The sequence below is a fragment of the Phalacrocorax carbo genome, chromosome 3 (genome assembly GCF_963921805.1).
Source record: "Phalacrocorax carbo chromosome 3, bPhaCar2.1, whole genome shotgun sequence".
Lineage (NCBI taxonomy): Eukaryota > Metazoa > Chordata > Aves > Suliformes > Phalacrocoracidae > Phalacrocorax > Phalacrocorax carbo.
In genome coordinates this window covers 24,643,200-24,713,956 of record NC_087515.1, presented here as the reverse complement: position 1 = coordinate 24,713,956, position 70,757 = coordinate 24,643,200, and the positions used below count along the sequence as shown (strand labels likewise).

Here is a 70,757-nt window from a genome sequence, read left to right as displayed (position 1 = left end):
TCCCTGCCAAAAGGCAGTTGGAAAGGAAAGAGGGTATTTTCATCCTGCTTGCATCTGCCAAGCACTACATCTTTGCTATAATTTGGGCTAAGGACAAAGGGCCCCTGATTCACCTGGGAGATTCCCGCTCCCAGTGTAAATCACAGCACAAGAGATACACAGCTGGTTATTAACCTTACGCCCTTCCCCCAGCCTAATTTGGGCATAACCCCTACTAGCCATTTTGTTTGTGCATTTAATTGCAAGTTTGTTTACTGCTGGGGACTAACGCTGGCACCTGAGCCTTCTGAGTGTGATTCCAAAGCAAGTGGGAGCACACCTCTGTCCCTGAAGCTGGAGCCCACTGTAGTTGAAATGTAGTAGCTCAGCTACCCTCTGTGGAGAGGATGGCCTTGGGATGGGGAAAGGACCCACACTCTTGCACTCATCCTGGCTGAAGAACACTGTCCATAGCCCCTCGCCAGGGCAGCTTGCCTGATTTGGGAACCCATCCTCAGGCTCTTTCCTTGGGTCCGTCTGGCCTGGGAGAGCTGCTCTCTCCCTGGCTTGGTTTTTCAACATTTTTGGACATCCCAAAGGACTGCGCACCATTGTGTTCAGCCAGTCTGAGGGTGACTGAAATTGCACAGGGTTTAAAAGTAAGATTATTTGTTATTGCACAAACCTAACTAAATGCACATTTATTGTGCTATGTATTGTTTTTAAGCAAAGCTATTCTTGCAATCACATTCATCGAGAATTAAAAGTTTATATATGGAAATCTAGCTAAAGATATGAATGTTGCTTCTTGAATATAATGACAAATTGCAAAAAGAAAAAAAATAATAGTTCTCTTTGTTCTGCCTTTCTTACCTGAAGTAAGAACCTGGTTAAATCAGTTAACTATTATCCTACACTTCAGAATGATGCTGCTAAAAATGAAACATAAAATTAGCCTGTCATTTTTCTGTAGCTCGCTTGAGATTTGAGCTGTCCTTCTGCAAAGCTTTTAATTTCCATTAAAATACCTCGTGGCAAGCATGTGGAATTTCAGCAGGAGCAGCGATTGACCCCAAACTAGTCCAAGCCTCACCTCCTTCAGGCACACCCTGCCTGGCCAGGGCTGTCCTGCTTACTCAGAGGGAAATTCTGCTTCTCCTCCCCACAAAGACCCTTTTGTAGCAAATATGGCCAGAAGTGCAGCCCGCTCTCCTGCCTCCATGCCCCAACTGTGCTACATGGGATGTCCAGCCCTTCCCTGCTGTGCCAGGGAGGTTCACAGTTACTCCGTGACTGTGGCACGGACAAGTGGGGCCGGCGTCTGCCTCAGCACAGCCCCCCTGCACCACGCAGAGAGCTGAGGTGGCTGTGTGGCTGCACTGCTCTGTGCTGGTGTTGGAAAACGGGGGGCGGCAGCTAGGAGGGTTTTGCTGGGAGCTTTGTGAGGTCAGTGGGAACCTGCTGTGATCCTCAGGAGCGAGCCAGGGGAGGAGTCTAGATGTGACAAAAAGCAATTTCCTCTCCTTCATGGCAAGTCTCCAGTGCTGGGATGAAGCTGGCCTTGGCTCTGGCACAAAGACCAGCCCTGGCGAGAGCCCAAGCATCTGCACGAGAGGCTCAGAATGAGAAAGGCAAGTGGGCTGATGGTCTTGGCATGTAACATAAGGAACCATTTTACCCTAGCGAAAGTGAGAGGTGCAGGTCAGGTCTAAGGCAGCATCACCCTGCTAATGCCAGTGAGAGTCCCTCCAGAGACACAGGGCTGGGATTTCTGCCACAGGCAGAGTGTTCTGTCAGTTTTTGCAGCACGTCATAGGTTATGAGTGTGCCTTATCTAATAGATGGGAGGCAGTGCTATTCAGGTAGTTATACACATTCTCGTTTGGTTTGGCTATTTTGGTGCTGGAAGAAATTTTTTCTCTACTGGATCATGAAGAGGCCCACACTGCTTCCATCTGTTCAAATAGTGAGAGTCTTTGATCAATCAGCCAGGCAAACAGACTAAACTCTCTCTGAAATTCTGCTCCTTTGGTGGTTTGCTTGTCCTGAGATTCTCAGTTTTATCTTTGAGCCATGAGGATCAAATGTGTGATTTGGATTATTCTGGAACAGAGAATTTTTAAAAGCCTGAGAAGAGTCTAGAAGTGAATTTGTTTCTAGTTTTAGCTGGATGATTCTGTGTGTGTGTTGGCTGGTGCACAGCCGATGCACAGGCCCTGCCCAAAGCCAGCCGAAGCACTTTGCCTGATACAAATTCTCAGCTTAGTTTTATTTCTTCCATCTACAGGCCACCATTCTGATTTTTCAGACAGTCCCTCTGCTTAATACTAATTTTAGGATTTCACCAGTAGTATCTACACCTAGCTTGGCCTTACTTTTCCTCCACAGATCGAAATGTCTATACATCACATCACTAGAGCCAAAAAATATGTGTCAGCTGAAATCAGTTCTAGCCATGTCTCCAAGCAGTCCTTGTGTGCATATTTTCATGCCAGGTCAAAGCAGGCATCATCCATAGTTGTGACTGTTCGAAGGACCGACCTAAGGCAAAGCCAATCAGGATTTGCCATCACATCAACTCCTTCCAGAGCAGTGCTCAAGCACATGACATCAGTAGCCTGGTACAGATGTGTTTAGACACAGGTGGTGCCTGGTGATGAAATCTGAGCTAAGTTGTTTCTAGCAGTTCAAGTTAAATAGGTGGTTACAGGCTTGAAGTTAACTATGAACCAGGGTTTTTACTGGTGGGGGAAGCAGGCTGTGGGAAGAAGGGATGTCTTGGTGCTTACGTTTGCCACATTCAGAATGAGCAGTAGAAATTTTAAAATAGCTAATAGCCTGCCTGTGGTGCAGGGGGTGCATGATCTTGCAGTAAAACTGCCCTGCTTCTAGTAATGCAGTCTCTATTCCTGTTCATTTAAAAGCTGTTGTGTGCCTTTGGCACTGCTGACAGGGAATGCTGGCCAGGGCCAAATCCTTCCTCCAGCTCTATGCAGTGTCTCACTTTTGACCTGTAATATTTGGTGGGTATTTTTGTAGCAGAAACTGTCAATCATGTTAAGCAATGTGGAGGAGATATGCTATGGATAGTCAGAGATCATCAAGACTTAGCACTGATTTGCTTATTGTCACCTCTAACCTGAGTTACATCAGGAAAGGTTGCTCACTCCTGGGCCCTGCCTGGTTCCTACCCAGGAAGAGATGTCAGTGCTCCTGGCAGCTCACCTCTGCTTGCAGAGATCAGTTCATGCTGGATCGCAGACTCCCTTGCAGTTTGTCTTTGGTTTGATAGCTGTTTTCCTTTCAAAGGCAGCGGTGACTGCAGTTGAAAGGCATTGGTTTCTAAAATAATGCCCCTCCTTGAAAATATAGTTTTTAAGTTTCTCGGAGAGCCCTGCAACTTCAGCTAGAGTCACAGTAAGCAGAAGCAGCTATGTTAGGAATGAATGAATGAAACGTGCCTCACCCACTGCTGAAGTTTTTCTGTGCTCAGAGCTGTCATGCATGCCTGGGACTCCCCAGCCAGCCCATTGCAACCCTTTGGGGTGAGCAGTGACTCATCCCCCTCGATCTTCTTTTCACACCTCCACACATCTGCCTATGTTTTTAAAGTTGTGCTCCAGTAAGAATAACAGTTTGTTTACTCAATGATGGCAACATTACTGGTGCCTCAAAAAGCCCTGGATGGTCCTGCTGTCGGTGAATGGCATCAGCATTTTCCTAAATTATATAAAACTGTATTGACATGCTGTCAGAAATATTATAAATAAATAAATGGAGGGGTTTTTTTTTCAGTAATTGTGCTTTGACATAGGATGAGCTGAAATTTGCCCCCCTGTGTCTTGCAGGTTGCTGAGCCCCTCTTCAACCAGCTTGTACTGCATCCTGTTACTCTGCAGCAGCGGGACCTGGGGTAGTATGTGACCACCTTCCCCAGAAAAACATTTGGAAGGAGGGGCTTTGTGTTTGCAGAACCCAAAGACACTGAGATGCTGGAGGAAGAAGGACATTTCCTTTGCATTTCCCTGGGACCGTGAGAGTGACTTCCAGGTGACAGCTCCCTCCCAAAGGCCAGGGACATACAAGACAGCTTTGCATTAACTCATATGCTGGAGAGACTGAGGCTCACCTGCCAGCTTGGTCCAAGGGGGATCATTGCAGAAGGGATTCAGGTAACTCCCGGTGTGTCAGCAGTCCCCTCACAGACCCTGGTGAGTTGCTGCTGGACTGCCATGTCCTCCAGGCAGCAGATGCAGCTGTGCACAGGAGCTGCTTTCCACACAGGCAGTTTCATTAGACCAAGCCAGGCTCTAAATATGAAACAGGGCAGTGGTGCTGGCTCCGGTGGAGTTTCAGCTGTCTGTAGCAGAGACGAGGTCTCCTCTCATGACCAGCACCTGGTGTAACTTCCTTAGAGCCAGCATGCAGATTAAAAGGAGGGCTTGGCTTTCCGCAACCATTTTTTTGAAGTGATCCACACACTCACTTGGGGCAATGCCTGAGTAGATGCCTAATCTGAAACCTAGTAAAACAGTAGGAGCTAGTCAAACAACAGAGGCACTGGGTTTTTTAACTTTAAAGATATTGGACCATCTTATATTCGAACATCTTTTACTTCAGAGTCAGTAGCTTCCTCTTTTCCAGTTTCCTGATTGCACACTTATTAAAACCAGACTTCTGTGACCCTTATATTTTGTCACCGTTACGATGGCTGCTAAATAGGTGTTTAACAGCCCCAGGTGTGTGTCTGCAGGTTTCTGCATGGCAGGGCAAGTGGGAGTGAGAGCTGGTAATAGAGGACAGCAGGAGTTTTTGATTTCCTGCTCTTTCTAGTGCTTTCAGATGCCTCTAAAACAAGGTGCTCCACAGCCATGCAGTGCAATCTGCAGCAATGAGATTGCACTCCATCATTGTCATTTTGATTAATTTCTTTTTTTTCTGACCTGAAAGACTAATCCTTGCCTCTGTGCCTTGCTGTCATTTGATTCCTGCAGCACAACTCCTGACTCCTGTAGTGCCCACAGTACAATTTAACCAGTGACAGGAGGTCTTATTCCTCAGCCCAAAGCCTAACCAAGAAGACAGCTTAATGTACATAATCAGCTCCCAAAATTGTGCATGGAATGTTTATGCATTTCCCCCCTTTCCTAGACATGTCCATCATTAAAGCATCCCCAAACATGCTAAGAGGGTGCACACACATGTTCACCCTGTTACAGAAGGATCGCTCATTACAGATTCCAGGACTTCACGTTTCTCAGGCATGAGGTAAGCAACGTGCCAGGTGCCAGCTGTGCACAGACCGTCATCCCTCACATCGCATATCGCTTGCTATGCACCGGTTGACCTCTGCCAAAACATTATCCCAGCAGTCACGCGACATTTGGCTGTGTAAGGGGTGCCAACACCCTCAGCCAAGCATTGCATCTGTTAAGTGCAAGCTCAGAGAAGTGGCCAGGCCCTTGGCTGCCATAAGCTGTTAGGGTTGTGCTAACCTCAGAGGAGCTACCTGCATTTGCAGTGCATAATCACCGTTTAGGAATCTGGGCCATTAACAAGACAGATGGTCTTAATCCTCTTCTTATTGGATAGTTGTGCACATCACAAGTAAGACTTATTGGACTGTTATGGGCAATCAGCAGAGACCTCAAGGACTAAGCACCAGTGGAAACTGAATGATTGCTGCCTCTGCAGCTGGTCCCTCCCAGCCAGGTTGGAGCAGATGGCAGGCGAGAAGCTCTCCGTATGGTACCTGTTCAGTCACTGAAAAGAAGACTGGTTCTCAGGACAGTTACAGCTTCCATAAAGAATAAATAAACCACCCACTGAGCCGAATAGTAGCTCCAATAGCCAAGAAACACCTTAAAGAATAGATGTGCAGGTAAATCCTGTCACAGAGGCATATGAATCAGGATGCTGAAACCCCTATGAGAGTTGACTGATGTATTTCTGCTAAAAACAGCATTCCTTGCTGGTGTTATGATTTCATTACAGTTGGTATCATAACTCAAAATCACATTTATCTGTCTTCATCAAGCACTAGTATGGCATGATAGGGGGAAAAAAAGAAGATCAGTTGTACAAGCTCAGTGAACGCTTCAGCATACCGCAACTGAAACTTTCCTCTTTCCTTTGTGCTACTGCCTCAGCCATTTCTGAGTGCTGGCCCTGCTACTTCATAGGTGCATAGTGCCCATGGGTGCCCACCTCCACCTTCCAGCTTTCTCTTGCTGGCATACAATGAACATCAGTTCAACGCCAAGGATCAGGCCCCATGAGTCAGTGTGATTTTTTGGCCACTCTCTCTGGCCCTTTTCAAATCAGTAGCAAAGGCTTTCAGTAGAGTTAATTAATTATTCTGCAGAGGCCAGGCAGTTTCTGGAACGCTGGCCTCAGACATCACAGAACTAATAGAACTAATCCTCCTGTAGACCCATCACTGAAGACACATCTGTGTGTCTCCCCTCCAACTTCCTTGCATTTCAGCTACCAGTACAGGGCTGGATTCGTTCTGGCTGAGCTGTGTTTCGTGAATCATGGGAAGCCACTCCTTGCAGAGATGATAATCGTTCTAATCTTCTATCATTATCTCCCAAAGCCTTGGGAATGTGCTGGATAAATATTTGCAGCAAAAAGAGACCTCAACTCCCTGTGACTAGTTGGGTTAAAATCTGACCTTCTGCTTTGAGCTCATCTCTAGTCTAAAGCTTGAGTGAATGACAGACACAGCTGATTTGCTCTGAGCAGGGCTGAAATGAGATGAAAGAGAGGGCAAAGACATCCCAAACCAGATACTGCTCTGATGTATGCATGGGTTAGATCCCATGCTGGTGTGAACAGAGCGAAGTCAACACAACTGTGGTGGTACACCTTTAGCCGAATATCAAGTCCTTCAGGGAAAAAGTTACTGAACTATAGCCATCAGAAATGTACCTCATTGAACAGAAAAAAAATCTGAGATATTCATTCACCAGGTCTGCTGTTTGACCTTCTAGAGCGGGACTCAGTCTCTCATGCACACACACTGTCTTTCACAATAGAGTACTAACTACTGCTGCGCTGTTTATTTTAGCCTATCTGCTCCTCCACAGTCACTAGATCAGCAACAAGATGCCGAGACCATTTCTCCAGCTGCCCTAGCCTTTTGTGAAATTGAGTGGCTTCACAGCTGTGCAGGATGGTCAGCGTGGGCACCAGGGTCTGGCCCCAGAGCCTCTCCACACCACTTTTCATATGAGGATGTAGGGCTGAGCTTTGAGGAGGAACCAGACCCACCCATATCGTAACTCAGCACAGATGCCAAGGTTGCTGTGGTCTGCCTCCAGGTTACTGGGAGACCTTTAGTGAGTCTTAGGTTGTGAAAGACCAGGATGGAGGAACTGAGGGGCAGTATCACCATATAGGTGTTGAAGAGGTTGGAGCTGGTATTTTGATATATCAAGACTATTACTCTGATGGCAATATATTCATAACCACATCAGAAAACCAAAGCAAGGTAGGCAGTGCCAAGACTAGTTTCTCTGGCTAAGCCATCCTGATAGATGCAAGGACCGGCTGGGAGTCTGGACAGGGAGATGTGCTCATGCCCCTGGGCAGCGGAGGGAGGCCAGTGCCACAGGCTGTATGGTGTGCACAATCAGGGGCAGTGAGGAAGACATAGCGCCACTTTGCAAGGAGGCAGGCTGCCAGCTGCTGGGCACCATAAGACAGCATTGAATATTATGGAATATATTATTTGGGAGAATTGGGAAAACACAGTCTTACAGCAGAATAAGAGTGTACTTGCAGTAGCTGCTCCCAAATGAGACAGTCTCTTCCTCCTGGTAGACAAGCTCTGAGCAGGCTGCCATTTCACAGTAATATCTGTACTCAGGAAAGAAAGGGGGCTTTCATTTTTAGACCATTCCTTTCCAGGTCAGCCATGAATTGAGAAAGTAACTGGTGTGAATTTAGCATCAGCACCACTTGCAGACTGTCTGCTTACCAAGGGGTAAGCACAACTGCCGCATCGACCTCCAAATAGGCAGAGCCGTGGGAGAAGCTGTGCAGGTTTGTATGCCCACTGGCACGAAGAACCTCCAACCCCTCTGAGGTGCAGGGCCCCAGCCCAGGAGCATGGCTTGGTCTCAGTGCCCAGCTCTCCAGGCCTTTCTCTCCAGACCACAAGCACTGGAAATGGGGAATGCAGAGAGCGACCCTCTCAGAGACTGGACCAGGAACCGTACCCACTGCAGCACTTCAAACCTCTTCTCTAAGTCCATGGAGATGCCAAGTGAGTACAGTGGCACAGAGACTGTCTTTTTACACAGAATTAATTGAATGCAATGTTAAATGGAGGTGTTCAGTGTGTTTTTGTAACTTCCACAAGGGAATGGCTTGTCTTTTCTTGATATAAGGGGGTGGACAGCTTTTGCATATGAAAAGAACTTCTTGCTTCTACATTTTCTCTCCAGACTGCCTCTGCTTTTGCTCGCAAAGCTGACTGATCACCCAGTCCTCAGCTTTTCAGCAGCTCTAGTCCCTTTATTTCAACGAATTATGCCACCTACTAGACTGGTGTTCTCCACATTGGGCATAAGGAATGAAAATCCCTCACTTTCTGGGATTTCCTGGTAGGTAAGAGACACAGGGAGCTCAGTACCTCATAAAATCAGAGCCTGCATGTTCTGAATTTTCTTCCTGAGACACTAATCATAGAAAAGAAACAAAACACTCTGGTACAGGAAGTGTTCAGTGGAGTCCATATTGGTTCCCATTTGTCCCTTCAAGTTCATGCAGATAATCCAGGATCAAATCTTCCTCTGAATTTGCAAATAAGTTACAGCTTCAGCCTGGGAGGATGTTTGTCATGTACTTTGGAGGCATTGTGTATATATTTCTAAATGGGTGGCCTGGGAGTTACAGTTGGCCATGACTGCTTTTGTCTCCCAGAAAGGCAGTGCTTTGGGGGACATACTTCTCTGCTTTTCTTGCAGCACTGTGCATTATACCATTCTTCAAGCTAAGAATAGTCTTCATCCTGATGGCTGTTGCAACAGCATGGACGAGAACAGCAAATCTTAGTAATATGCAGGCCAAATCCTGTGTTCAGCTGCACAGACTTCTGTGCAACAATTTAAAAGTTAGTCATGCGCTAGGGACACTGGTGTAGATGAAGTACCATAACAAGGAAGTGCTCCTTGAAAAACCACTCTCAGAGCTCTCTCTGGTTCCTTTTTTCAGTGTAGGAGGTAATTTCAAATAAGGTCTCACAGGGATGTGCTGTGAGCCTGGATCTACTGGATATTTTTATTAGTGTCCAGTGGGACTGACTGGAGAATATATTTATATCATTTTGCAATGACCTTCTTGCCAGAAAGGACTGAAAGCACCTGGAGTGAGGGCCTGAGTTAAAAATGATCTGGACTAACAGGGGAAATGGCCCAGAATGAAATTCAGTAATGACAAAGGTGAAATGATATATTTAGGAATGTACAACTATACAAGTGGCAGAAGTACTGCAAAATAAGACCCAGGGTTCACAGCAGGTCATGAGATAAATACAAGTCACTGGTATGCTACTGTGGCAGTTGTTCTCCTCATCTACTTGGTATAAGATGAGGACAAATCAGGTTTAATTTAATTATGCTAGGTAGGAAGAAAAATGTTGTTACTGCGAAACTTATGAAGCACAGCTAGGCAAGAGAGGCCACAGGATCCCTGCCATTGTGGTTTTAAGAACAGATTAGATGAAGACCTGTCAGGGATGGCTGCGATGTGCTTCATACAGGCCCAGAGCCGGCGGTGGGGGAGGTGACCTCCCTGACCCATGCAGCTCTGTGCTTTCTCGAGCCTGTGCAACATCAGCCATATCTGCCTCTCAGCTTCTCCAGCAAAGTCCTTCCCCATGCTCGGGCCAGTCAATGATTCAGAGCTGCAAAGAGGGCATGCTGGGGAGGTGACACTGCTCACGCTGCTCCTCTGGGGCCCATGAAGGCCGCTGACACCAGCCACTGCTGCTGGGAGGAGGCTTTGCTACCTTCAACACCTGGGCTTCCACGGCACAGGGATGGGCGAGTCAGCGCTGTTTATCTGGTCCCTCCTCACTGTTTCACTGCTAGGCTTGGAGCTGCTTGTGCCATCATTTGGCAGCAAAGCAGACCTTATCCTTAAATCCTTATTTGAGGGAATAAACTTTCACCACAGAAACTGTCCCTGAATGTCAGTGGGCAGCAAGAATAAGGCCTGGAAGGATAGGATTTTTATTCTGTGCAAATTGTGGGACAATTGTGCAAACTTGCTGAATTTCTCCATGTGGAAGAAGAGGTCATAAGAGGGCATTTCAGCAACCATATGCCTGTAAGGTCCTACACGGACTTTACAAAAAGAAAAGGGAAAGTGACAGTCTTGTTGCCATATATTAAGAGGCAAAAGAGCACTGACCAGGCTTTGAGAAAATAATTTAAGAGGATTGGATTTTGAAGCACTCATGTACACTTTGAACAGCTCCCTCTCTGCTAAAACCCAAGATTATTTCAGAAAGTTGCCAAGCAACGCAGAGGCCATATATTGTAAAGTCTATATAATCCAGACACTTGCTTCTTAAAGAATGAAAACAGGACCTGAAGGACAGTTCAGGAAAATTTTGCTTTTCTGAGGTTCTGTTGGGTTTCATGTCCCTCTGCTCCTTCCACACACAGGACCCCCTCCCCTGTCTCCCATATTCCTTCCTCACTTCATTTTCTGTATTGGGAAGAAGGAAAAAATCAATGTGGTCAAGGAGACAGCAAAAAACTATAAGAAGAGGCAAAACTAAGTGTGACAGCATTGCAGTCAATAAGGAAACACCAGTTAAGTTAGACATTAGCCATGCAGTTTGTATTTGAGCATTTCCAAATAGATCTTGATAAATGCAGGCCAGCTCTGCACCATTTACTTTTCCCCCCTTTGCCAAAAGGAGCAAAGGTAGTTGCTGTAATGCTCACAGGAGAGGAAAAGAGGGAAAAAGAGATGGATTTAATGGAACACTTTTTGTCATTTTGTACTATTTTTGTTCCACTCTCTGAGGGAGATGGTGAACGAAAGGCTTTAAAGTAGCTGCCTGGCACTACTATCTAAATGCTGGGAAATTGCATACCTTATATGTGCAGGAGGGTGTCAGGGACCTGTGCATAGTGCCCACTGTGCTGGTCCTTCATTTCATCTCTGCAGACTAAGCCCTAGGAGCCCCTTCCTCTGCATTCTGCACCACTATCACTGCTTCCTTGTGCCACTGTGAATGCCAAGTAGTGATAGGGATACTCTCTTCCCTTTTGAAAATCTGAATGTTTTAAACTTTGTTTTTCATAAACAGGTTGTTGGAAAAGTTGTTAGCCTCTGAAATGCAGTTAATCTTTGGACAAATACACTTTAAATGGTGCGCTGTTGTCTAGCAACTATACTATAAACAGGCCTCCATTTGTCTCCTGTGGGTAATCACTGATTTCTCGGGGATTAAAGCTTAAGTAACACTCCAATCTACGTACGTGCATCAGACCATGGCGTATTACAGCAGATTACTCCTCCTAGTATACAGCTTGCTTAACCATTTAGAATCACAACAGAAAACTGATGGCTACAATGATAAGAAAATAACGACTAGCTTGTCAAATAATTAATATTTTGAGTTCTGATGTAGAACATTTTACTGGTAGGCTCAGAAGGATTTCTGTCATAGAGAAGGGTGGGGTGGCAGATAAGCATCAAATTAGAAGATCTCATCTAGGCTGAGCCTGAGTTATTTCAAACGTGTCTTGATAGCTGCTGCCTAACAGCCTCTGCATGTTCTCTTGCATTTGCTGCCTCATGCCGCAGGTATGGAGTTTTACCTTGCAGTGGTGTGCAGGACCATACCTCAGTGAGATACTACAACTCACTCATGGGCACAGAGGCTCAGGACTGATTGAACTGACTCTCTATGTGTTGTGAATACAATTTACTAGATGCATCTGCTTCCATAGATCACTGTCTGCTTGAGACTGAAAACACGTGCTATTGCCAAATCACTGCATTTAGCACCTTCCCCAGTGAAGCTCCCCTGCGGCATGTACTGTCTTTGGTTGCTGATAGTCTCAGCATAATGCTGGGTAATGGATGAATGGGGTGGCCTGGGGCTGGTCGTAAGGAAAGAGCAGTTGCTAGGTTGAATTTAAATGAAATTTAAAAAAAATATTTTTTTTTAAATCACAGGCTCTGGATTTAGAATAAATCTCAGCATTTGTGGGATTAGAGTTTCAAATGTTGACCTCCCACGCTGAAAGAAATACAGGGCTGTGGGTGGGTAATGCTACATATCTTATGGAAAACGGGTATTTAACTGAAGGAGTTATACTCAAGACATTTATCTTCAGATTTACCTTAAGAATTCACATTTTAAAGAGAACAAGTTTGATATGATCTGAAAAACCAAACTCACACTGGGGCTCCCCAGTCCCCCACCCTCCTCTGCGATCCTACTTTAATGGCTTGTTCATGACCCACAAGCAGCAACCAAAACCTGTCCTCACCCCTACAAGACTTGGGCTCTCCAGGCTTTAAATACGAAGCCAGAAGGCAGCAGAGGCAACACTTAGCCTGTCCAAAACCTGGTGTGCAGGAATGGGTAAATTGTTGTGACTGCCCCCCACTTTTCCCAGCCCAGCTGAGCTGGAGCAGCTCTTTCAGCTTCTGCAGCAGCAGAACCCTCCATCTGCAGGCTCAAGTGGAGAAAGTATGGGGAAAGTGGGGAGCAGCCTCCCTGAAAGGAAAGACCTCCCTAGGGCCAAGCTGGTGCGAAGGTTGCAGTATGCCAGCCCTTGTTTCCAGCTGTGCCAAAGGCATTTGATGCTTATGCCCAGTGTTGGAGTGCTCGGCAAGTTGGTGGAGCAGTGCAAGAGGCTCCCCAAAAGCTGGGTTGAAACCTACTTAGATACCGGTGCTTTCCACACACTGTGTGGGTGACCCAGGAAAGAATCTGTGGATATAAGTGATATCCCAGGGAATGTGGGCTTAATTCAAATACCCACAGGGTGCTCCCCTCTGAAACACCACCATTTCAGAAACCTTTATTCGTAAGTGGTTGTTGGCAATGGGAAAGGGGTGATCCTACTTCCTTAGCTGTGGGATGTAGGCTTTAAGGTCTTAGGATCTAGTGACAGGGAGATTTTGTATCCTGCATCTTTTCTTAAGTGTGTAAGAGAAACATCTATTAGACCCACTGAGGATACAGGCATCCTCCAGAGCTCCGTCTGCCTTGGAGTGGGAAGAGTTGGCACAACTTTCTTTGGGAGGCACTACACAAACAGTGTGATCTCACTGGGACTTGTTTGAATTTTCAGTTCTTGCCTCCAGAGGATCTTCCCGCTGTTGTGTCCTCCAGTCTCAAATCCCCAAAGCAGTTTCATAGGTATCCTTGTCTTCCTTCTTCCTATTGATCTCTCCTGAACAAGATGTATCTTATAAAGTTAGTATTGCTTCCACAATACATCCTGTAAAGTTTCATAGATATAATTAGGTTATATGCTGTAGAGAGCAACAATTAGATTCCCTATATGCTCCGTATTTCTATTAAAAGAAACTATAGCATTATCATCTTCCCTTCTCCCCCCCCTTCTTTTTCCCCCTGAATTCCCTTCCAGATCAGCTAAAATCCCTTCACTGATTTCAGCAGAGTCTGGAACAAAGGCAAACAGACTATGGACAAAGTCTTAGTCCTGTCAAATTTAATGGCAAAATTCCTGTTGTACCAAATGGATCCAAAAAGAACACACAATTCAAAGCTTACTGGGACTAATGAAAATCTGTCAACTGCTGTCAGTTAGATCCACATCAAACAGTGTAAGATAAAATAATGCGTATTTGGGTAAGACAGAGGAAAAAACCCTGTGAATATGGTGTGAAAGCAGTGATGTCTCTTGCACTAGAAGAATTTTCATCACATAATGAAAATCAATGCTTAAAAATTTATTACCCTATAAAGGTGACATTATGGACTGTGTCAACTTTTGAGATGTGGTCATTTTAAAAGCCAACAACCTTGATAATGTCCTTTGGAGATTATTGTTTGTTAATAGTGTACATTAGGAATCAAGCAATCAAAGAGAGTGCAATTAAGTGCATAATCACAGGTATTTTTGACATCTGTCGACTTTTAGGCTCCATGGCATTTTTTTGCATCTCCCTCCCCCCACAGCCTAGTGTCTTCAGTTAATTTATCATGACCATCTGTGTTGTAATTTTTGCTGCACAGCTTGCCTTTGTACATCTGTTTTTTGGCTGAGTATTTCACGACACTTCATCATTTTCACTCATAGCACTAAAAATACGAAACTAATATTTGCTCAGTTAAGTTGCTCAGTTAAGATAATGAGCAATTAAACAGACCACTACACTTCTGTTAAATAACTGTATAACAGCAAACAGAAAGGCAAGAAGGGAGCAACAACGTTTTAAAAACTGCGTATCAGATTTTCTGGTGCTGTTTACCTCTAACGCACAGAGGTAAAACCATCAGTGGTTCTGCCAGCTATTACGGTGCATGATCTGAATCCCCAGCTTACAGGATGTTTCAGAGAGAAGGGGATATGTCATGGCTGGAAGGTCACTTGGTTATTGTGCTCTGGGCAGTCTCCAAGACTATAAGTGTTTTTGAGGGTCATAGCTAACTACACTCACTGCATGAGGGTTAAGGATGCTCTGGAGTACGCAAGGATCTGTGTTCATCCAGCCTCTCTTCGCTGATTACAGTATACCAGAAGGAGTGGGCAATGCATGCAGCAAAGAAGAAACATTTGTAGGTTTTTACTTCCTAGCACCATCAAGGTTAGAGGTATAGTTCTCCTAGTAGGTAACTCATTACACCTCCCTACAGTGAAGCAAACATTTTCTATTGCTTTCCTAGAGTCCTTTGAAATGTTTAGCTTGGGAGCTCATCCACAATAAATATTTCATCATGATACAAATATTTTATCTGAAGTCACTGCTTCTGCCTAATTTTCTTTCCTTGAATTCCTTCCTTTACTCCAGTTAATACTAATTTTAAGCAATCTTTTTTCCAGTCCTGGCATTGTAGCACCCTATGATTCTGTTTTTTATGGCTTTAGGATCTCTAGGTTTTAGTAAACCATAGCAACTGTCATCTTCTCCTAAAAGAGGGAAGGAGAGCAAAAATCCAACATCAGAGCCTACGCAGATACAGTAACAGGCCTGTCACTTGGGAGCTTGTGTAAGGTGGCAGGAGAAAGGCTGTTCACTTTAGCAAGAGCTATCCTTACAATAACATTATGGTATGTTTATCCCAGGCAAAAGTCCCTGATGAAGTACAACCCTCTCTGCAGTAGTCCTATCTAACAAGTTTTCCTGACAAAGACCTGTATACCATATTCTTTATAGAGCTGCACCCTGGAACACAATATCCAAGTATCTACCTCTTTGGCTGACCCAGGATACTATTTTCTGAGTTGATTTTTTTAACCTTTTGGATTGGTGGTCCCTGATGGCATACCTCTTGGGTGAAGACATACCCCGCAGCAGCAGCTGAGCTATCAAATGCATGTAGAGGGGGAAAGGTGCTGCCCCACAGTGAGGGGGGAGAGAAAGATATTTGCTAGAAAAGACATGGTAACATTGCCAGTTTTTCTCAAATGAGCTTCAGCTATGAAAAGGCTGGGGACTGCTGCTAAAGACTGAATGAACTTTCCCATTTTGCTCATAGTGCACTTTGTGGGTGGACTGACTGGATTTGAAGTAAACAGCAGGAAGAAGATCTTCCCAGTGAATGAGAAAACTGCTTTGCTGAGGGAAAGCAAGCACTACAAAAACATGACAAATAGCTCTGAAAGTGGCACTTTTCTAAGCAAGGTTTTAAGCCTATGAAAAAGGCAATGTTCCCTCTGTGAGGCCCATTATATTCATTGACACACTTCACCAACTTAGCCAAAAAAAGAGCAGGCCCGCTATAAACCTATCACATTATGTTTGATTTTTGTCAGCGATTAAGTGAGATTATTTGCTTGTGGTTGGGCCCATGCAGAAGAGAGCGGCAGCGTGATTGCTACTGATTGAAGAAGTCTATCTTTAGTACCAGTGTCAGAGGTCCATGACTTTGACACTGAAATATGAAAGCTCTGCAGCTAACAATCACAGGGGCTGCAGCTGCGATGTTAGTAGCGTGCTCAGGTGAATCATGAAAAATAGCAGTCCCGAATGGACAGCGCTACAAATTACAATATGGTAAAACTTGATTGTCATGTCATGTCCTGGAAAACATACCACTGAATAAAGCTATACTCCATCTATGTGACCAGAGTGCTGCTACTAAGCAGGTGATGATTTGACTGCTGACTGATCAGATAAGTCATATCAGTACAACAGTATAAGAATTCTTGGTTTCAACTGCTAAATAAGGTATAGGAGAGAGGAATTATTTTTCTGTTGTGAGGCTTATATACCTGCAAAGAAATGCTCCTGAAGATATCCTCCAGTCATCAGTGTCTCTGATTCATGGCAGGAATTTCCCAGGAAGTCACTGCATTGAAAATATAACAACTCGTTTACCTGGTAGCTAAGTATTTTCAAGATGGTGTTTGTTCTGCAGTAGTCAGAATTGATGACTTCTGAAATAACTTTAATGGATGAAAACATAAAGGTCTTTAGCCATGTAAGATGACTTTTAATTAAAACTCAGCAATCCCATGTTGAGCAGAGCATACCATGATGTTATAAACCTCTGCAAACTGGGTAGTGTGCTGGGCTGGAGCTGAAGATCAGGACAGGCACATAATCCTCCACAAATAATTAGAGCAGAAAATGCTTCTAATCTCTTTGTTAGTCTGGCTGTGTTATTTGATCTAATAATAAAATAGACCTTGAAAAAAAACCTTCTCATACATTTAAATTTAGACTGCAATGGGCATCTTTTAATCTGTAATTGTTTAGTTGGTCTGTTTTGAAATTTAGGTTCCTCCTTCCCTCTGTTTTGACTTATGCATGTACTGTATAGACGTACACGGCCTGAAATGCCACTGTCCTCTGGCTGTGTAAGTACAGCATAAATACCAAGGTGTCAGAATCTGGGCCCTAATTTATGAAAGCTTTCCAGTAGGGACTTTATTGTCTTTCCACACACACTTAGGTTTCACATGTCCTTGAGTGGTGTCACCAGTCTGTGTGCTTTCCTTAACCAAGGCTGTAGCCCTGTGAGCCTCTGATGCAGCTTGACCTCCCTTGAATTCAGTGGGGGTTTGGTCAATGCCACTGGGGATGTCTCTGCGCGTGTTTGCACTGTGGGAAGAGGCAGGGTGAGGAGCCGTGGGCTTGCAGAAGTCTCTCCTGCCGTGTGGGGCTGGGACCACAAGCGTGGCACCGTCCCCCAACATGAGGTGCTCCACGAAGTGCGGGGCCCTGGTCCCTCGCCGCCCATGGGCCTGTGTAATTCCCCGGCTCTCGGGTGGTCTCCAGGCCAGTTTCCACTCCTTTGTCATCTCAGTGACCCTGTACTGCATACAACTCTCCTCACTGACCTCTTACAAAATACAGTCACTTCTCAGGATTTCCAAAATTCACACATCCCTCACAGCTCCCGGTGCCCGGACCCCTGCTTGTAACATGCTTATTTCCCAGATGAAGTGCTACCCTCCGACACCGCCTGTCCTTTGCCTTCCCAACAGCGCAGCACCTTTTTGCCTCCCGTATGCCCTCCCAGCTCCCATGCCGACTCCTCATCCTCCACCGTCCTTCCAAATCCAGTGAAACCAGCATGACTTCTGTGAGCGAAGACCCTTGGACAGGTGTAGCTATTACAGAAGGCCCTGGTGATAAATAAATGAAATAGGTCCATTTACTGTTTGTTTTGTATCAGTGCAAATTTAATCTATAGGGGCAACTCCCTGCGGGGGGTCGAGGCCGTCCCGGGCCCCGGGCCCCGGGGCACAGGGCCTCCGGGCCAAATCGGTTTAGCGTAGTCGCTATGGCAACAGCGGCTGCCGGCGGGGGAGCGGCAGGAGCGCCTCCGCCCGCCTGAAGCCGGCGGCAGCGGGCGGCCGGCGGCGGCTCCGCTCAACTTCGGCGAAGGGGCGGTGTGGAGGCGGCGCTGCCCTGGGGCCCCGTGCGGCCGCTTCGCTTCAGCCTTGGCGGCGGGACGGGAGCGGGTGGCCGCGGTAAGGAGGGGACGCTGGCGGCGGCGGCGGGCGGGGTGCTGCGGCCCCTGGGGCGCCCGGCGGGACGGGGGTGGTGCCAAGCGGAGGGGACGGCTGTGTTTTCCCGCTCCTTCCCGCGAAGAGCGCTGGGTTGGGGTTTCCCAGTTTGTGCCTTTGCCGCGGGTGCTGTTGCCGCCGCCCGGCTCCGGAGGCTCCCGTGAGGGAGCGGCGGCCGCCGGCTGCCCGCCCGCCGCCGGGGCAGCGCCCTTGGAGCCGGCGGCCACCCGCGGCCCCCGGCCCTGAGGCACCGCGCCGGGGAGGGCGGCGGCAGCGAAGCGATGCCCTTGCTGTAGCCGCTTCACAAAGTCCGAATTCTGTGAATTACTCTCGTTTCTTCAAAGTGAAATCTCCTTTCAGCTGCAGATTAGAAACCGCCACAAATTTATCGGGTTTTGGAGGGATTTTTAAACGGGTACCAAAGTCTGCCTAAGTTGAGAGGTGTCAGCTTCTTGATGGGTAGCTGTATCTTGTAGAGGTACTGGACCCAGCCCTAGCAGCTCAAAAGCACTGCTGTAAGCCCAGCTAGGGCTCCCTCGTCACCAGGGCTAATCCATTCCCCACGTGGGTTTAAGCTTGCTACGCCAGTTTAGAGGGCTTGACTTCAAGCCGCGTCCTCTCTCTGGTACCGTCTTCGCTCACTCTGGGTCCATCTGTCCGCAGAAGCAGCAGGAGCACGCTGCTGCCAAAGGTGAGCCGGGACGGGTGGGCAGGGTTGGGGGCCGGGGTGCTCTGACAGCTATCCCAGGCTGGGCTCGGACATGGCACCGTGGGGCTGCCTGTGTGGATTAGCACTGGGTAACTGGTTACATAAAGAATAGGCAACCGAGGAGGAAAGCATGGTTTATTCTGCTTTATGCTTATGCCACTCTTGCTTAGGGTCTCTCAGATTAGACGCCTGCCCGACTAAGTGTCTTCCCGGTGGAAGTCCAATGTGTAGTAACCCCAGCGTGGTACCACTAAGGTCAGTCAGGCGGCTTTGGAGTTACTGCAGCGTAACAGGATAGGCTACACTGCGCATCTCTTAACGCTAACACGTTCACTAAAATCTGTCTCAAGACCACAGTCTTTGCAGTTTCTATGGCTGCTCTCTGTGGATGGGCCGTAGGTGGGTCATACGGCTGTTGCAGGAAGAAAACCAAGAGCTTTCCTGGAGCTTTGCTGGTTGCTCCCTATGCTGCACATGAACCCTACAAAGAGAGGCTTAAGTTTTCAAGCTGTGAACTTCTTTTGGGTGCTAATTTTAAAACAATGTGTATTTTTAAGTAACTCCTGTCACAAGGACCAAACTCTAACACTGGTCCCTGTATTCTCCAGTATAGGGAAAATACACATAGGTTAACAGCTCTGCAGTGAACTGAGTCAGAGTGAGACTTTGGGGATCTCCAGGAAATATTCTTTCTTATAGATACCGTAACCAAGGTTCAGTACTGAATAGAATTGTACTGGCATCTGTTAAAATGCATTGTCACCTTATGATGCAATGAGTTACTCCTGTTTTTGCAGCAGGATCAGTCCTCAGCCTGGATGGAGAACGCACATCTTGCCCACCCGTTTTCACAGCATTTAGTCTGGTCTATGCCACAATATATAAATTAAAAAAACAAACTTCAGTGGACCTGACAACAGGTGAAATGTGCTTTTGGGTCTGAGTTTCAAGCTCTTACTTTATATAATTCTGTAGATACAACTGTCTGCTGTGAATGACAGTATTAGAAACTCCAGTTTGTGACATTACTGCCCCTTTAAAAATGTCATGTAGTTACAATGACAGTAGAATAGAGAAAGATGAGCTGGGGATCTTGCCGAGTTTTAATTTTGAAGGCCTTTTGTGTTGGAGCCTTCCATCAGACACTATTGCTGGTGTATTGCAGTGATACTTTTTTTTGTGGTTTGAGTAGTTTTAATAACATGAAAGCTATGTGTCTGTATTACTTTCTGAACTCTCATTTACATGGCTGAATGAATGGTGAAGAATACTTTAGGTCCCTCTGTCCTGACTGGAAACCTGACTTTGCAGTCTGCAGAGATCAAAGTAAGATACAGAACTGAAGGTGTATTTGATCCACCACAGCAAAATAGCCGTATCTGAGCAAAATACAGGAGTTTTAGTAACAAGTTAGGCAAACAGAGCAAATCACTTTTTTAACTTCCTGGCTTCAGTAGGTTTAGGTAACAGTCCAGTGTAAGTTGTATACGATAGAGTGTTTTTATGGGCACTGTTAGAAAATATTGTTTAAAGCATGAATGGGAATTTGGCATTAAAATAGTCCTGTTTCTCAGCAGATGGAACTCATTTGCTCTGATAAGTAGACAAACTGTAAAATGCTACTCTGCCTCATAAGCAGATTTGAGTAAAGCCCACCCTTTTGCTTCTGCAGATAACACAAAGATTATCTTCTGTAGAGAGTCCCAGCCATTAGTACAGCTCTAGGCTATTGGGCCCTTTCTTCACTTTCTCTTTAAGATCCATAGACTGGATTTCCATCTGGAGTTAATCAACACAGCTCTTTTATTTATTTCAATCAGGCAAATCTGTTTTATATTAGTGCAGCTCTACTGAAGATCATGAAGCTGTATCAGTTAGATCAGCTACCTTTTCTCCTCATGTTTTGACTAGTGACTGAAACATACCTTTCTCATGCGAGCTTGAGCTTGGGGCCAAGTTCATGCTGAATTCTTATTTCTTTATCCTTCTTGCAGTCAAAGTGCAGATGTAAAACACACCAGATATAGACTTGTTTTCTAAAAGATCGAAGCTCTGAGAATGTATTAAAAAATACACAAATGCTGGGGAGGTGAGAGCAGTATTTTTTGTGTGTTCTCCATTTGAGAGTTTCATTACAAAAAATCTTTGGAGGGCTTCTCACTGTATAAAATGTGACATACCTATGTATACCATAACCGTTGTGGTATCTTCAGAAGGCCAGTCATGCTTTTCTTTGGAAGAAATGGTACCACTTTTCTCTCTTTTGTCTTGCAGCACCTTGTGATATGCTCTGACTGGCCTTCTGTTATGCTACCTAGCGGTGATTTTCAGACTCATGCACGTTCACAGATGGCTTAAGCGACTTTTAACTTTGTGGCAATTATGCCAGACAAAGAACCAGCCCATTTCTATATGCTGAGAATGCAACGTCTGATGGAGAAAACCTACGCTGAATGGCAGCATGGTTCTTACGCCTTTTTGAGAGCGCGTGAAATTGAGAAGCAGCAGCAGCAGGAGCTGTCAGCCTGCAGCCAGCTGGCTGCACTGTGAGCACTGCCCTGCTAGGGGCAGACAGGCATCACGTAGCATGCAGGGGCCTGCTGGGTACCACAGTGCCCTGCCACCTCTTAGACACCGCTGTGAGGTTCTTTTTGCTGTCCTTAAACACCTACAGCCATGAAGATTTGACAATAAATGTTTCGTTTAAAATGTTGGCTTGATCCCCTATACTTCCATTATTCAAAACTCCTTGCTACTTGTAACAGGGTCATGTCCCTGGATATATTTTAACCACTGTGTTGCGGTTTTTTTTTTGTCCAGAAATAGCTTGTGACCATCACAACAAGAAAATCAGTATGCTCATGAAATGAAACACAGGTTCTCTGCTGTGTTCTATAAGCAGACCACTGAGTGTCCCCAGGAGTCCTCCCTCTTTATTCTGCAGGTCAGAATGAGGAATGCTGCTGTATTAATATAATGATATTTGCATTGCTTTTAAGTTTCTTGATTGAAAAGCTCTCCCTACTGCTTTTTCAGCATTAATTGCCTCGTAGCAACTTTGGGAGATAAATGTCTGAGGTTATAATAGTTTCCATGGCAAACAGCTGTAGTAAACACCATAGACTTCCATGTCACTAAACAAGAAGGGCGATTCCAGACAGATAGGAAGTAGGGTTCTTTGGGCCCTGGTAAGGTAAAAGTCTCTGTGTGGAAAGGATAATGGTAAGTAACTCTGCAGAAAAGCAGTGGAGAACAGGGATTCTTTTACAAAGCTATGGTGGACTATATAAATAAAATTGAGAATGTGTTGGCAGCAGTTTCTTAATTAGAACTTGCTAAGATTCTTTGTTTGGAACAAAATTAAAATATCTTTATCATAGGAGAAATAGAATTTGAGGTTCATCTATGATGCTGTCACTACTTATGCTACTTCATGCAGGTATAGACAGCAGCATAGCCATGACCACAAATTCTGCCTGAGAAGCTCGTTAAATGTTGCATCATTTAGCACATGATGCTAATCATGTCTAATTGTAACCATTAATTAATTAAAAATTTTAAAAGTTAATGCTAATCTTATCAGAAGCACAGACCTCAGAGATGGGTGTAGCCAAACCAGCTTTCATCTACCTATGACTCGTAGCCCAGAGAGATACTTAGATGCCCTTTGCTATCTGAAGGACACTGGACTTTTCTGGATAATGTAATCCAAACTTTACTAATGAAGCAAATAACTAATAAAAAAACCCCCAAACCTTAATATTCTCCACAATTTCACATCTTGTTTTCCCCATGACTGCATGTCTTTAAAATAAGTACAATTATGAGCACAGTTTGAGGATGGAGCTTATCCCACTTCTTTTAGAAATAATTTTCCCTGTTTGTTACCCTCTGATCTGGCATGTGTGGAAAAAGGCTGAGCAGGTATCTTGCATGAACAAATTCTGTCTCTCTGCCCTCTGACTGTAGTAGTAAGAAACTACCACCCACAAGAAGGAATGGAAGGCATTTCCCAGCTCCTCAGCCCAGTTTGTCGGTATGCTTTGCCTGGATGACAGTGGATTTCCTGGAACTCTATCTATAGCCAGCTGAGTGACATTTCCATTGACATCACTGGACTTTGGATTAGGCTCCTGCTCATCCAGCCGCTTAAGGCTTTTCTCCTTCTGCTCTGACACAACTACAATACCCCTAGGACTAGTGAGAGTCACTAAGGATTGTCAGTACTACTCCTGGACTGACAGACTGTGAAGGCAAACAAACCAGAGAAGTCTTTGTCAAACTGAGAACATGAGGACATACTGTTATAGAGTCCAGCTGTAGTCTCTTTCCCCTCCCTACCGCCCCCCATATGCACATTTCCTACCATCTGCCTACTCCTTTTCTGCCCTGGAGAGCATTGGAAGCTGGGAACCAGGAAAAGGATCAGTGGAAAGGTAATTTTTTTTATTCTCGGAAGTTCATTTTCTACAAGGCAAACAGGTCCTGCTGATTGACTCATGGTTTACCAGAAAGCAGCCCTGCTGTAACAAGCCTTAGCAAGTGGTGATCTAGCCTGAAGGAGACTGATGTCTGTTGAGTTACATGTATAGCCTCCAGTTGACCAAAGAACAGCCAGAGAGCAAACTACAGAAACATATTCCCTTTGTTACTAGAAGAGCTAGGAAAGGCTGAAATCCTGTTTTAGGAAGGTGAAAAAAACAAATAAGGCGTGTGGACTTTGATATTTCTGATGATTTTTTGGTGCATTCTCTGGAGCAAAAAGAGGAAATCACATGGGGAAATATGGGAGAAGGTAAAAAAAGTGGAAGATGAGGTGAAATTGTACAGAACATGCCGTGAGAAAAGAATGGAGAAAGCTGGAAAGTACATGAGGGGAAAAATGCAGGAACTGCTGACAATGTGGGGAACAAAAATGAGATTTGGAGAGAGGCAAAAACCTTTAGAACTAAAGCTAACGGGAAACTTGTACGTTAAAAAGTCTCAGAAGGACTTACTAACAATCACTAAAAATTGAATAAACCCCTCAGAGGCTCTGTGAATGAGAGAAGGTGAGGTATTCCAGACTTTGACATAGCTAAGGTAAATGTATGCTTAAAACTCTGAGGTGGTTGGTCAGACTTGCAGTCAACACTGTGAGGGGAATGTTTGTCTTCTAGACAAAGGCCTAGGGTCAATGAGGCAAAAGTTTTGAAACCCAGGCCTGTTTCTAGAGTGGAACTTACATAAACCACTCTGAAATTTTGCTTGAATAACACCTGAGAAGTTCATCAACTGGATTATGTCAGCTCCCAGGATGGCCGCTAACAAGGAATCAGAAAATGGACTAATTGTCCAACATAAAGTACTCAGTTGGGGCAGCGTCTCTTTCTTTTAATAATTTTAATGTGACTGCTTGCAAAGTGTAAATTTGTCCTTTTCCCCAATAAGAAGGTCAGGCTGAAACTTTCGCCTTCTGTTAGTTGCCCACATCCTGCCAACAGTCCTTTCAGTCTTTCCGAATAGGAAAGCCATTTTGAGTCATTTAATAATTAGCCTGCATGTGAACTTTAAATTAGAAACAGCAGCTACAATTAATGGAGCCCGCAGTATCTTCTGCAGGCTGCAAAGACCAGTAGTGGGAATAGCGGTGGCTTGTCAAGCCTTCTAAATAGAGATGGCCAGTTTCCAGGTCTCAAAAGGAGATGATGGATGAGAGATGGGGAAGGAAACAATCTCATACAAACAAGAATCCCTCAGGAATAGCCAGCACAAGCTGCCAGTGTGCATGAAATACTTGGATAGGATTTTCCTTCGTTTGAGAACAGGCCATTTAAACTGCAGATGAGGTGCTTTCCTTACTTTATACTCCACTCATGTGGAAGCAGATTTTTCACATATGGGAGACAAGTGGAAGCCCCATTCAGAATTGGTGGTATCCATGTTCCCATATCAAAAGCAAATCCGCCTGTTATGAAATATCTGGGACAGGGCAAAGCTCAGGTTCAGCAGGCCTTGCTCAGACAAGGCATCCAAAATATTTTTCTAACTGATTGTCCTCTGCAATACTATTGCTAGGTAAATAAAATGGCTCTCCTCATGCAGAACTACTTGCTTTGAGGGAAACCTGCGAGATAAAAACATAAAGGCAGTAAGGACAGCCCAGGATCAAGTGAAATCCAGGGCAGGTCAAATGAGAATCCAGGTCTCCTTGCTGTCTTTCCCAGTTTTGACCACTAAATTCCCCACTTGCTCCTCTTCTAAGGAAGCAGCTGGCGAGCTAGGAAGAGCTGGAAGGACATGCCTCAGCTTCACACTTATAGTGCTTTATACTGATTTACCCTTAACGCCACAGAAGTCAGCGGAGTTAAACCAAAATGAAACCAGGTCATAGCTGGAATAAAAGCAAAGTAAGCTAACCCTTTGCTGATAAAATACAGAAGGGCATGCTCACCTTTATTAGCTGAAGGTGAAAATGGAAATAATGATACCTTAATTGGTCAGATGCCTCTAAAAGTTTATGAAAAATTGGTATTGTCACATAAACTGAAAAGAAACAGGAGACACTTTTAAATCTTTTACTCCAGCCTGTGGTCTGTTCTGCTACTCACTTTTGCTAGCACCTATGTGATACATAAGGGGTGATAAGACCAAGGAACAGGTCTTAAGTTTTAAGGATCTTAATCCTTAATAATGTGTAATGGTGACTGGAGGCCACCATGTAGCAAGATCCAGGTACATGTTAGGATGGTGGGATTATGGAGTTGAAGCTGTCAGCACATCAAATCCAGCCTGAGTTCATTCAAGCGTCTTGGGCAAGTAAGTCAGCGGCAGGCGGCAGCCAGAGTTCTGTGTGGTGATTAGCGAGCTGTTAGCTGGAGTCATCCTGGTGATGAAAGCAAATGAAAGGACCTGCTGCTCTTCCTCCTACAGAACACAAAAATGAGATAGGAGCAGGATTACTTCCACCAGCTGCTAACTATGGCTATCGTAAGGGTAATCACAGCTGATACTCCAGGGTGAAAACAGTCACTAGAGCGATCCTTCATGTATAAGCATTGTAAACTAGCAGAGGTGTTACTGTTTATACAGTCTCAGAAGAGGACCTGCAGCCTTACGCACCTAGGTAGCTAGATATGTGTCCTGTGGAAGTTTTCATCCCTTTTATGTCTTCCTTCTGAATAAACTGGTATTGCTTGCTGGGAGAGGTAGGATATATGAGTTGAGAAACTAGTCCTTTGATGCAGTGTGGCAAACTTCCTGATTCTAGAAAAGTCTAAGCATTAGATGCTGAAATTGTTTCAAACCTGGGACACTGTACAGACTATCCAGGTTTTTGGAGCGTCTTCCTTTAATGGTGTGACATATTTACATTATATGAGTATTTTTGAAAGTGAACAAGGCTACATTACAGCAAGTGATAAAGGCATGAAAGCAACTCTCCTGGTGCAGATGGTGACAGTTTTCCAGGCACTGAAGGCAGAACATTATTGACAATTGTTCTTCTAGGGGGTCTGGGTGCTTGTGACTCTCAGGTCTAGTGGCAGTATTGAGTAGTTAGGAGCTTCTGGTGATTTGCATTGTCACTAAAAGCTCTAGTCCCCAGTATGGCAGCTTAAATCAAAAGCATATTTTTCTCCCTCTTTTGTCTGTTTTCATGTCTGTGTCTCAGTAGTGAGGATTTACTCAGGCCCTGCAGAATCAGGTTCTTTAATCCACTGTCCTCATGTTAAATTTTGACACCATGTCCTGACTGGGCTGCTGCCAGGAGTAGCCTTTTGGTAATCCCAGCTGCAGCCAGTATTTGTGCCACCCCTTCTCCCTGGGGGATAATGGAGGGGAGCAACAAGGCACGTAACTGTGCTGTGTGAAGAAACAGATGCTGTTTTGCTACTGTTCAGGTCCCTAGTGCCTGCTTTGGACTCCATTGTGTTTAAATACAAATACAATAGTTAATAACTTTGTTCCATGCATTGTCATCTTGAAGCGACTACATGAAGGGATTGGCTGGGTGGGGAGTTAATTCCATCCTTTGCTGACCTGATTGGTGCAGTTTGTTCTGCCTTTGAAGAGCTGGGTAACTCCCCAGCAGCAACCTCTCACTTAGAAGTAATAACAGTTTAAACCTTGGTATGCTGTCACTTCCCTCAGCCCAGCCTCAGTTCCCTTGGCGCTGGCAGTAGCAACAAGGGTGTGCTCTTCCACCATAGCTGGTAGTTGGACTTCGGCTTGTAGAAGGTGGTGTAGCCTCTGCTACACGCATGAACATCTTTGCTAAATAATGGTTAAAGCTTTGCCTGGGCTTCTAGTTAATGCAACTGTTGCTCCTGCCAGTACTAGCTAAGTACAGATGAGCTCTACCACTTAAGTTACAGCAGCAGCAAACCTACTCAGGTCACCTATCCTGCACTCCCCCCTGAGGATCTCCTGCTCACTAGAATGTGGCTCTAGGAATGGTTTGACCCCATGCATTGAGTTTTTGCATGTAGGGTGCTGCAAGGTCATGCCCTCCCATGAGGGCTCAGACAGGCAAGCCCTAGCTCCAGCTCTTCCATGTGGGCAGGAGAATGCTTCCCCAGCCTAACCCAGAGGGAGCAAGGTATCCTTATAACTTGACTTCAGACTGTGAAGAACTGTGACTGTCATTTTAATTACGTGTTGACTGGAAGCCCAAGGGAAATGGTGCCTCTTCACACTTTGTCTCACCCTCTGCACAAGTTGGCTGCTATGGGTGAGATTTCTCAAGGTGCTCAGCACCGGTTAGTTCTAAGTGGCTAATCCAGTAGTACTTTCAAGTCAGCAACAGACTCGAGGGGTGTGTGGGGGAAAATGTTCTCAGCTGAGGTGTGTTGATGATGACACTGTTGTTGTTCTCTCCCTCCCTCCGTTCAACCCACTCCCAATGAAGACACACAGAGCACTATGTCACTGGCATCCTGGTTCAGATGGAATGAGCCCCCAAACCGTATTTCTCAGAGGAACCCCACAGAAATGGTGATTGAGACGCTGATGATGGAGCTGAACTGGCAGATCAAGCAGGCAGAGAAGCAGCAGCGAGAGCGGGAGAATGAGTATCGCAAGATCAAGACTGGGGTGGACTACGGCTGGCTGGTCAGCTATCCAAAGCAGAGCTATGATATCAGCCCAGGAGAACGGCTCCAGCTGGAGGATATGTGTACCAAAATACATCCTTCCTACTGTGGGCCTGTCATACTCAGGTACAGTAAAATCTGATAGTACAAACCTTTCCTTTCCCCCTCTCTGTGATATGGGAGGAAGGAATGAGAGTTGTTAGGACCAACAGAACAAAAACTTGGCATCCTGTATCATAAGTCATGTTGGGACAGTGTCTTTGTAGGAGAAATCTAATGTCTTAAGTAAGTTTAACATGGTATCACTTCCTCTAAGAAGTTACTAAATGCCATTTCCATCTGAGATTGGCTTGAGTGCTTTATGCTCCTGAGCAGCCAGAGAAGCTTTCTTGCCTGATGAACAGTTACCGTTTCAGTATTGTGATGGCTTTTGCTTCAGTCTTCAGAATCTTAGAATAATTGAGGTTCGAAGGGATCTCTGGAGGCATGTGCTTCAACCTCCTACTCCTACTCCTACTGAGTAAGGCCAACTTCCAAGTTAGATCAGGTTGCTCAGGGCCTTGTCCTGTCCATTGTTGAGTATCTCTGAGGGTGGAGATTGCACAGCCTCTGAATAACCTGCTTTGGTGTTTATCCACTCTCATTGGAGCCTTCCTTCCTTGAATTAAGCTGTCCAGCAGGTCTGTTGAGGCACTTGTCCCCAGTATCCAGGCTAGCCAAAAGGTGCTATTGTGTTTTCCAACCTATGAGCCATGTATTCCCTGAGAAAGGAGGGATTGCATGCTTCTCCCTCCCATGCCCTCCCTCCACACACTTGACATGAAGCAGGATGCAGGTGGGGCCTGCAGTTGGCTTGAACAGCTAGGTGGTGCTTCTGCCTTCTGCAGCATAGATGTAGACAGAGCCACTTGGACTTGCTGTTGACCCTTTCAAGTGCTAGGCATAGGAATGCCTTCAGAAATAGATCTATCCCTGCCGTAGCATCCAAACTCAAAGGGAGTGAGGTGACTTTTCCTTTGGGGGGGGTTCTTCTAAGTTAAACCCTCTCACTCAGCACAGTGCAAGTGAGTAGTGACTCTGAAGTCCACCTTGGGCAAAGCAAAGTTGTGAGATGGGCCTTTATAATCCAATTCCCCTTTTCCAACATGTTATTCAGTTGCGATTAGAAGGAAGACAGTCCTGGCAGGCCATACGCAATGGGGTACTCGGCACCCTGCAGTCCCTCATATGCTGGTATCTGTTTTCCCTTGAACAAATGAATCTACAGCTCTTCAACTACAACCATAAGAGGACTGCAAATAGCTGGTCCTCTGTCTTACAGTGGGGGCGCCCAGGAAAGAATGCCAAAGCTACCTCTCTAGCTCCTGTCTTGCCTGAGGCTGAACCTGGGAAGCAAGCTTTGGCTTTTGCAAAGGTTGGCATGGTGGCAGAATCAGAGATTTGGGATCGTTCAGTGGCTGAGTTCTCTCCAGTGAAAGTTTGCTGGGAACAGCACCTGCCTTGCATTTGTGTAACTCCAAGCTATGCTGTAAACAAGCTACTACAAACCCCTTGGGGTTCAGAGTTATTTTTACCATCCCCAGGGCCAGAGCAAGGCCTGTCTGGCAAACAGATTATTTCCATAAGAGCAGGCTTCAGTCACTGGAGTTGGGAGGCCCCAGGGTTCATCTCCTTCAGACAAAAGCATTAAGCTGAGCCATATGCAACTTGCTGCTGCTCTGCCTTTTTTTCTTTTCCTTTTATTTTTTTTTTAAACCGAGATCATGCAAGATGTATGATTTCAGTGCAGCCGATTGTTCTTCATTGTTCAGGATTCAGCATACTGTTGACAGCAGATAAACATACTCAGCAACACTGGTGGCCTCTACGTGAGCATAACTGAAAAGGATAAAACCATCCTCTTAAAAATCCTCTTACAAATTGCTATTATGGGCTATCATAAATTGTATTACAGTATGAGTCAAGAAGTGGCATGTTCTTGTTTGTTCCATACTATGCAGTTTGCATGGTTAGCAGAGCTGCACTGAAACAATGAGGCTTGCGTAACCTTTGTCGGTTCAATTCCGTGACTGAGAACAGAATGTCATAGCCACAAAAATAGCAGAACTGGATTGGGTCAAAGGTCTGTTTGATCTGGTATGCAATCTGTATGTGAGATAGTGGCCAGAAGCATCAGTGTAAGGAAAAGAAAAAAAGAACAAGGCAAGCAAATACAACAGTACAGACAATTACAGTATCTTGTACATAGCCTCCAACTTACTCTGCCTTGTAACATGGAGACTCTTGGAGCCAGAAGTGGGCCTTCCATCCATAATTGGCTTTTCTTTCAGTAGTTTATTTCAGCTGTGGGGTTTTGCTTTTCTTTTTTGAACTCATATAAACTTTCAGTATTTGTGGCACCCCATCTCAGAGTTCTACATCTGAACTACAACTCTGCTGTGGAAAACTGTATTTTGCTTGTTGCAAACTAACGTGTACTAGTTTTATTCGAAAATCCCTTCTTCTTCTGCTGGAAATGTGAAGAGTTGACCCCTCTTCTTTTCTGCCTTCTAACTGAGAGCCCTGTGGTTCAGAAATCTTCATTGCTGACATGGAAACAATGAAAAAAGAATGGGGCTTGCTATGCTAGGAGCTGAAAATGTACAGGAGAAATAAGGAGCATGCAATCTAAAAGACAGCCAAAATTGGATAAATACTCTTCTCAGAAAGTGAGATAACGTTGAAACTTCCCCAGAATTGCACAAGATGAGTATAATAGGAATTCAAATGAAATCTTCGCATTTCCAGTTAAGTACCTTAATCACAAGATCATTGCACTGCTGCTGATGCCTCCTCTCGAATATCCTGTGGCTTTCTAATACGTAGTAACTTTTAGAAAAAATTTCCACACAAAAAAAAAAATCTACGAGCTTGCATTTGGAAATTCAAATGCAGAGCATGTGCTGTACTGAAGCCCTTGGTTCTGTCTGAAATATTAAGCTTGATCCTTCCCCTTCCATCTTAGACATCTGAAGAGCTGAAGTCCTTTTTGATGTACTCGACAAGCATGTAATACAAGTAGCTTGCAAGACTGCAGAGCTTGTTTGGTTTGTCATGCAAGGCATCCGTCTTTTGTGAGATTCTAAACTCAAAGTCAGAACAAAACATTTTTGTATGAGTTGTCAAAGATGTCACTTTATTCTCCAAAGGACTAAATATCCAAATTTTCCTTTTCTGTGGCTACAGTCACATCTACTGAGAGGCAGAGTTTCTATAAATTTGTTTCTTTAGATGTGGAGGAGGCTGGAAAGGAGCACTTCTTAAATGGGAGGGTTTTTTTTTAGATCCAGTTTGCCTGTTTTGTATTTTGGGTCAATAGGAACTTTTCTCTGAGTCTCTTGAAATTCTGGAAGGAGTCAAGTACACTGCAAATAACATCAGGTATCTGGAGACTCTGATTCACCCCCAAACAAAGCTATTGCATTCAGGTGTAACTTAGCTTTAGGTTACTGGGTTGGAGATAACTTACTATGTTTAAAATTAAATCCTGGAGCCATTTGAAGGAAGTGACAGTGATTTTGGTGAGGCCCTGAGTACCTAACTGCCTTGGTTAAACTGAATTACTAGACTAGTAGCTTTCTAATACAGAATGCTAGATTTTTCCCATCTTTACTCAGAGCTTTACCGCTAATCAGAGCTAGTCATGGTCTGTTTAATTTCTTTCAGTTTCAGCAAAAACGAAACAGTGGGTTTCTGTCCTTCTCTGCCCAGAGAGAAACAAACAAAAAACCCTAACATGGAAATGTAAACCTGCATTTTGGTGATCTGTTATTAATACCACAGGCTAAGGACTGTAATTTTCTAAGGATTGTGTATAGCTGAAGTGGACTTCCTAGTGTGCTTGAACGTAAGACAAATGACTTGTAAATAAATGTATTTCTGATTTTAATTTTGAGCTTAAGGTTGAGGTGATGTGACACGAATGTTGCAGTTAGTGTGAATGCCATAGTCCTTTGGAGTCAAATAGCCTTCTCTAGCAAAGCTGTTCATAGCTTTACAGTGTAACCAGAATTCCTGCTCAAAATATAGATTCAGGAATCAGCAGCTAATTATTAGCACCAAGCACCCCACGTTTTTGTCCAGTGACTAAATCTACTCAGCGCTTCCAGTTCAGACAGGCAGTCAGGAATACACTAAATTATATGCATATTGTTTAAGTCCATGGACTTCCATTGGATTTAACAGGTCTTTAAAGTTCTGGCTGTGCTTAGGAAACCTACTGAACTGGGGACCTACAGAATAACATAGGCAGGTGACAGCGCTTTAAAAAAAGCAGTGCCAGTATGAGCCAAGTGTAGTCAGATTCTTAAAATTAATGGCCGTATGAGGAAACAGAAGGGTCACAATTTAAAGAACATATTTGCTTGAACTGTGATTAAAACACAGCCTGGACTGGGGAATGCTCATCTGTATGCCTGCATATAGGTGCTCCCCAGGCTTCTATGCTGGCTCAAGGTGAGTTTTGTTGACAGTCACGTCCAAGACTGCATGACTTGCACAATATATTACAGGCTAGCCACCAGAAGTATCATAACTTGTTTTGCAAATATGATAGATATACTTTTCTGATGAGTAAGGAAACCCTGTTGAGGGATTTCTAGATACGGATGTGCAGGTGCCTAGTTTGAAACTCTTCCATGCAAAAGTGTAAGGGCATTAACCTGTGCTAGAAGATAGGTGAGCCTTGTGCAATTTTGTGTGCTTAATTCTACTGAGCAGCTTTGTGTGGAATTTGTTCCACAGGATATGAGCCCATATTCCTTGATTCCAGTGGTTTTACTGTTTTTGTATGTATGTTGTGTGTTTTGTGCAGAGAGCAGACTGCTGGATCATCCAGCACATCAACTGGCTTTCACTGATAACTGGGGAAGATGGCTTCAATTATGCTTGGGTGGCTGCACCAAACATCATCTGTTTTCTGACACACACACTGGTTTAGCTAGACCTCAGTCCCTGCCATCCTGCCATCCTTTCTGCTGAGAAATATTTGTGACACGCACACCTTTTGGACTTCGTTCATGGGCTGCCCCTTACACAAATGTGCTGGTACTGAAGTTACATGGGCATTAATAGAGGGGCAAAGTTAGTTCATCCTATTGGGGGAGAGGAAAGGAGGCTCCCCCCTTTCCCTTTTCCATCTGAATAAGAGTCACTTTCCTCTGGGTGACTGGCAGGTAGTCTGTTGGATTGCTTTCTCGTTGTTTCTTAGACCTGCTCAAACCCATATGAAGTAGTTTTTGTGTTGGTCCTGAAAAGTCAGAGGTAAATCTTAACAGCAAAAGCAGAGTTCACAGTACAATTCTTGCTGACATAGCTAAGGAGAGTGTGAACAGGCAGATAGCTATAAAGGTGGAAAGTTACACTGATTTCAGAAAACTATTTCGGCTAGATTGGTTGGGAGTGCTATTAGCAACACAGGGCATTAGCATTAGAGCTCTGTGCTCAGCCGGTAAATTTGATGTCGTACCACCTATTTTCCCTCTTGTTCCCAGAGCCAGTCACTGGTCCAGTAGTAGCTTGACACATGCTATACCCACTCTGGAGCCACAACCCAGCAGTATGACACAGCCTCTAAAACTGGAGGCAGTGATGAAGCCTTTTGGGTGCACAATGCCGATACAAAAGAGGAGGATGTACTGATAGATATATAATATCCAGCATCTCTCTTTAATATATATACGTAGATAAAATAACAGAATGACTCATTCAGTTCACCTCTGCAATAAAAGTCCTTTGAAGTGCTTTCCCTGGTATAGTAATAACAATGTCATATAGACTTGGGTTTTGATGGACTCATCTGTCTATGCTTCTGACTAGGATAAAGGGAGAAGCTTATTTATTGTGAAAACTGTATTTTTGGCTCTTTGATAATGCAACTGAAGTGCCTCCTCAGAAGGCAGAAAGGATGTTTGCAATGTACAGCAAACTGTTACCGCTGTTATATGCTAAACCTTAGCAAGACCTAGTCTCTTGCTCTTACAGGCTCTGCACAATGCAGCTTAGCATCACTGTGTAAGTACTTATGTACCAGTGTGAACTGCAGTGCCTCGGAGTTTTTTTTTTGTGGGGGAGGGGTGGAAGAAGGCAATTAGAAATTAATCTGAAGCAACTGAAATCGTTAAGGAACATCTTGGTGACGTGGGTAGGTTTTGTGTCAAACTCTTCTAGCTTGACTCTGAAAGGAACCAGTGCTTCTGCTGATAGCGAGTTCCCTCAGCAGACAGTACTGGTGTTTCCACAGCTGTATGTAGCTGCCCATACTTGCTGGGAGAGAAGCACACAAATATGGGGGATACAGCATGATGTTAAGATGTCCAACTCCAGGCCTCCACAGTAAGAGTCAAAAGGCAAAAATGTAAAAAATAGTCTTTTTGGTTTACCTCTGACTGACTTTCTGTCCTTATTATCTTGGGTACCCTTTGGCACTCCATTAAGCAGTGCAATTCCATAGTGCACTAAACTCCTTGTTACATCCCTAGCGCTTATCAAAAAAACAAGAGGCAAGATCTCATTCTAGCAGCTTCTGCTGTATTAGGCTTATTTAAATGCAATTCTACCGTCTTCCATCCTCATTCAGTTCTGTTGGAGAAAAATATCAAAATGCTTACAGACCTTACACACCTTAGCTTCCATTAAGTATAAATAACTGGATTTTAGTTAAGTACTAGTTTAGCTCTGTGTCCACTTGTAGATATAGTTTTTAGGTTAAGAACTGAATATTTATTAGAATAGTAGCTATATTACCATGGATCATGAACACGTACTGTTATGGAAAAACTAGAATCTCAATGTGACCAGTGTTTGTGCCTGGGGAGTGGATCTCACACTCTCCAGGCTGGGGATGAAATCACCCAACAAGGAGTCAGGAATGGTATGTTCTCTTCTTGGCCCAGCCAGTGGCCCGCTCAGTGACTTTAAGAAAACTATCCTGCTCTGCACCTCATCTTCCTCACCTGCAAAATCAACAGTGCTAATTCTTCACTTTCCTGGTATTAAGCAAGCTTAATACATGTCAGCAAAGCATTTCGAGCTCCTGGCTGAGAAGGCACTGGAGTAATTCACAGTTGTCTAATTAGATACAGCATCGTGCTGCCAATCAAGGTTTGTCAGCTGAGCCAGTCCATTATTTTACAGAAATACCATTTCACTGAAATTTAAATACTGAGAGATTATCAGACATGTAGCAAAGAAGAGTTTTACAGGGTTTTTGTTTGTCTAATGGCCATTGGGTAACAGTATGGGGGATGAGAAATGGAAATGGGAAGCCTACTGGGACTTACCCTGGTTTATCCTCAGCTTCTGGTAAGCACCAGTTGAGGGACTACTTGAGCAAGGATTTGCATTTGGACAATCACATTTAATCAGCAGTGATGGGGACGTTTTCCACAAACTTGTCTAATAATTTTGTTTCTTAAGCTATTGATAGCACTGAGTTTTGATTTAATAGGTGCTGTGTGAAAAGAGCACTTCCTTCAGTTTCAAACTTGCCACCTTCTAGCTTTGTTTGGTGCTCCCTATTATTTCTTGTACTTATGAGAAACGGTGATTCATTGCTTCCTTACATTCTCTGCCTTGCTTGTGATTTTAATGACCTTGAGTGTATCTTCATGACCCCTCCCTGTTGTTGTCCCCTTTGGTCCAGGGAGTCCCATTTTGCAGGACAGCGCAAGTTCAAAGCCTACCACAGTGACTTGGCAGCAATCCCTAATTTTATGTTTTTAATCAAAGCTGTGCCTTGACTGTGCTTTCAGATTCCGGCAGCTCATTGCTGAATATGAACCAGAAGTGCAGGAAGTATCCCGGCTTTTCCGCTCTGTCCTGCAGGAAGCTGCCGAGAAGATCAAAGAGGAGGAAGAGGCCAAGAAGCTTGCCAGGCAATGGAACACAAAGAACAAAACCAGCCTCTCCTTAACAACATTTAAATCCCGGTCCAGGATTTCCCCATTCATCAGTGACATCAAGACCATCTCTGAAGATGTGGAACGGGGCACCCAGCCCACCAGGAGGGTTTGGAGCATGCCAGAATTTCGGAATGCCAAGGATTACTGACTCTATACTGAAGAAGGTTTTTAGTGATCTTTAAAAATCCCAGTTAACCCTTTTTTAGCTCTACTGTTTCTTTGTTCCAGCTCTGTCTTCCTGCCCGTCTCTCTTTTGAAAGCTGTGTCCATAGTAACTGCTGCTGATGCCCGCGGTGTGTGACACAATTTATTACCAAACACGCTAGCCTTTCCTTTAATTTAGTAGCTATTCAGTAACCTTAAGGGCAAGGCTCACTATCTCATTTTTATTACTGCTTTCTTGTGGAAAATTAATTAGTTTTGTGATGTCTGTCTTCTCCTTCCCCCTCCAGCCTCGATGTAGTTATCTATAAAAGCTTTTAGCCCGAGCGAGCGAGAGCTGCTGGCTGGGTCAATCTTGCTGAAAGCAAGATGGCCACTTACATGAATAAGGCTTGCAGGATCAGGCCTGTGAGTTAAAGCTAGTATCTGATTTGGAACTGAACTTCCTTTTCCAGCTAATAACCTTCATCAGCATTACAAGAAACTTCACAAGTAACCTCAGTACTGCTCTTGATCAGCTTTTTGCTGACAATTAGCAACCCAACCCAAAAAGAAACAGACCCGAGCTTTTTGAGATGAAAGGCCAATATGATTCTACAGCAACTAGTTTATGCATACTCAAGTTTCTTGGGTATCTTCTCTTTTGTGCAGGCAGAACCCCCAAACCTTGCACCTGTAGAGTAGACAGAAACATAACAACCTGCTGTGGAGATACAGGCGGATTCATCAATGCTGTTCTTGGTCCTCAGCGTTCTGTGCTGCTGAGCTAACTGCTCCACCCCACAGCCCAGTAATAAGTCAGTGGGCTGAAATTAATGTTTATGGCTAAGCCTGAAAGAGTACTGTAGCATCAATATATGGAGATGGTAGAGGGGTGAAGGGAATCTGCATTAATCTACAGGGCTCTTTGTACAGCTGTGATAGTTAGGATCATTTTAACAAGCTACTGCTGTGAGTGACTGAACGGCTCTGGCAGTGGAAGGTTTGCACCCTCAGTCTTCTCTCATGAGTGCTCACAAGAGAGCTTTCCAGTATCACAGGCTGCTGGCCAGTAGTTGATACTACTATGAAAGAATCTTTAATGCAAACTGAACAGCTTGTAGGCCAGCATGGTTCTGCTGAGACCTGGAAGAAACAGGAAAAGACGGCTGAGGAAAAGGTACTGGGGTCGTAACTTGGCATCTGTAAGGACAGCTCTCACCAGCAAAGGAAAGAGAATGGCATGCTGTGAAAATCATGGATCCTGTAGAGAAGCCGAGGGCTAGGATGCTTTATGGTGACAAACAGGAGATGGGGAAGGAAGAGAGGGATTTCCCTATATAACCAGCTTTTGGGGAATCATCCTAGTTGGGTATAGCCCTCTGGAGCACCCTGCAGCTTTACTGTTCTTTTGCCAGTTTCCAACTCTTCCCTGGGGACCTTTGCAGCAGCATGTGGGTACTGCAGCCAAGATAAAACCCTTTGAAGCTGTGCCAACTCTGGGAAGAATTCCAGCACATGAAATCTATCCTAGAGTAGAAATGTGCAGTTTCTTCCAGAGATGGGGGAGGGCAGCATAAAACAAAGATCAAGATCAAACCCTTAAGAGCTCTTTAAGATTCTGGGACTCTGGCTCTTCCTCTCTCCCCTCTGGGCTATCTAAGATTGAACACAAGGCTTTCTTACTAGCACCAGGCTGTAGTTTCTAGCCCTTTGGTAAACTGCTGCCAGCAGCCCTCCTAGGGACAGAAAGCAGAAGCTCCTTTCTAAGCAAAAACTCAGGGCTTCCAACTACAGCATCCAGTTTGGGACAGGCTGTTTAAACTCTAGGTCAATAAGGGAAAGTTTAAAGCCTTCTGACAATCAGCTTGGTGTTTTTCAGATATGTATCCTTGTGAGGTAACGTGATTGTGTATATGAAGTAAAAACAAAGGCTTGAAATACTTAGCATAGCTTTAGCTGTCTAGAAGATGTGGGATCTCTAGCAAGGGATCACCATAATTTGCAGAAAAATTTTTATTTGGAAAAAGGTTAACCATCTCTTCTTTTATATATTTGCAAGCCACTGTATGGTACTGAAGGCTGAGATGAGTTAATGAATTTCATGCTACAGCTCTGTACTCTTTTTATTTGCACTCATGTTCTATTTTGACACCTTCAGTATTGACTGTATTGATGCAATATTTGATGGACTGTTGGGAGAGAGATGGCACATTCTGACACACTGACATAAAGCTCTTAGTTAGTTCTGATTCTCCTTAAGAAAGAGTGAGCACATTACAGCCACTGTACTGTAACAAACTTCCCTACACCAATGTACAAAGCCAAGGAAATCACCTCAAGGGTGTTCACACTATCACAGCAGCCTGTGATTGTACTATGTCCTTCATTAACAACTTCCAGTTAGCAGATACCATTCTCATTTGACAGCCAGGAAAGGGAGACAAATCTTTGGTCAAAGCCATGTATGTTATAGAAGCCAGGCTGTGGCAGTGCCTGCAACAGCTGTTGTGCCTCAACTTACCTATAACTTCTATTTCCATAATAAAATGTAATCCAAACTTTTAACCAGTATCATTCTCCTGTACCTCTTCTGCAAGTTACACTGGGCTCACGGTAGCCTCTGATGATAAAGGAATAGTCAGATCCAAGCTATGAGGTTTCTATTTTTACTACATGCTATCTAGTACTCTTAAAGATATAGAAGTAATATGGTGTTTGCCCGTAACCAGCTCCTTGGAGACTGACTGTGACCTTCTGCACTGTGTATGCACCAGTAGGTACTGAAGCAGAGCTGGGGAGGTGGTTAGGATATACGACTGCGCTGTGCTTGTGGCACTCATTTTTCTTAGGAATGCTGTAGGCTGAACCATAACTGAGCCTTTGGTCTCAGCATGTGGCAACAACTACCCACCCGTGTTTGCCTTGTCCTAATTCTACATTTTGTGTGGCTAAATTAGTGTTTTAGTTCAAATGGGGAGCATGCAGCTCCTGGTTGTCCCCACCTACTGTGCTTGGTCCGTAGCACTGGGCATGCACAGTGGACAAACTAGATTGCTTTTGGATTAAGCTAGCCCAAATGATCCATTGCAACTGGCTCACAGACCATAAAGCTGGACTAATGCTGGTCTAAAGTAAACCCTCATGAAACTTGTATAGTGGGAACATTAGGTCCTTACCAACAACTGTCTGACTCTACAGCTCTTCTCCTCCTGGGCTGCACTGTTTGCAAGCAGAGGAAAAAGACCAAATAAACCAAACATCTCATTTCTACACAGCCCTGATGAGACTCTCTGATCTGGTCTTAGCCCCTCCTGAGAGCTAGGCCAGTGTCTTAATTCTTTAAGAAGAATAAAAAGTGAAATAGCAGCACAACATCATTAACAAACAAGTGAACTGAACAAAAAATCATTCTAAATCCTCAATCATTCTCTTCTCTCAAGGCTGAGCAAGGATTTTTGGTATCAGCCCAGAGCATCACTATTGCCCCATTGCTGATAGTGTTATGCTGTCCAAAGGACATTGTTACACCCAGGGAAAAGCAGTCCTAGATTTACTATATATTCTAACAGGTAACGGCAACACCTTTATAGCAGCTTAGCTGCACTGCTCAGCTCAGGGGGCTAACACTCCTCAGAGCCACTACTTACCTGAGAGAGACTCTGCAGCCCTGCTGCTATGGCTCCTACAGATGAGCCTGTCCCACAGGCTGTGTAGCCAGCAAAGGCATGCAGGAGGTGAGGTCCCTCACCCATGTCAGCATATAGTTCAGCCAGCTATCACGCTGTGGGGAATTGGAGTAAGCTTTGCAGGAAATACCTGTCTGCTGAGATTGCACTATGTTTCATCACAGAACCTCAGAGAATTAAAGCAAAGCTGTGAAATACAAACAAATTTTTTTTGTACTTGTCTTTAATTAAAGATCTCCTGAAATATAATCTGTCCACATCTAGCCAGACACAAAAGCTGGTCCACTGCCCTCCTGTGCACTGTGTACATAACAAATAAGGAAGGCAAGAATGGTAAAGGCAGTTGATCTAAACAAAAAGCCACCGTACTCTCTCCAGGCTACAACTGCAGCTGTCTACCTTCTAGCTTGTTAACTCTACAAACAGATCCCAAGATTTAAGGTGGTAAGTAACTGGGATTAAACAACTGCAAAGGTCTGAAACTCTCTGAAGCTAAGTGGTTTACAGATACAACCTTAAATTGAAGTCTTCATCAACATGCTCCCAAGCATGTCTTACATTAATGAGTACTACCACAAAATGAGAAGATAGAAGTGACAAAATAGATGTTTTGTCTTCAGATACTTTTGAGTCACACCTATTGATTCTGTACCTGATCCTGGATACTAGAACAACTTAATATTAGTAGATGGCCCCAGATGGCTCAAGGCTCCCTCTGCTAAGCGTTGTATATGCAAAGCATGCACGAGTTAAAAAAAAAGGAAGTAATTTTTTTTCCCCACACAAAGTATTACTGAAGCATGAATTGCATTGCTCAGCACATTCTGGAGATCAGACAGGTGAGTAGTTCCCAAAAGGGGACTACACAAGTTCAGAGGGTTAGCAGACCACAGTGGTCAGGATGCAGCCTACAACACAGGGCTTAAGCTACTCCTTGCCAGAAGCTGTGGACAAGCAAATCTGTGTTATTGCTTACGCCGTTTCCCCAGAATATTGCTACAGGCCTTTCCCAGGAGAAAAACTACGGACAGCTAGGCTTTGACTGGATGGCCATTCTGATATTCCTGCCTTCTGCTACACCCCCCTAATAAAGGGCAACCCACTATAGTTTTGCCCCAAAAGCATTCTGGGAAGCCCTGGACTGCATGAGGCGATGCCTTTTTGGTTGTGCCCTACAACAGAGGCAGGGCTATTAAGTCTTCCTCAGTTCCACCCACCTGTGCCAGCCAGAGACATCATAATCTCAGTGCCTGCTTTCCCCTAGTACTGCTGTCCGTGCTGTGGGCTGTCGGCACAAGGGACCTCTTGTTCCCTTTGTATGATCAGACAAGCCATGTTTCAAGCTGGCTTACATCAGAAAGATACTGTGCTGGTCCTGAGAGTTGGGTCTCAGGCCCAGGTCTCCCCATGACTACCATGTATTTTCTTTGCAGTTGCTGCACAAATATATTCTCAAACTAAGGGAAAAATCTTTGCAGGATGAGATCTTAATAAACATGACAGAAAGGTGGGGGAAAGGGTTACAAGAAGCACAGTGAATTATGTGGCTATTTATGGTTATCTGTGTATACCGTGTACTTCATAAAATTATAATTTCTTAGGGTCTTGGCTAGATTATAGCATCTCACCTCTATAATTTAGTCACAATTACATTTTGTCTCTTCCAAATAAATTTAATTGACCCAGTAGCAGATACTACAGAAGTGTGGGAAAGAGCATTTGTGTTTTCTACACCAGAGTATCTACTCTCCAAATGTAATTTGTCACACCTGTTTAGTGATCACAATGCCGTATTCTCAGAGGCCTCTATCAGGTCACAGTCCATGTGCAGTACCTTTTCCAACCTTCTTTTCTGCAGTGTCAGGTTGCCTAAAGCAATAGATTGCACCTAATTTAGTCCGAGGACTATTTAAATAACTGGATGTGATCCGAAGCAGTGGCAGTGAAATATTCCTCTGGTGGTTTTTTTTTGTTTGTTTTTTTTTTTTTTCTATATTCTGTCACTGAAGGTCTGAAATTATTTTAGAGATAGGGAAAAACAGGGTGTAGTTTCTGAAGAACTCAGCAGCCCCAAGTAGGGATGGTGCAAGAACACCTGATCCTTCCAGGTCCCTACTGCTCTCAGCAACGTGCTCCTGTTGCATTCTGCTACTTGGAAGTTAAAGGCTTCCTTCTGCCTTTGGCACACAAGCAGCAGCAGGAGAAACTATGGTCTGCACAACCAAAAGCAAGAAACAAAGACTGGATAAAATTCATAGGACAGCAGTAACAAATGTTGCCCATAAATAACACGAAATTAGGTAGGTCTTTGCAGGCTAATTATCGGGTTTCAGAGGAAGAAAGTGCAAAGTTAATGTCCAAAGATTAAAATAAATTCCCGTGACAGTCCAGCTGGACAGCAGTGCCACCTGCTGGCACATTTCCCAGCGCTGATGAACCAGGAAACAGGCAGCAGCTTTCTAACCAGGCCTCTCCTGACAAATGCAGAGTCGTCATTCTCACACTACTGTCACCCAGAGAACAGCTCACGAATGGAGAGCAAAACGAACACAACTGGTGTTAACTGTACCGTTTAGCGCCTTATTGGAAGATGGCACCAGTGGCCAGCATGCCAGTATCAGAACAGCTGTAATCTTAAACATTGTACCTCTGTGATCACTGTACGCTTATCAGAGTGGATATTAATGACGTTCTTCACACTGCTTGAAAAGGCTCAGAACATGCATCCTTAGAGCCCTCAGCACCATGTCCTGCTCTTCCCTCAGAAAACACTGCATGTTTCACACTCCTTGTGAATCACAATTTAAGACCAAAATTGAGCAGGCAGGAAAGAAAATAGCTGTCATCAACAGCCAAATAAATCATCATCTCTGCACTGGATAGCAATTTTGATCACTCATTTTGTCCAGAGATGGAACTAGAAGGCTAGGTGTTGGCCAATAATTTTAAGAAGCTGCTCCTCAAAAGCTTATCACCCTACAGCTTCCAATATAGCCAAGTAGCAGACTGGAGGATTTTCATGTGTGCCCAGGACCTCATATCCTTCCGGAGGACCCACTACCACTTAAAATCCAGCCATTTCATGGAGTGCCCAAATGAGAGTAGAGGTCCCAACCTTGGGAGTTGAGCAAGAACTCTGGAAACTTGTTTCCAAAGGAAACCAGGAGGAGCACCTTTAACACGTACAAACAAAGTGTATCAGAGCTCCATCCGGTGGTCAAGGCCCCCACCTGCACCTCACCAGGGCAGGTTCAGCAGGTGACCACAGGAGAAGTTACTTCAGCCTCTCTGACCTCTGCTTTTCCCCTGCATGCAGAGCTAACTCCGTTTTCCCTGCTACAGAGGGTGAGTGGGAAGTTCATATATTCCTGTAGCATGAAACATCAAGTACATCAAAGCAACACACCTTGCCTAAGTTTAAGCATACTAAATACTGGACAGGTATGAAAATTGCAGGCCCTGCTCAGCACTGCAGGATGATGTCTTAGTTCAATGGAGGCAAATGCATCCAAAGCAAGGCGGTGTTTATAAGTATTTTCTCATCTTGATCTCTTGTACATTTTTGCACAGGCAAAGAAGTCAAGTTCAGGCAAATCATAAAGGAAACAAGAGCAACAAAGAATTGCATGGCCCCTGAGAACTGGCTGAATCACATAATTGCTTCCATGAAGCATTCTTTCACATTTGGATTTTTGCCTATTTTCCCTGCATAAGAAAAGAAACTTATGTAACTGTGCTCCATCCCCTTCTGATAACTTTCAGGACTACCAGTTGTATCAATTGTAGAAAAATCTTTAGAAATACCTGGTTCCTTTCCTGCTTCATGACAACTACTCAATAGATCCAGGAGGTCCAAATTAGCACCTTCCACCATGGGACTGATGAAAACCACACAGCCATATTACATTTATGCCTGCCTAACTGCAGCACACAAGCGGCAGGTAGGACTAGCGTGGTAGCAAGGGTTTAAAGAGCAACAGGCACAAATCCCAAGGGACCAAGTCTTACCAGTTTGGCCGCCTGTGGCACAACTTTTTGTAAATGGAATAGAATACTTAGAACAGTGCCAAGGAGGATGGGCATGGTGGCAGCAGCTCAGAGAATATATCCTTATATCCTTCCCCTCCTTCCCACCCCAGTGACTTCTGTTTCTGGACTTTCTGTTGTCAAAAGAAAAAATCAGTTGAGTTCTGATTCCCAGGTCATGATCCCCAGAATGGAAAACGGTGCAGGGACACAGAAAGTAGGTGTGATAGGGAAGACTGTCACACACACACAAACAAAAAAGTAGGTTTCACACCTGAAAGACTTACATTATTCGGCATTTTAGCAAGAATCGCAACTTGTCCAGCCAGGTCCTTATCAGCTGACTTCTGCCACTCCATGACTTCTGACAGCAGCAGTCTCCTTCCATCCCTACCTCATACCTTTTCTATTGTTCTATTGTTTCAGCCTTCATCTTCCCCCACGATAATGCACTTTTTTGAGACCTGGTAGCAAGGCTCTCTATCAGCCATTTGCATATCAGATCAACATCCCACGCCGCTTCAGTTCCCTCATGCAAATTTCTCAATCTGTATTTCATCACATTCCTCTACATCTCTTACCTTACTGTCATAACCTTCACATCTGGTTCACTCTTTGTTCAGCTTCACAACAGTAATCTGAAGCAGTACTAAGAAGCTACGCTTTAGCGAAAAGGTCAACAAAATGACCTTCTTTCCTGAGGTGGCAAGGCATGGACAGTTATTCTGGCTGTATGGGCTTGTTGCTCACTAGGGAGACTGGAATCTGTTGGCCAGCTCCAAACAGCAGCCTCAAAGATACTCAGTCCCAAGAAGATGCACGTGATCTCTCTCAGTGCTTGTAGGGAAAGACGGGGGAGGGAAGGATGCAACACAAACTCAAATCTCTTTAGAAACCCAAGAATCTACATGGAGACAGGTAGGAAGGAAAAGGAGGCTTATAAAAGCAGCAACTGCTGCGAAGTTTCTGACAGCACTTATAAACGAGTGGGCAGAAGAGAATAAAACTGAATCACTGCCACAGAAGTTACACAGCTTGGCTTTCTAAAAGAAACGATAGCTTAGAAGTAAACGCTGGCATAGAAATAATTTAAAGCGTCACCAAAGCATAGCCAGCATGTCAAAACTGAACAGGAAAAATTCCTCCATGCTGAAACAGCAAAAAAGAAAGTGGCTTTGCTTTGGCCTTTTTTTTGGTTGGTTGGTTTGGGTTGTTTGTTGTTTTTTTTTTTAAGAAAAAGCAGTCTGACTCATCTTTCTACCATCAGAGTTGGCAACTACCAAAACCCTAAAAGAGGAACAGACCACATCGTATTACTAAAAGGTCCTTTGCCTTTTTCATACTAGCATGGAACAGTGAAGGAGTTTTTACAATCTTGACCAATCTTGAATACAGCAGTAAAATGCAGATTATTTCAACTGAGTCTGAAGCTTCCGACCAATGCAGTTCTTTACAAGTGTGATCTCTGTGTTTCCCCTTCCTATTTCCTTTCTATCTTCCAAATTTCTACTTTTCTTTTCCCCTCCTAAATTTTCAGGAAATACTATCTTTACATAAGATATAACCTAGGGAATGGCAAGGATGTTAGTGTTTTCTAAGAGCGTGTTTGGGATTAATCTTCTTAAGAGAAGTCCACAGATAAAAGCTGCTTATCTGGGCAAGATGCTTTGGCATCACTAGCTAGAAGATACCAAAGCAGCATAAATCAAAGCACAATCCCCATGAAAAAAAACGGAGGGGGGGTGGGTGTTGCTTGTTTATTTTTTCCCCTACTGACATTTCAGAACAGTGCTTCCACAAAAAGGAAACCATCACCAGGTTAAAAGTCAAGGAAATTCCAGTTTTTACGTATGTGTTTTCATGTTTTATGTTCATAAGAATGTAAGGACTTGCTTTTCTGGATCAGGGCTTCAGTCTCTAAATTTAGAGTTACATCTCTGCAAGAATTGCAAAATGTTTCACAACAAAAAACAAGGGAAAAGACAGGATTGTAGCATCTTCAGAAGGCTTCACACATCAAAAATATTAAAATTATCCCTTGAGCAATGGTACAAATCTTCAGATTTACTTAAAACACCATGGCAGACACAGACGCAGTGTGTCTTCTGTTTGTTCGCTCTTTAATGAGCTCCCCACACTTTGACCACTGTACACCAGATATTCTTGTCAAAGCCAGCTACCCCCGACTCCTTTATCCAGGTGTTCCTGAATTGTGGTTCCCAAGGAGCACATGCACGTGTGTTATGCTGGAGTCCAGCTGCATAACCAGACCTCACTGGCAACGCACCTGGAGGGTCACTGTCACTGCCTGCCTCGGCATCATTCCTATGGCTCAGACTAAGATATGCTGCGCTTCAGAGGAAGATTTGACATACAGTTCACAGGATCAGAAAGGCAAGCCAGAACTCCAGAGTGTTTAGGCCTAGGAACTGCAACTCCAGATATGGGGGGTAAACTATCTACTGTGAGCTGCCTTTGAACAGCTGATCCAGATAAAAGAAACAGAACCAGAGACCTTTCCTGCTTCTAGTTTAGGATAAAAAAATCATTCAGCTACCATTATTGCTCTGGAGTATTTTACTGTTACACTTTCTACTGAGAGAGCACAATAAACTGTCCAGAGAAAGATCATATCTCAAACTCTAAATATATTAGTGAATGAACTGTCTAAAAATCATTTCCGTAAAAGCATGTTCTATTTACAAAGGTTAACTTGCTCTTTAGGACAAGTAAAACCACCACTGGAAAAAAATATACATACAGAAATGCCTCATCTTTCAAACAGACATTTACAAATACTCTGCTTTGCTTAAACTACTAGAAACATTAAGACATTTGAAACTAAGAGTGTGTTCTGCATGCAGTTAGGATAGAAATCATGTTATTGAACTTCAGTGTGTCATTTCTTATCACTGTCAACGACAGCGTCTTAGGCTCTTCTGAAAACACCACAGCCTGGCTATTACCTTAGGATCTCAAGAGGAGGACACAGATCTTCATTAACAAGTTATCAGTTACTCTTCATTTTGCCATTAAAAAAGGACATCCCGATTGTCTTCTCAGCAGGAGAGTCTGGTCTCGTCAAGCTTGGCATCCTTTTTTCCCTGAGTTTCCCTTTAGTGTTTTGCTAGGCATGATGATTATTGGCTTGGTATATTTACAAGTCCTTGGTCAGCACTCTTCCCATTATAAGGCAGAGTTCAGAAATTCAAGGAGTTCTGCACGATTCCGGTCTCTCTGTAAGAGCAGAAAAGCAGAGGCAGTGGTTTAACAGACCTGTACTCAGTGGACCAAGGCTGCACAACCCTGCTTTCTGTGGGGCTTTCACGTCTCAGGCCGCATAACCCTGCTTTCTGTGGGGCTTTCACGTCTCAGGCCGCATAACCCTGCTTTCTGTGGGGCTTTCACGTCTCAGGCCGCATAACCCTGCTTTCTGTGGGGCTTTCACGTCTCAGGCCGCATAACCCTGCTTTCTGTGGGGCTTTCACGTCTCAGGCCACATAACCCTGCTTTCTGTGGGGCTTTCACATCTTGGCACGCTGCAGAGCAAATGCTACCACATTCAAACAGCTCGATATGACTAGCTACCAGTCAAGTGTGAGTGCCTGGCGGAAGCACAAAGCAGTTGGGTACTCAGGAGAGATGCTATAGGAGACAAGCTGTCACTATTTCGTGGTACATTTCCTAAGTGGCTCCCCATGGAGGCTCCATTGGGTTGTCACCATGTCACTCATAGCCTGCTCAGGAGGGAACTCACTAGCAGAAGAGATACAATTCTCTGGTGTCTGAGGCAACTTTCACTGTACATGCAGCAAGTCTCGTGCTTTGGGAAGTATAATTTTTTTCTAAGCATAAGCAGCAGCTTGCAGCATAGCAGAAAGAGAACCATGAATTTAGGTTCTTTCTTTACATAAGAGATGATCCAAACAGTCAAAAGACTTGTTCCCAGTGCTTTTAAAAATCACAATTTATAAAACAATTATTGAATCTTAAAATACTGTGAAGAATGAATGTTGTTCAATTCAGAAAGTTCATGACCAGAGACACCAATCAAAAAAAGGAACACACAGCAAATATTGTGACAAGGAGGTTACTGGGGTAAGGCTAGCATGCATTCAGCTTTAACAGTGTCCAATGACTGGACAAGAGGCAAGGGGCACAAGTTAGAACACAGGAAGTTCCACCTCAATATGAGAAGAAACTTATTTACTGTGAGGGTGACAGAGCAGTGGAACAGGCTGCCCAGGGAGGCCATGGAGTCTCCTTCCCTGGAGACATTCAAAACCCACCTGGATGCGTTCCTGCGTCCCCTGCTCTAGGTGTCCCTGCTCAAGCAGGGGGGTTGGACAAGATGATCTCCAGACATCCCTTCCAACCCCTACCATTCTGTGATTTAATGCAAACTTCCATGCCACAGAAAGAAGATAAAATATTTTTCATCAAATTTAACTTGGAATGCTCAGTTCTGCTTTGGTAGCTATAGAAGGAACTGTTATGGCTGAGTCAGAATCCACCAAACTAGATACCTCAGCAAAGTAACACTTTTAACACATGCTGACTAGTACCAGAAGCCCTCTGCAGATTACTCTAAGGTGTGGAAACTGCTGAAAAGGGTGAACACATTAAAGTGCAGAGTCCAAACACCCATAGCAACAGCACAAAATGCTATTCATGATATCCATTTCCCTGGTTATCTCAGCAAAAACATTTGTCTGCTTTGAGAGAATGTGTGAGCACGTGGTCCTAATACTACTATTGTCTTTTTTTAATTCCTCTCTAAATAATGGCTAGCCTTGTGTGCGTTAGTAAAACACAGTAAAGCAGCAATTACCACAGCTGATCACAAGAGACTGGAAGAAGATGAGGACAATTAAAAATAGTGCAAATTAAATCAACAGAGAAAGCCACAAATCAGCTAAACATTACGAACTGAAATTCTAAGAAGTTGCACAAGCATCCTTTGGTTTATCCAGTCATGCCACAGTATTCCAAGCCCACTCATAACACAAAACCTGCCAAAAGAATGAACTAAAATTTCTCAGATGGCATCATAGCCACATTAAAAGCTACACTCAATTTACAACTCTGAACGGTAAGATCTACTGTTCTACAAGAGACTACTATTAGAAAACTATTAAGAGATACAGTATTTTCCCTAGGGATATATAGACCATTTTAACTCTTACCTCTTTATCTTTCTTAGTCTTCTTTATTCTCATCTTAATTTTCTTTCCTGTTATCATGCTGTAGTTTTCATTCTTCTTTTTGTTTTTAAAGAACTAAAATGAGATCACACATTAGAAAGACATAAGCTTTGCTTTGTTTTATAATGTTACAAGTCTTAAATAAAATTACAGACAATAATCTTTTATACTTCCTAACTGTCCAAAACAATAGAGATAGGTTTCTTTTCACTGATGACAAAACTAGTGGTGTTATGAACATTTTTATGACAGGACAGATTAAGTGTTTAGATTAGAAGTATAAGGGGACTTCAGACACACACTAGCGTACCTTGGAAAGCTGGACAGGTCCTGTTTTCTCTCTCTTTTTCTTCTTCTCTTTCTTTTTCTTCATTTTGTTCTCTTTTTTCCTTTTCTACAAGTATACAAGGCATATACTCTTATGCTTACAGACTCAAGGGCAAAATAAGGGAATGCACAAGTAGCTCTCAACACCCCGGCTAGTCAAGACAGCCGCTACTGCTTGCCCTGACCACCGCTGGATAGGTACTATCTGAACTACACAGAAGGTAACACAGTAGGTTTAGCAACCCTTGAGATCCTGAGAAACAGAAATGGTCTGATCCCCTATTCGCTCTTTTAATGTAACCCCAATATACAAAATCACTGAACAGAAGGTCCTGATAAAATTAAAAAGAAGAATTACAACAGGAAGACTATACTACAGTCTCACTGACTAGAAATTGCTTCTTCTGACAAATTCTATAAAGTTATCAAGATTCCCCACGTCTCTTTTCTTCAGAGGCTACTCTAAACACAAGCTGGGCTACCAACAATTGGCAAAAGGAACCTTTAAATTATTCCTCTGTTAGTATACAGTCAAGTATATGCCAACCTATCAGTTCACCTACTGTAACCCTAAAAGCATGATTCAGATTTACATAGCCTCAGGCAAAAGCATTACGTCTTACATGGCATTTAAGGTTATTGAAACATGAAGAACTATTTTCTGTCTGTTAACTACTTAATTCTCTTTGTAAATGTTTACCTTTTTGTTATGTTTTTCTTTTCTCTTTTTCTTTGATTTAGACTTCGGAGAATCTAAAATTAAAAAAAAAAAAAAAACAAACAATAAAACGAAGCAAAATCAAACCCTGTAAGTTTAGCATTTTGAAAAAGGCATTTGGTTTTAAGCTAAGGCACAGAGGAATGTAAAACATAAGAGGAGAATGCCTTAATTCAGCTATATATATGAACACTGGTTGAAACTAACCTTGAGAAAAGCAACATGTTAACTTACTGCCACTTACTGGTCTAACATGGAAACTGAAAATACCTGATTTACTCAATGATTACTTATATCAATATATTTTATTAATAGAGACAATACTTCTATCCTCTTTCTGCAGCTGTGCTCAACATATTGCAAGTATGTGTTTTATAGCCAGCAATCCTGACTCTCAAAGGACACAACAAAAATACCGTTGGGGCTGTCAAACCACTGAAAATATCACTGTTCATGGCAAATGTAAAACTTTTCATACTTACTCAGCTCATTTTCCAACTTCAAGGCCTTTAGTAAGTTTTGTAAAGCAGAAACTCAAAAGATCTATAAGCCAATCATAGATTTTAAAGATTACACTGTGACTGGTATGTGAGGAAGTAGATTTTGAAGCACCGGCTTTGACTACGGGACCGTAAACCTAGAAAGACTGTGAAACAGCTTCCTAGTCTTCCAACAGACTGTCTTCAAGCCATCAGCTCTGCAGTTTCTTTACAATAAATTCCAAGCAAAAGATAACATTATAGGAATATACCAGAGCACAGCCAGACTTAAAAGTTAGAAAAGTCTAAGGTAAGACTGCCCAAGCAAGCCTTGAGGAGGCCATTTTGGCCTCCTAATGACAAATGCAGCACTAGCATGTCAGAAGAAATGATGAAAATATTAATTCTATGACCACATTCAGTCTTGATAACAACGGACTGGACTAAACGCAGACAGGGAATGGTATAACTGGCCAGAGGACTTTTACAAATGTTTGCCAACATCAGGAAAGAGGTACATTCACAAACACTGTGTTTCCTTCCACTTTGAAAATCACTATGCTGTGGCGAACAGACTCTTGCCCAGTTTTATCCCTTTGCCCACATCTCTTCCAGACTCAGTTTTTACCTCCCACCATCCTAGCCACAGTTCTCATGACCACAAACCCTAGCAGAACTTCTCTAGAATTCTGCACTGAACTGTTGACTTCCTAGACTAAGCCAGGACATCTTTTCCTCCTGTTCGCTCTTTCGGAGTTGCCATCCCTCACCATCTGGTCTCCCCAGTAGCTCAATCTGTTTCCGTACTCGGCCACCCTACCCCGCTAGTTCTAGCACTGTTTGCCTGCTTGTCTCCTGCCTGAGGGGAACCCCCTTCCCAGCTCCACCTAACCAGCTGCATGCCCAGTTTCTATATCCCAATGTTTCTTTTTCCACAGCAAAGTGTGTCCTTTCTGCATTCAAGTTAGCTTCATTTTCCATATAACCTACGTTACCAGCAAGGTTGGAGAAGGTGGGTGGGGCATACAACTCCAGAGATCAGGATTCAGTTTCCCCCACTCTCCTCTCCGTTTTCCCCAGCCACTGCCCAGTGTCTAACAGACAGAATTACAGCTGCACTCACTAAGTAAGAAAAGAGGAACACAGATAAAAAAAATGCTGGAAGAAATCTCCATTCGGCTATCCCAAGGAATGTTAACTTCACCCCTGCTATACCCAACACATGAGACTGGGGCAACCTTTGTCATTCAAAGTCTTTAACTGCAGGTTAGGCAAGCTATTCCACTGTTCTTCTGCTAGGATGTATTTTTATTAGATCTAATTCAAACCCTTCCTGTTGCAATTTAAGATCATTATTCCTTTCTCTGAAAGTCACAGAATGATTTTTTGCTCCCTCTCCACAGTGGCAACTACCCACACCTATGTATCTGTCTTAGCTCAATTACCTCGCATCTTTTCTTGTCTAGATGGAGTAAATAGTTGTTTAAACATGCCCTCATAGGACGTTTTTGCTAGATCATCTGCTCTCCCCTGTGAATGGGAAAAGAGGGCATTTTTAGCTGTGAAGTTTTAGCAAATCTCTGAGTATGCAGACTGACAACTTGAGCCTAATTCAGAATGATTTTTAAACTCACATACATATGTCTTGGCATCCCTCCCAAAGATGAGCCAGAGAGTACGCCAAGCACGTTCGCACAGTCAGTGCCTGACATGACAGTTTAATTCTTTTTAGAAGTTTTAGAGTGTATCACATGTGGCAAAATTCATTCAAGGAGGGCCTCCCCCATCAAATGTACAAGTTCATAGATTTGAACATTTTCAGAATTTCTTTGTGTCAGATACATAGAATCAAGCCACTGAAGTGTGGGAACAAGTAATATTTCCACACAGATGTAAATCTGCTTTGAGGGAAGCTGAATTAAATAATTGTTAAACTGTGGGATACACAGTCACAAATATGAGGTCCTGTACTAGATGTTGAAGTTTTCAGCTGACCCTGATGTTAGACTTTTCCTCGGGTGAACTCTAGTTCATACTAAAGTTCTTCCCAATCATAGTAAAAAAGGATAAAATACACTTCAATGTTTAGGCTGACCCCTTTTATTATAAACTGGCAATGTAGTCACTTTTCCTGCAGTAAGAGCAAATATTTTGATACAGAATATCAAAACAATGCAGTCTTGATACAATCAGCAATACATTCCCTTCAATGTCACAAGTTACACCCATAGAAAAAAATCTGCACTTACTCCCAGACAGTATCTACCCCAAGTCCTCTAAGTAAGCAGCAGCTTAGCATGGAAAGTCTTAATCCTGCAGTGCTTGCGTGTGTGTTTCCATTGAATTTGGTCACCGGTATTAATAAACTTCATGTGAGTCCTCAAAGTTAAATGCTTAAAACATTAAGACCAAAGTAAGACTAAACCAAAAAACCCCAATTCTGGTCTAGATAGACAGGCGAAGTAGAAAAAGATCTGTGTGTTGAAAGTATAACGAATACAGAGTTTTAAATATGTACAGCATATTGTTAAGGTAACATTTCTTTGAATGGCAGTTTCTATTTTGAAGTTATTTAAATTAACAGAAGAACATTGCATACTGTGCATCAACAGGTACCTTAGCATAGCAATAGGAAAGGTTTATGAGAGAAACACTCTGAAAATGCAGTATTGATATTCTACGCTGGTACTTTGTGGTTATTTAGCCACATTTAAAATAAGCTTTAAATGTTTCCAGGAGTGCTATCAAAACCAGTAAACATCACACATAGCCATGGAGGTAGCTTACCTCTGCTACTTGAAGACGACGACCTTGATGATGAGCGTGAGGAGGAGGAGGAGGAGGCGGATGTAGTGCTAGAAGACGATGTGGATGAAATGGATGATGATCTGCTTCTACTGCGTTTTCGTTTCCTTTCTTCTTTCCCTTAGGATAACATAAGACAACAGTGACAAGCATGCTAGTAACTATGGTCTACCAAAATGACCCTTCACAGAATTTAAACACAATGAACCCCTATTTGGAGAGGCTGGTTGTGGTTTTCTCCCCTCTTCCAGTGTGCCATGGTCTATTACTGTTAGCAAGTGACAATGCTCAATACCAGGGTCAATGATGGTAACTGACATAAAGGATAACACACCTAACACCAGAGCATGGAAAGAGATCAGCAATGCCTACCTTGGACTTTCAGCCCTTCTTGTGAAGCTGCACATGGTGTCCTAATTTTTTCATCCTTCCCGTTATCCATATCTAGTGAGAGACACAAGTACATTCGATAGCATCATTGCCAAAAGACTTTGGGAGGGAGAAACCACCAGAGCAGTGCAGAGACAGAAGAAACCGGGGAGGCCGCCTGAGGGCAGCCCCAGCACCGCTCCCATCCAACCACACCACGCTACGGTGCGGCGCACGGTTAGGCTCTCCTCCTCTTGCATCAGGAACCGGGGGCCAAAACCCTGTCTTCGTGTCATCTTCGATGACACCGTCAGTACGGGCGCAGCTGGTTTCGCCACAGCGGCCCCGTGTCAGGCCGCCGGCGGATGGCAGGGTCCGGCCTGGGCCGGCCGAGGCGGCCGCCTGCAACCGCCGGGAGGGCCCCGAGCCCGGGGACCCGCGTCCCGACCTGCCCTACACCGGCACTCACTCACCCACCCACCCACCGACCCACTCACGGGCTCACGGTCCGGCACCGGCCCCGCCGGCAGCACGCGCCCAGGGGGGCTCCCCCGCCGCCCGGGGCCGGGCCGCCATTTCCCGAGAGGCATCGGCGCCCACGCCCTCCCCGCGGCCGGGCCCGGCGCGGCGGCCCGCAGGACACCACTGCCCCACCCACCCCGGAACCGGGGACACGGAGGACGACCGCAGCCCCTCTGCCTGCCTGCCTGCCTGCCTGCCGCCGCCGCCGCCGCCGCCTCCTCCCCGTCGCCGCCGCGCCCCGGCTGGCGACCCGGAAGTGCTGGCGCGTCCCGGTGCACCGCCCGCCGCCGCTTCCTGCGCGGGAGCCGCCGGCGGCGGGCGGGAGAGCGGCCTGCAGGCCCTGCGCGGCCGAGGGCTTCCTCCAGGGCCCGGAGGCCAGCTCGGCCCGGCGCCCCCGGCGAGGAGGGGGGAACGCAAGCCCAAACTAACACGCACTTAAACTCCGACCTGAGCTGCACGCTAAGCTTGAACGGGTGTTTTGAAGCCTTTGCTGAACCTTGTGTTCAAATTTAGCCTTAAACGGAATTCCAATTAAAGTTTACAATTTATTGAATAGAGACAAACAAGCAGCGCTGGATGCAGGGGGGATCCTTCCGCCTAACGTGCATACTGTCATACAAAACTACAGGGTTTATATTCAGTTACTTAATTAATAACAATTAGTAAAAACACGCCTAAGTTTACACTCATTGGTCAGTGATAAGCATCCCACTTGCCGTTGGTCAGCCGTATTTAAATTATCCACGCTTGCCATGTAGATTAGCACGCATGCTCTTTACGGGTGGCGGGGGGCAAGTCTTTTTGGTCCTAAATTGGGTCGGTGGTGGCAATCTCCCCCTGCCGGAATTACCTTTTCCCCAGTTTCCATGCTTCAGCACCTTCTGAGCCAAGAAGTTCCCTGTTATCACTACTGGCTGATTTGTGGCCTTCCCTTATCTTGGCACTCTCCTTTGTAGCAGGATGTTTCCACTGTTAGTCATTGAAGTTCTACTGAGTTGTATTCTTTTAGGAGGCTTCTTGTCAATGAAGCATTCATTGCTAATGCCCTCTTGTCTGGCCTAAGCATTATTTATTATCTTGTTAAAATTCTCAGGTGTTAGTTTCTATTCCTAACTAAAATTCTTTCTTAACAATTAATTTAACAAATCGCCAATCAATATTCCAACCATTAAGACACTTAACAAGTCAATTGAACAGCCCTCGGTTACACAAGCACAAGCAGAACGGTCAAATGTTAGAGGGTCACACTTCACCGTGTGGCCCTAGCATTGTTCCATATTGACACGAATCAGATGAACACATTTTACACTTGGCTGCAACTTAAGCAGAAGTTAGTACCCCCGTACCCCTTCGGAAAGCTAACTGCTCCTGCCGCAGGAGCCTGTCCCGAACGAGGCTTGTCCTGGCTTCCCAGGACCCGCAGGGCGTCCTCCCCTGGCTGCCTGCCCAGCCTGGGCCATTGCCTTTGCGTGGTGCTGCCCTGCCGTCCTCAGCTCTGCAGTTAGCCCTGACAGGCAGCAGCCCAGTGCATGGGCTTCGCACAGCTCCCAGGGACAGCTCGGGGCGAGCCATGTCCCGCTGTGGCTCCTGCAGTGGAGACGCGCCAGCCACGCTTCCCCCGCCAGCCCGTAGCCGTGCGCCGGTAGGTGGACGCAGCCCTCCCGCGCGTGCTGCCTCGCGCGTGCAGACGAGTCAAGCAGAGTTGGCTGTGAGGGAATGAAGGGCGCCGGAGCCCTGCCCTGGTGGGGCCTCACGTCCCGCTCCCTCCAGCAGTGTGACAGCTGCTCTCGCATGGCCCGCAGCAGCGCAGCGCTAAGGCTGTCCGTCACCTCCACCCAAGGTGCTGCGTGCACGGAGATGGGACATCCCGTGGCACTCAGTGGGTGTCTGAGCTCTCACAGAGCAACGGGAGTCAGATGCTAACTTTTCTCCTGAGCTGATTTCCAACACTTTGGGCTTAAGCCCACCAAGTTTTCCATTCCCATTTTTAAAATACCATATTCTCAGGCATGAAGTAATCATGGGATACCGAACAATTCCACTTTTACTCCTGACCTGAAACAAATCCGACCTCAGCTGAACCCAAACCTGTTCCAAACAGAAATAACATCCTGGTTCGATTCCAGTGGATCCTCAGACCTTATGGCTCTTTGTCTGATCTAGTTTAGCTTGCAGTTTACTTAACTTCTATGTGCAGCTGCTTTACAATATTAAAGTATAAACCAAAATACCTGTGAAGCACATTGATTCTTAATCTAAAGCAGTTTTGTTTTTTTTTTTACTGTAAACAAAGTTTTGGGTGCAAATATCCAGTATTCCATATCCTTCTACAAAGTCTCCTTAAAACCAGCCAAAAGGAATATATGCCACACTCACTCCAGAAGAATGCTAAAATTATTTATTCTTACATTAGTTTACATATACAGTGATGACATTTGGCTAGAAAAATGCCTGTATAGTAGTAAGAGATATTCAAACAACTACAAACTGTCAATAAATACATTAAAAACATACTGTATGCTGATGTAGAAATACCCTATGCTCTTTTGGTTACTTACCCAGTACAATATTACTGAAAAGTTTTTTGGTGTCTTTCATGCAACATCAAAATTCTTCCCAACAGTTCATGCGATAAAACATATTTTTTCATTATTAGGAATGGGATGAAATTTAAAATCCTATTTGTTTACAAGTAGTAAAAATCGCTGAAAATTTTAACATAAAACTCTCAATTCTTGTAATAAAAAGAACCAATTCAAAGACGGTTGTCTTTAAAAAAATTAATTTTCTCAACTAATTCTTTATAAAACAGGCAGTATTTCAAAAGGGATATTTCCATCACCCAGGATGAATCATTTGTGCTTCAAAATTTTAAAAGGAATATTCGTGGCAAAAACCTAAACCTAACTGGTAGGTAGAGGAGAGATTGCAGTACGGATTCTCTAATACCTAACATGCTTTCAAAATCTGTCCAGGAACACATTAAACACTTATCCACATCACTATGCCATCACCTACTCTAACAATTAGAAATGGAGTTTTAATAATACTTAGCTCTTTTCATGCTCAAATTTCTCTACAAACATTTAAATAGTCCTAACGCTTCTGCAAGTATTATTATCCCCATTTTATGCTTGGGGTGGTAGAGGCAGAGAGGGCTGAGAATTTGCCAGGACACAGACCGCATCCTTCCCCTCTTGCCTCCCTTCAGTGTCCAAGTTATTTAACTCTTTTCCGTATTTTACACTTAAAGTACTGTAGAGTCTCAGGAAACATGGGTGGTATGTTTCCATCAGTTATTAGTGGTTATTATGCAAACTGTGCCACTTTAAAAGTTACCCGACAAATATTAAAGTAATAATTGACATGAAGACCATGTCTGAGGCTCGGGATTGACGTCCTAGAATGCCACACCATTTTCAAACCAAGCATGCTCTTCCTGTAATGAAGCGTTAAGGACAGGAGGCCTAATTCTCTCTGTTGTACAGCCAAAATGACTCTTAAAGTCAGTCGTGGTTGTACGAAGAATAAAATCTGTCCCTCACCTGTCTCACCTCACCCTCATCTGTCCCTGGGAACACAGAAAACCCCAACAGTGGCCCAGTATGTCCTGGCACCGTGCAACAAAAAGGACATCTAGATCAAAACGAAGATTTCAGATGTGCTAACTTACCATGAGGTACATATAACTAGGGTCTCCTCTCTCCCACCCCCAAATCTGAAAATATTTGCGTCTGAATTATGTCCTAGAAACTGTGTGGGAAAGTAAATGCCTAGCAGTGAGGCTGCAGATACAAACTATGGTATTTTGCCTTTGTCTTAGTGTCAATTCCCAAACTGTATTATTTCAGTTGATATCAACATCCCGAGCAGAAAGGGCATTTTTGATTTTGCCACATCTGCCCCCTTGAATTTTCTACCTTCTATCTTGCAGTCTCTGCCCCACTTTGGTTTTTATCCTGCCTAGTTTACTCTTACTCTAAACTCAGCTTGGATTCTTGATGTCTCTTGTCAAGCTCCGTGTTTTCTCGGCCAGTGGACTGCAGGAGCAGTGGATAACGTTGTGATGTTTCGCTACCTGATCTGTGAGAGATGAAAGACACAAAATTCTGTCACCTATAATAACAAAACAACCGAGTGTGCAAAATTACATCCCTCTTACAGGCATCCAAAAGGCTTTAAAAAGGCACATGTATTCTTTGTCACTTGGTCCTCAGTGCCTGATCTTGGTGTTTTTAGTGCGTCTCCAATAAACCCCATACAATGCACATATTCCCTTTGAGGGAACCTGGAATAAAAATTAAGATCTTTAGAAGTACTTCAGAGTTAGTGGTCATTACTCAGCAGCTGTCTCATCTTTTAACAAATGCTAGAGCTGCACTACCTGTGAGACCTGGGTTCTTATGGCAACCTCATTCCCTAGTCCATTTTCCTCCTTCTTTCCCAAACGTTCCCATTTCTAGCTGAGGGGAACAGTGCATGTTATGTGGGCTTTTCCTCAAGCAGATACCCAAAGCTCTTCCTGCCTTCTGTGGAGCTGGTAGACCAGAAAACATCTCTTTTGTGCAGATGTTGGAGCAAAGGTACAGGAGTTTTGTCCCCCTTTTTTCAGCAGAGCAGCCAAGAGCTGGCAAGCTGGCCAAGTACCCCAAGTACCAGGCCATGTCCTGAGAGGTGAGAAGCACCTGCGGCTTCTTTTGACTTCACATGGGGACTGTGGATGTTTACCACCAATGGAAATCAGTCCCAAGGCACTAGGCAGGAATGGAAAGGACATAACAAAGCTATTGTGACCTGGGGGTACTCTATACCGCTGAAACATCAGGCTAGAAAAGTAAGAGGCATTGGCATCTTCCTCTGGGCATTCTGGGGAAAAAAAAAAAATTAAAATGAAAAAAAGATGCAAGATACCAGGCAAATATTTCCCCTGCCTGGCTGAAGCCATTCTCCCTGCTTCAAAAATTCAGGAGCTGGAGGGATCATAATACATTGATTCAAACATGCTAACGTTGAAATGTTTCCATTTCAGATGAGCACTTGCATGCTGGGGCATGGCATCAGTTCTGTGTGAGGGACGGGAGCCCGCAGGCCTGCTTGGGCTCCAAGGGGCTTACCGGAGGAGTTTCATCTCCAAACACCAGTCTGGTGATGGGAGCCAAGCATTCCCTCCAGCCTGGACCAAGCCAGGTCTGGAACGAATGTGTGTTCGCATCAAACTGGACTTCTAGCTGCCTTAAAAACGCAGTCTTGAAAAAAAGGTTAAAAAAAGGGAGGGCTGATGCTTTGGCAATTCATTATCTGTTATGCAGTCCAAAAGCCTCGAAACATTATCAGTAGCTTGACTAGTGGCTATTCACTATTGCATGGCTGGTAGTCACCAAGAAAGCATTTCTTAATAGTTAAAGCAGTCACATTGATCAGGTACGCTTTTCACAACTCCTCTAGATCGGTTAAATCCACAACAACTTTCAAAAACAGAGTGTCATCTCTGATGTAGGTGTTCTTTGTGTTCTCCAGGACCGTGTGCGGCACGAAGCGTGGACATCCAGAGGCAATATTCATTTCTCCGTCCGGCCTTTTGAAACTGCTGCTATTGGGGTCAGCTCTAAAGACTTCCACAATGTGATTTTTTTTCCCACTTTGGTCCAAAAGCATAAGTGTAACTTTTTGCTTGAAAGGCCACAGCAGCAGCGAGTCAAACTCTCCTCTCATCACAACAAAGTAGAGAGAGACGTGTGTTCCCTTTCCTGAGCCGTCCCCGTTCAGGTAGGCTCTTGCGCATAACCTGTACCCACAGCGGCTGGTGTAAAAGGGCTGGCTGAATATGGAGAGGACACGGCCTTCCACCGCTTCTTTTTTCTTCATCTTGTAGTCCGTGATTTTCCAGATTAATTTCCCATTGTAGCACGTGCCTTCCAAAAGCTTAAATCGTTCTTCATTTTTATTTAGCTGTACTTTGTGAATATTGATCTGGAGATCGTGTTTGCTGGACTGACCTTCCAAAACAACTGGAGGAAAAAAAAGACACACACACACTTCGTAAAATAAAACTGTCAGAGCACTGGATATAAAGAGTAACCAGACTTGAGCTGGCAGAACTGAACTACTCAAGCCCGAGTACAGGCTGTTAACTGGTGTTACTATAGCTGTTAACTTTTTAAAATCGTAATTGCAGCTAGCAGCTGAATAAGGAAAACAAGTAACTACAGATTTAATGTAAGTAAAGTAAGTAAAGTAAAGTAAGTAAAGTAAGCCAGATTTAATGCCTGACTATGGATAGTACCACTGCCTCCATCACAGTGCACCAGCCTGACGAAGCCCAGCTCTCTGGCACTACAGTGCCACAGGAATTCAGGAGACATTGTGGAGTAGTGGAAGGTGGGAGGACGCAGCGCGCACCATCATGGCTTGATCTGCGAAAGCGAGAAGAAGAAAGCCCTTTCTGGCTAATAGCTGCAACTGACTGACTGTAGCACCAGAGCCTCTACTTAGCCACCAGTAAATCAGCAAAAACCCCACACCTGCACAGAAAAGAAACAAGTCCCAGCATACCCAAGCGCTGATCGTATGTCTCCATCAGGGCAATTTTCTGCTTTACATTTTCAATTGTGTCAAACAGGGGTCGCAAATCTAATTTGCTTTGTTGCTGGTTTGCCATCTGTATTAGCTGTTTGACTTGTGATTCCAGGCGTGCAGACTTATCCAGGTGACTGGCCAGAGCCTTCCCAGTTCATGCCAGTGGAAGAGGGTGGAAGTGGAGACAAGAGACATTCATAAGATCAGCCATTTCTTTTGAAATAAGATAAAGAAGCCTTTAGCATGTCAGCAATATCAACTATATGGTGCATTCCAAAGTACTCTGCTGGCTTAGGAACCTATCCAAATGCTCCTTCACAATTAATTTGGCATTTAGTGACTGAGAAGCCACTCCTTACTCAGATCCATTCACACTGCATCACTTCATTCAACTGATTATTCAAATTTACACCTGCATATTTACCATGGGGATCTGGCTAGGAGGATTTCTACAGTGCTTTTTTGCCCAGATCAGACATCCAAACTTCTTTATTGGTTAAAATGAAAAGACAATACTGTATCGTAAAAAAACAAGAAAAGCTTGTGAAGTGTCTGGGAGACAGGATTTGTTATTGCCCTACTATTAATAACAACTATTACCAGATAAACACATTTAAGGATACAAGAAAGCACTTGGCCAAAAAAGATAAAATTAACGTCTCACCTGCGTGCTTACCATCAAGTTGCTATTTTTACCAAACAGTTGTGTAAACTGCCTGAATTCTTTCTCGCACTTTTTAATGGCCTCTGCTAGCTGTTGGATTTTAATCTCTTTACATTCCAGACTCTTATACAGGTCAGATATCTACAGATGGAAAAAAGAGAGTACAAACACTAAGGCGCACCAAAATAAATGATAAAATTAAAACATATGTGACTACATAGGAGAAAGTGGAAAAGTCTACAATGCAAAGCCTCTAACTTTTATATAGCACTACTTAATTCACAATTCGTGGATAAGCACTGGCAAGTACTGAACATAAGGTAGTCATATTCTTTAATAGATCTGTGTGGCAACAGGTGCAAAGAGACTCATATCTCTCATTCCCATCATGATGATCCAGCTATTGGGGGATAATACATACTTACATGTGCATGTGTGTTTCTGTGTGTATGTATATACTTTTTTTTTTCCTTCTCTCTCCTGAGGTCTAACCAATAAAAGAGATGAGGCAGTGACGGATGCTAACTCCAAAGCCAATTGTAGCACTTTGGGGCATTTATTTTTAGCATAAACAAGCAGATAAGTAAGTCAACCATCAGTTTGGATGCATTTGCATTAGCAGGATCGGGCATATACCCAATGTCACCTGCTGGGAGCCACAGAAATGATTACGAGTGGAGAAGTGCTTGCAGCTGGCTCTGCACTACTCCATGCTGCCTCCACAGAGGGGTGACTTGGGCATCTAAAGGCTCATTTTCAGAGAAACCTGACTGGTCACTGAAACTTTAAAATGTTCTATCTCCAAACCTCGTACCCACTGTAAGCAGAGACCAAATGCAAATGAGATGAGCGATGGCAATGAGCCTCCTACTGTGCTTGGTGGAAGATATACGCGCCTGAGCACAGAGGGGTTTCCATCCACTTCTCTAGACTTCTCTAGAAGAGCTTATTCTGACTTCTGAGGTATGCAAAGATGATAAAAACAGTGTTTAAAATGTAGCTGGGCTAAACCAGGCAACAAATGCAGAGCCTCATATCATCCTCCAACCAGCCAAGAACCGCTGAAGAATGCTTGTTAAATGTGACTTACCTGTTCTTCCAACTGGGAGTTCTTGTCTAAAATCTGCAGCATATGTTCCCTTAGGGCGCTGTTTTCATGTTCAGCAAGTTTCCCTCTTTTAACCTTAGTGAGGTAGAGGGGGAAGTGAAAGAATGAAATAAGAAGATACACAGATTTTTTAAGCTGCTACTAAAAAATTTATTGATGCAAATGTTTAAAGTGCCTCCTCTGTGCTTTGAAAGTGAGGGAATAGCAGTCCTGATTCCCTTGTACAGTATCTTAGCCAATACTAGAAATGGCTGTGAAAGCACAAAAATTCGTTATTTTTATTAATTACTTTGATTGGTTTGGGAGAAGAATTCCATCCCCAGTACAAACAAGATCTATAAAACAGTACCTTTACAAGACAGCCATACTGCTTATACGGGCAGTCCACTTCTGCCTCGGGGCACACGGCATGGTGCTTTTCAATCTGCATATATTAACAAAGAAATTTGTAATGAAGTAAATATTAAGCAACTTGTCACACTGATAAAATCTGAATGCCTGCATAAAGGGTGAGTAAAGGCCAATGTCATGACACCACTGATAATGTAAAGAGGAAAATGAGTATTCAGAGTCAACAAGCAAGCCAGATATTTTCCTGATACTGCAAAATGCCAATACTTTGCAGTGACCAAATACCTCACTTGTAAGATGGGACATATATCCCTTTTAGGATCAAACAAAGAAAATACTTGAAGCAACAAAGTTTTATTGGCATGGGCCAATGTAGTCTGCGACGTAACTTTCAGTTTTCATAAATGTGTCTGACCTGATGAATCCCAGTATATGCAAAAAATAATAGTACCTCCTTTTTCAGAATTATTTGTGAACAGTTTTGGAGACAAGGCACAGGGTAATCAGGACAGTCATTTTTCTCATGATTCTGGGGAAAAAGAAACAAAACAAGGCAATGGTTTGCATTTTTGTAAAGCAGTATATGTAGAGGAAGCTATGAAAAAGTAATCCCAAACATAGACATGCAAGCCCTGTATCACATTGCTGTTCATAAGAGAGCAACAGTAACTGGAATTATTTAGGGCATATTTATTATACTTTCAACTACTCAGCCAAATTTTGTTTCAGGAGTTGTTAAGCCCCACTGCAATGCTGGAAACTTTTCACTCAGCAACATTAAGAGGAAACGTGCTATGGATTCCCAGGGAATGCTTTATAATCTTACCTTTATATTAATTAACACCACATATTTATTACAGTACTGACACATTTCTTCTCGAAATTTACAGTGCCTGCTCAAATGCTCTTTCAAGTCTTTCCGAAGAATTTGATCACAACATCCATCATTAGTGCATTGCACGCTTTCAAACAAACACTGCTGAAGATGCTCCTGCAACATGCAACAGCAAATTAAACCCCAAAGTATTTAATTGCATCTCCAATTGCCCAACAGACTCACAGAAACTCTCAGCACTTTGCTAACAAACAAAACTCCAAATACTCTTTCCTCCATAAGCTTTCTCTTTTTTCATCCTCAAAACGAAAGTGAACGCAAAAATTTGGAGAGTCCTTTGTATGACTGCCACCTTTCATTCAACTGATATACCAAAAAAAGACCCAAACAGCCAGTACGTCTTGGCAAGTTTTCTTTAATCAACCACCACGTAGCGCTTAAGCATACAGAAGGTATGTATAGATGCTGTGGATATACTAAGGCTACATAAAGCAAATGGTTCATATTAAACAAATAACCTAAGGCAAAGCTGTAACAAGCTAACAGCCATAATATTTTGTGCTTAGCGTTTGTTACTTACAGCGTATAGCTAAGTCAATCTTTGTACTTAAACAACATCACTCCAATAACTCGGAAGTCTGAAGACAATCACTAGAATTTAGCTTATCATAAAAACACAGGGTTTGCATGAAAATCAAAGGCTTAAAAATTTGATCAAGCAAACTAACCTGATATCGTCCCAGAATTATTTTTGAACTGCAGTCAGGAATGTTTTTGCAGAACACATGCAAGTTGAGAACTTCTCTTTTACAGCAGTTGTCTTTGAACACCTGTAAAGGAAGCAAACCAGGCTTCATGTGCAGTCACACAGGATGTCATAAAGAATATAAAAAAGCAAAACATCACAACAAATCTTTTAAGCACACAAGTGTAGTCTCCATAATTGTGAATATGGTTCTTGGTAATTCATACTGGAAATGTATTCTAAAAATACAAATTAAAACATATATAAAGTCTCTAATAACCATGGGGTTTTTTCCCCATACAGTTATTCCACGGATGCTAATCCATCCCACAGCCAGCAGGGTTAGTAGCTCAGGAGCTATAAAACTGCTGCCAGAGCCTGCCTGAATCTAGAAGAAAGCAGCTGGAGCTAACGGGCCCCAAAGGCCAAACCAGCTCTGTGCATGCTCCTCCGATGTTCAAACAGTGCAGCACGCCTTTGGGACAGAGACAACGCTGAGATATCCCTTCTACAGACTCTGAAAAACAGCACCGTTCCCAGTTGTGTATGCTGAAGCAAATTAAGCCCCCAGGGCAAACTTTCAGTCTTATTTAGAGATCTTCCTGCAAGAAGCATTATAAAGCTGCCCACTGTTGCATTACTGCCATCAAAATTTTGCACGAAGTAGAAGGCAGCAAATGAAAAACAAAAATCACATGGATGGTCCGATTACAATTTCCTATGAGAAGTAAGAGAGAGATACGAAGGAGACATTTGATTTCACTGGAAAATTCATTCTGGCAGGACCAAGTATGTAGCATGCTTTCAAGCCTTGGCATATAAATATGGACAAATGAACCCATTACAAAAAAAAACAAGCAAACAAACAAACAACCACCCCAAACAAAAAAACACCCACCAAAAAACCCACAAACCATACCACCTCAGTAGATTGCAAAACAAGAAGCATGAGCTTATCTCTTCCTCTAAAAAGTTACCCAAAAGTAAATTAAGTCTTCAGGGTTAATGAGATATAATGGAGGTAGTTAAGGCAGAAAATTATAACCAAGTGAAAACAAAGACAATCAAATAAACAAGATGACCCAGCAAGATGGGACATTAAAAAGGCAAGTCAATAAGCTCTCCGCTGAAAAAAACATCTGATGACCAGGGAAGATTTAAAACTTTGTGAGTGTCTTCAACACTTTACTGGAAATACAGAAGGCTAAAATGAAATAACTTCAGAACATGAGGTATAAAATAAAGCTTTAGCTATACGCCCATACTTCCTTTCTGGGAGAGCATCCCTGAGTACACTGCTTCCCTTAGCATCATTTCAGAGACAAACACTGCTCTGCCCCTGAGGCCTAATAGACTAAGAGCCATCTTGTTCTCAGCTGTCTTGCCTTTTCCATGCAGATGTTGACTGCTGAAGTAGAACTATAGTCACTTACCTCATGCATTTTTATTGCTTCTTTGTCAACAGGACAGGTGGGTACTGCATTCAACTCTCTAGATCAAAAGAAGAGTCCTGTTAACCCACAGAAAATTTGATTTATTCTATGAAATTGGGCTATGCTAGAAAAAAGTGCTTTGAAAACTCTTTCGTCTGGCAACTACACAGTCAAATTCTGCCCACAGCTCAAAGATGGCATTAAGCTGCAACAGTGAATATGTGACAGAAAGCAGAGTTTGTCCTGCGAGTGTTAATAAGACGTTTTTTAATTAAGAGGACTTTGTCACTCTCTGGCCATCTGCTGCTCGCAATGTCACATCTTACAAAATCCCACTGTGTATATCAAACCCAGCCTTTGCCCAGCGCAAGCAGTGCACTCCTCACTACAGCAGTAAAAGAAGACCTAATAGCTCCTGTCTTAAAAGGCTTCCAGAAGTCCTACAATAAGGGATGGGAAAACACTTATTGAGGCAGTGCAAAAGGGAAGCAACTCAGCCAGAGAAAGCAGCAAACATGAAGCATCTAATATTCATAAAAGGTAAATGCCAACATCCATCCATATAAACAGGCTCCTCTGCCCCCTCCCCAGGCCTAATCCTGCCCTCAGGTACACCAAACAGTATGAAATGTATTCCCAGACAGGTCTGCGGGGTAAACTTATTTGTACCTGCAGATAAATCCCAAGCAGATGGATACCAGCAGCCTTGTGATCTGACTGTAGTATCAGGTAATACTAACATCAGTTTTCTACCTCCACTAAAATCAAAGAAATTATACAGAAGCAAATGAAAACAGCTTAATCTAACCACCCAGGCCACTACCGTGAGACACTAATGCAACAAATTCAACTGAACAGCACAATGCTAGACAGACTGACCGAAACAGCATCTCACGCAAAAGTGCTTAAGCTTAACAATATCTTTACGCTGACTTCCCTGCAGTTACCAAAGTATTCCTCGCCAGCACCAGGTAAGGTCTTTAAAGACACCTTTAAAGCACTGAGCACACAGTCATTTCGCTCAACAGTCTTTCCATTGACTCCTTCAGCACTTTATGAGATAGGTACTATTATTATGGCACTCACTGCTGATTTATAGAAGGCGTTGATTTCTTTTTAGGAAGGGGAGTACAGGGAACTTTCAGATGCAAGAGAAGCTTGCACTGACCTCAAAGAAAGAATACACTGCTGGCAGAATCGGTGTCCACATCCCGTCTGGTGGGGATTGCGAAGGACGAGGTGGCAGTAGGCACACTTGTACCGGTCTTCTAAGGTTTCAACAAATTTGTAGTCAGCATCAGGCTCAAAGTCCAGAGAGACAGCGCTAGCAGAGTTCTGGCGCGTGAAGATGCTGGAGGGAGCAGCAGGTTCGTCACAGGCCATGGGAGCTGCACTGGGAACCAGACACAGGAAGAATCCCTTCACCAGCAGCCACACCACCTCGGCTACCACTTGCAGCAGGCTGCCACTTGCGGGAGGGTTGACATGTGCAGCAGGGTGTGACAGATTTCGGAGGAAAGCACAGTGCCAGCTATGGAGGAACAACAAAACACTCAGAGAACCATAAAACAATCATTACACAACAAAGCATCAAAGCACATTTCTTTGGAAAAGAGTTTCACAATCTGAAAATTGTCCTGGAGAACAGAGATTTTTATGGATTTTTTAAATTTTCTTGCAGCAGTGCTTAGTCTCAAAAAAACTGCAGGAGTCACAGACAAGGTTGGGGAAAGCAGAGACCAAGTCTTGGCCCTAATGTCTGCCAGGAAAGTCTACACATAACGCAGAGCCCGCCCACATGACTTCACAAGTTCATTGCACTGGTTCAAGCTTTGTGGTCCACAGCAAGGAGCATACAAAAAAAAAAGCAGCAATGGGATTTTACCTTCAGTTTAGGTGTTACAGGAGTCAAAGCCTCTTAACTTGACATCTTTCTTCTTCCCGTTGATCACTCATTTATAGCAGTAAACTCTAATCCATTTTTTCAAAGTTTTACTTATTTATGTGCAAGTTGTTGGCTATATTAATCCTCAGCAGCATGACATAAGTTTTCCTCACAACCTACCAAAGCTCCTACAAAGCACAGGAATGCAATATTAATTTTCTAATAGGAAAACAAGCAACATTTGCTTCTGGCCCTAAGTCACAAACTTTGAGATTTGCCACTGGTCCCTCAATCTTGCAGTAGTTTTTCTGCAAGTAGCTCAAGACCTAGAGCCACTCTGGTTTTCATTTCTTGCGGCTTTGTACTCAGAAGACATTTTTTCCTTACAGGATGTGTACAAAAGCACACACCTGAGCTCTCAGATCGTTCCATAGGGGAAGGGCTCTATTTTATAGCTGTGCTGTGGGATGCTATTTCTCCCCATGTGCATCACCCGCCCTGTCAGTCACTCAAGTCACTCTTACTGGCATCAGCACCTCTCCAAGAGCTCTGACTCAGCTCCTGTAAGGTCACCGAGGGTATCTGCTGTTTTCATGGGGAAGCAGGGCCAACACATCACCATTAATATCTTTACGGCTGGCATGAAATGGTATGCCAAGTACTGATACACTGCCCTACCTCCCTGCTGCAATGGATTCCTGGCCCACAAAAGCAGCGATTAGTACTGTGCTACACACAGCTCAAGCACTGCCACAGACCACCTTAGGCTTCAGAAAGCAACATCCATTTTCCTTTTGACTTTAATATCCCGTACTGGGCAAGGAAATCCTGCAGAAAGATAAAGTACCTGATTCAAAAAACAAGCCAAAGCACTTAACCAATGAAAGTGTGTTTCACAGCAAACATTTATGTGCACCTGTAACTTAGCACCCTTGTTCATGGTTGTACACAGTATTTACCTGCCAAGCTTGTGAGAGCCTCCCTGCCCTCCACCAAGCTGAATGTCAGGCCTACTCCAGTACAACTGATCATCTAATGCCAGTAACCCACAGCGATATGAGCCCTAATCATATTCCAGGCATAAAGGCTTATTATTCCAACTGGAGTTTGCGAATTACCCTGTTTGGTCCCTCCCAATGAACAGTCTTCTGCTTCAAATCAGAGATGATTGTCCATGTTGCTCCTTTCATTTTTAAACAGCTGTCCTTTTCTCCTCTGAAAATGGGGTTCCTGGTTCTCTGACACTTGATAACGAGCAATTCTATTTTCCTCACATCAACCAGAGATGCTGCCCAGGGGATTATCCGCCTTGTGCCTGGACTGCCTCAATAGCAGATGCCAGCAGCAGAGCACACCTGCTGCTTCAAAGGCAGATGGAGAGCTGTTGCCATTAACTTCCACAGCATAGACTACCTACAGGATGAATTTCCTATGAACTCATTCTGTCGTTGGTTGGAGAGAACCCCGAAACACATTTCCCTCCCCTCTTTTACTAGTGCTCTCTCCCATTTACATAGCATCCAATTTCCTGAGTCCTGTTACACTGCAGGACCTCCATCATGTGATGGTACGGTTTAGCAGGTTAATGCTGCACTGTGTAAAAACACATTAAAAAAAGAATCCATGTTCTACCCATTTTGCCTTTAAGGGTCTACCTTAACTCCAGAAGTACTTCCAGCTGGGGTGAGCAATGTTACAGGGGTTTTAGGCGAGAAAGTTATGGGATGCATAAGAAGAAACACAGTCACCAGCCCAAAAACCCATCCAGAAACTCCTTCAGAAATCTTGCTGCTCATTAAATCAACCACATTAATTCCCATCTCTTTCTTCAAGGAGCACTCTGCTGTGGTACAATGCCTTCCAAATCTCTTGCTGAAATGAGAGCCTTTATCTCCTTAAACACCTTTGTAACACACCCAACCTAGATTCCATTCCTAGAAACAGAGACTCTTGGCATCTCCATGAAAGCACCTCCTCCACCTCAGCCTCACCCAGGAGCATGTGGCATAGCTGAGGGCACCTCAGGGCACAGGAGAGAGCACTTCAGGTGAAAGGTGAGCCTGCCAGCCCAGAGGGCAGAACGGAAACCTCTGGGTGCCCAGAAGACCGCGGATGTTTGCCACTGCTGCCAGCCTTGCAGGAGGTTTGCTGTGGCGTTTGCAGCTGTTTTGCTGGAGGAAATGGGCTGCCCCAGGAGAGGGCCTGTGGATGGTGATGTTTCACCCAAGCTGGAGAGATGCCCATGTGAATCAGCTGGGAAGATGGGCTCTGAGGAGCCAAGAAACAGCAGCCCTGTGCCAGACCTACCGCCGGCCAGCACTGGGTGGGATGCGATCCAAACCACTGCAGGCGGCGTGTAATTCCCGTCCCAGCACCCACTGGTGACTCAGGGCAGATTGCAGAAGCTCTTCTTCCACTTCTGGCTTCCAGCACCTACGCCTGTGCTCTCTGGACTGAAACCAAAGGGAAACTGTCAGGGGAAAAAGTGCTTTTTGTGACAGTGAGAGCACACCAATGGTTAACTGAATCAATTTCCTGCTTACGCTAATGCCTTCGTTGTCGTCTGGTCTGGTCTGAGAAAGAGGTACGCTTTCACTTCTGCCTGTTCATAGCTAAGAACAATGGGAAGGTGTCCTTTCTCTGCACACACTGTGATTTTTCAGCACGCATGTGAACTGTAATGCTGTTTTAAAGTATTAGATATCCGCTGACTAAGGCTGCATTAACGATGCCCTTGTAGCAGATGCACAACACACGTGGCAAAGGGATTTTCATTGCAACTCCACTGCAACCGCACAAAAAACCTCCCAAAGAATCTATGAACACTGAAAATCTACATGCCAAAAAATGGATTTCCATATACTAAAATAAAAAGAATGAATTCTGACCACACACAGAAAGCAGCTTGAATCACTAGAAGCAAAGCCCAAGCCCTTTAAACAGCTATCAATAAGTGGGAGCTCAATGGCAGCACAGTACAGAGAGCTCCCAGC

The 70,757-nt window shown here is 44.0% G+C and overlaps 3 protein-coding genes across 5 annotated transcripts; 1 reads left to right on the top strand and 2 right to left on the bottom strand.

Annotated features, from left to right (window-relative positions):
• The first annotated feature begins 17,969 nt into the window (after positions 1-17,969).
• On the top strand, positions 17,970-38,596 carry RD3 (RD3 regulator of GUCY2D). 2 transcript variants are annotated; one of them, XM_064446176.1, is made up of 4 exons: positions 17,970-18,131; positions 18,831-18,858; positions 27,764-28,073; positions 35,738-38,596. In XM_064446176.1, the coding sequence occupies exons 3-4, from the start codon at positions 27,778-27,780 to the stop codon at positions 36,033-36,035; spliced, it is 594 nt and encodes a 197-aa protein (XP_064302246.1). In that variant the 5' UTR covers positions 17,970-18,131; positions 18,831-18,858; positions 27,764-27,777; the 3' UTR covers positions 36,036-38,596. The 2 variants fall into 2 exon arrangements, with proteins under 2 accessions (XP_064302246.1, XP_064302245.1); XM_064446175.1 differs by lacking the exon at positions 18,831-18,858 and having other exon boundaries at positions 17,971-18,131.
• Positions 38,597-45,486: 6,890 nt separating this feature from the next.
• Positions 45,487-55,739, bottom strand: LOC104044021 (serine/arginine repetitive matrix protein 3-like). The gene is made up of 8 exons (XM_064445471.1): positions 55,514-55,739; positions 54,304-54,663; positions 53,649-53,720; positions 53,259-53,396; positions 49,975-50,027; positions 49,258-49,341; positions 48,930-49,022; positions 45,487-46,980 (listed from the first exon to the last, which is right to left on the bottom strand). Exons 1-8 carry the CDS (start codon positions 55,737-55,739, stop codon positions 46,930-46,932), a joined length of 1,077 nt encoding a protein of 358 aa, XP_064301541.1. The 3' UTR covers positions 45,487-46,929.
• An 809-nt stretch (positions 55,740-56,548) lies between these two features.
• On the bottom strand, positions 56,549-70,042 carry TRAF5 (TNF receptor associated factor 5). 2 transcript variants are annotated; one of them, XM_064446174.1, is made up of 11 exons: positions 67,765-70,042; positions 67,048-67,410; positions 65,880-65,937; positions 64,430-64,531; positions 63,693-63,857; positions 63,318-63,395; positions 62,865-62,939; positions 62,498-62,590; positions 61,420-61,548; positions 60,720-60,888; positions 56,549-60,175 (listed from the first exon to the last, which is right to left on the bottom strand). In XM_064446174.1, exons 2-11 carry the CDS (start codon positions 67,260-67,262, stop codon positions 59,598-59,600), a joined length of 1,662 nt encoding a protein of 553 aa, XP_064302244.1. In that variant the 5' UTR covers positions 67,263-67,410; positions 67,765-70,042; the 3' UTR covers positions 56,549-59,597. The 2 variants fall into 2 exon arrangements, with proteins under 2 accessions (XP_064302244.1, XP_009498600.1); XM_009500305.2 differs by having other exon boundaries at positions 61,408-61,548; positions 67,765-69,841.
• Positions 70,043-70,757: the final 715 nt, after the last annotated feature.

Bases quoted from the DNA above. Each gene is read 5' to 3' on its own strand.
- LOC104044021 (XM_064445471.1), bottom strand. From the start codon at position 55,739: ATGGCTCGCCCCGAGCTGTCCCTGGGAGCTGTGCGAAGCCCATGCACT. The intron at 53,397-53,648 runs GTAGGCATTGCT...TGTTATCCTAAG, and splicing joins AGAAGGGCTGAAAGTCCAAG to GGAAAGAAGAAAGGAAACGA. The intron at 50,028-53,258 runs GTAAGCTACCTC...TTTTAATTTTAG, and splicing joins GTCGTCTTCAAGTAGCAGAG to ATTCTCCGAAGTCTAAATCA.
- TRAF5 (XM_009500305.2), bottom strand. From the start codon at position 67,262: ATGGCCTGTGACGAACCTGCTGCTCCCTCCAGCATCTTCACGCGCCAG. The intron at 64,532-65,879 runs GTAAGTGACTAT...CTTCCTTTACAG, and splicing joins AAGCAATAAAAATGCATGAG to GTGTTCAAAGACAACTGCTG. The intron at 60,889-61,407 runs GTGAGACGTTAA...TGAACTGGGAAG, and splicing joins ACTTGATGGTAAGCACGCAG to GCTCTGGCCAGTCACCTGGA.
- RD3 (XM_064446176.1), top strand. From the start codon at position 27,778: ATGTCACTGGCATCCTGGTTCAGATGGAATGAGCCCCCAAACCGTATT. The intron at 28,074-35,737 runs GTACAGTAAAAT...CTGTGCTTTCAG, and splicing joins TGTGGGCCTGTCATACTCAG to ATTCCGGCAGCTCATTGCTG.